Raw genomic sequence first — 71,618 nt, 5'->3', positions numbered from 1 at the left:
GCGGACAAAAATGACGCTAACTTGACGCAGTAACCGTATACCGTCGGTCTCATTTTTTTATTATTTCGCTCGTAAGTACTGTATGCTTGAAGGTATACTAAAGAGGATTTTGAGCTATTCTTTTTACCGCGGGAACTCGATCTGCACACTGCGAGCATTCTTAGAAACTTCGCATCATTGTCCTGTGGGGCCGATTTCCCTATTAAGTCGAATTAAACGTCCCGGCTCCTGACTTTTTTTTTTTTTTTGATCTCACCTCCGAAAAAAAAGAAAGGAGGAGCTAGCCAACGCGTGGAGTGCCTTTCAGCCAGCCGCTCTGCCATCGAAACGATGGGCGGGGAGGGGGGGGGGCATTTTTTTGTTCCATAGGCCTAATTTGCGGCTATGTAATTCACGGAAACCTAAAAAAAAACAAAATAAAAGCCAAAGCGAAGCCGCCACGCGACTGGCTGAAAAAACCGCGCGGTGGCTGACTCCTCCTCTTTTCAGAGGTGATTCCAAGAAGAAGGCTGGAGCTGGGACGTTTAATTAGGTTTATTCGGGAAATCAGCTGCACTGCACAATAACTCGAAGTTTTTAAGAATGCTTGGAGAGTGTAGATTGAGTTCCCGCGGTAAAAAGACGATTTCAGATTCCTCTTTAGTGCACCTTTAACTCGAGTGTTATAAACTAACCAAGGTGTACGATATTTGCATAGCCAGGAACGATTCGTTTTTGCAAACGTTTGCCTGGTTTCAAAAGAAACCATATTTGTTTTATATCTTCTGCAAGGCCTCGCTAATGAAACCCTGAACTATTGCACTTGGTTCTGCAAAGGAGTTCATTTCTTGATAGCTTTTTTTTTCTTGCCTTTTGAAAACCGTTTCGAAGTTAATGGTGCAGCGTAATTTTGAGTATAATTTCAGTGGCGTCATTTAGAACACTCTAGAAATTTCGTCGGGGTCTGCGCGGGCGAACGACAGCTGGAGCTGTCAGCTATCTTATGTACACTGCTGACCGCTGAAGTTGCCTCAAAAACCAAGCGCTGTTTTCTTTATTATCCTAACGGCCGTTCTTAGAATGGTAAGCCTTCACAAACAATGCCTAGAGCATGAGCTCCTGCACTTATGCCTTGAACAAACATTCCTATGTTTGCCGACTAGAATTCGGAAACGAAGGAAGATGCTGCAGTGCTCTGCTTTCGGCAAGAATGGAAGCTAGAGCTGGACTCTCCCTTTCTCTCCCTTCCTTTCTCTCTTTCCCTCAATAATACCGTCTGTCTCGCATGGTCGGGTATGTTCGCTCATAAAGGAGTTACGACCAGAGTGGAACCAGTCAAACAGGGTGCATTATGCATAGAATGGCAGTCCGTAGAGGCTGAGGTCCGACGATTCGTCGAGGCACTCCTCCGACTCGGCACGTGTTTTCGTCCGAAAGTCCCGGAGGAGTGCGTGCGCGTTTCAGTCATTCGGAGTAGATCTCCGCCGCATTTTGGAGACTACTGAGCTCACACCACCAAAAACCAGCGTAAACTGGCCTAACAGAAGGCTTGCTTTGAAAAAAAAAATAATTAAATACCTGATGTCAGTAAGAAAACAATAGCGGGGTTTAGGATATATGTTCAACGCGAATATGACCAACAAAGGGACCTGGATGACCCGCCGTGAAAAACCGTCGTAAGTCTTAAAATCTAAAGCGCAACTAAAGGGAAGCCGTAGGGACAAATCTACGCTCCCACGAAATCTTTAACTGAAGTGATGACGGGCTTCGCTTTGTGAAACGAATCCTTGACTGAGCGTTGCCGAAATTAGGATTATGCATTGTTCTTCTAAATTAAGAGAAAATATATGAGCGCCCTATAAACAGGGATGATAAAACGGTGTTAAGCTGGTTAAATGTGATTGCCCCAAAACTTTTAAATTTAAGAGTCCGCTCTGGTGCATTCTTGAGTGGTGAGAAGAGAACAAGGCCATTTTGGTTTATTCTGACAGAAAAGAAGAAACCCAGCCTGTATTAGGATGTCACATCAAATAATTGGAACAATTTTCCGCTTGTATCCCTTACCCCCATTTTTTAAGCGAGACAGACTTCTACGAAAAATATAAATTTTTACAACCACATTGCGCGACTCAGATGGCCATTTTTCATGTCATATGGTTGTGTGTCGTATGTAGCACTGTGATTAGCTTGGGTGGGACAGTCTCCGCAAAGAAAAAATATATTTTGCGGAAATTTTTAGTTTCGTTATCCACGACCGCTAGGTCGCTTAATGATATAGCCGAATCGTTTCTCAACTTTGCCCATAAGATGGACAGCCAGTGATCTGTAAGATATGGACAAATAAACGAAAGAAAGACGCTTCTCTTACCTGAAAATGTGAAGAGCTGCAATAATGTGAGCAGGACGAGAAATAAGTGTTTGAAAAAAAAAAGCGAAGCGCAGTGTTATATATAAAGCTTGAGGGTCACAAGGTGGCCCTGATTTTAAAGGTGGCGCTAGAAGTATGAGGAACTTTCGAGGCCAAATAAAAAGAGATATCATTATTTCAAATGCAAAACTCCTTCGGAAGACAGAAGGCAGGAGGGGGTAGTACACAACATGCACCTGTCGCGTAGAAGAAAGACGCGGGTAGTTTTGGCTATTACTGGTTCGTAACTTGAACAAAGAGGCGCGAAAAGTATGTGCTAGATGTCTCCGACGTCTTGGGAAACTCGAAAACATTCATGCACGCTTTCTCCTCGTTTAGCTTAGACCTTCTTTCTTTTCTGTTCGTTTGTGATGGTCTGGAGGGTGCGTGTACAAGACTTACCACCTACCTCACCCGCTCCATTCACGCGTTCACCGTACTAACCTGTCGTCTCTGTGAGCATCAGCAGCGCGACAAGGACGGTTACAGCAACGGCATGGCTCGTCCGCGTCTTCATATCGGCTCAGAGGACGGGGCTGTCTCTGTTGAGGTCTCCAGCCGTGGCTTTGTGCTCTTCGTTCCCCTGAAAGCGACTGGCCGTGCGTCCCGTAAGGAGCGCCTTCGGATCTATCCCTCTCGGGCCTCTCCCTCACCCTCACTAGAGAAGCGGGTGTGACTGGCGAGGGGCCTATCGGGGAGCTCCACCGCGACGATAACGCGCAATCTGGAGAAAGCGCGCGATCCGCTTACGAAGCGGCGCCACGGCTCCTGCCTCTTCATTCGGCCTTCCGTCGTTGTCGCCTCTCTATATCTCTCCCACCCACTCTCGACCTCCGCGGGGGACAGCATATGCCGCGGTTATGAAAACAACGTGTCGCTTCCTTTCAGCTTATACTGTTTGAAAATGCAGGGTGAAACCAAGGGTTCAGAACTCCGGGTTGTTGGGGAGCTTCCACCGCATTAGACTAATGAAACCTGTTGAAGATTACTATTGTGAGACATTCCAGCGGCTAAAAATACAGGGACGAAGGTAGACGATACAGGACAAACGCCGGACTTCAACTGAGGTTTATTTCACAAACAGCTATAATATACAAAAGGGGGCGCAAGGAAATGTAATCCGTGACAAGATAAACCCATAATCCCCCCCCAAAAAATGCAGAAGGCGCCTGTGCCATGCCACTCATGTTTGCCACATCGGCGCACCTATTATTTATCGCCTACCTGGCTGAATCCACCCGTTTGCCTTCAGGTAATCTATTTCTTTTTTGCGTAGCGCCACAGAAGGGCTGCTGACGCAGTTTTCTTTATCATTGATAATGCTGAACGCTTCAAAAATTTCTCGGCTCTTTTGAGTCTTAAACTACAGTGAACTAGAATATTTTCCAGTGAAGCGAGCGGAGGGGGCAGCGCCTTGCTACGCGCGTCACCGAGTGTGTCTCCTGAAGCGGCGGCGCTGTTGTCGCCCACCCTTGAAGGCGGCCGGCGGCGGCGGTTCAAAGCACGCCCGACAGCGCTTCAGTTGTGCGCTGGCTTTTCGTTCAGTGTGGTTGCATTGCTCGAGAAACCGCATCCTGTTGACAGCAGCCGTTTCTTACATTTTTTTTCTGATTTCCCACACCTTGCCAAAAATATTCGAAACAGGCTTATTGTCACAACTTTTGACACCCCCGATGGAACGGTTTCAATGCAATTTGCTCGAAAAGCTTTCGAACTGGACAGAAATGCTGTAACAATGAAAGTAATGCCTGGCATTACTACCGTGCACATCAGCGCCAACAATTTCGAAAAAATGCGGGCAAGTTATGCATTCCAATTGTTCGGGCATGGTCCTTTGCGAGCCTTTTTTCTTTACCGCACTCAGCTAGAGCAGAGCTGCGGTAAACTTGAAGCTACAGTAAAGTTTTTCATAAGAATGAAGTCCTTGATTGCTGTGATGACTGGCAGGTATACAGCTGAAGCCATCAGTGACTCAAGGTTGATCTATAAAGTGCGTGCTACCGACAAAATGTCCTGCATGTATTGATTGCCTCTTATTGCCAGCAGAGCAAGGGCGCCGCATGCATGCTGCAGAATTTGTTAAACATATTGACGAAGAAGGCTTACTCTACCCCTCGGTTGAACTGTTCCGTTTCATCACAAGGCTGGAGGACATTTTTACGAATTGCTTTAGTGCGCGCAAAGTTCATTCCGAAAGTGTCATGGACATATTACACATGATTCATTGTGCTGCTCCTTTAAATATGGGATGCAATGCACAAGCTGAGAGTATCACTCCTCGCATGGTGAGTTTTGATATTACTACGCGGCTTCATTTTTTTATCAAAGGACTGATTAAGTCAAACATGCTGTCGAAGCGAAAGGCAGCGCAGCACTTCAAGCTAAGCAGATTAAATTAGCTATATTTGTAGACTGTTTGCTTCATATGCATCGGAGCTTTCAAGTTGATCTCAGCGAAAATTACGAACACCTGCATTAAAATCGTATTAAGCAGTTTTTCGACTGTTTTTCGCGTCAATCGCTTTTATGGTGTATACCATATGTGTTGACTGAAGTGCATTCTCGTATCAGCATAGAATCATTAGCTATACACACCTAATATTCGGTGAATTTGTGTCTTGGTTCTTAATGAAAACGGTATATATATATATATATATATATATATATATATATATATATATAATTTTAATCGCGTATAACCCGTGAGAAATGGTCCCACGAATAACTGTTACTTTGCGAAATTTAGTGTCTCGATATATGTCGGAACTGCGACAGTTTGTAATACTTAGCTCAAAAAAAAAAAAGAAACGTTTACAGTGCGCTCAATAGCCTTCGTCTGTTATTGCTTGCTATGGCGGGATCGACACTGTACACTCAATTCAGTAAACATCCGCACATGCCAAATATCTTCAAATATTAAAGACATATAGCAAGCGCAAAACAAAACTACGTTAAACGCGCAGCTAAATAACGAAGCAGGCTTTCCAGTCTCATGTGCTGGCATCGCACGCTGCGGAGGCGAGCCGAGCGTTCAAGGGTGGTCGATCGCAGCGCCGCCGCTGCAGGGGACACGGCGTGCGTCAGGCTGGGAGGCGCGGTCGCGCCACTGGAAAATATTCTAGTTCACTGTACTTAAACTTACGCATCACACTTGTTCTTTCTAAAAACGCCTTGCATGCTGGCTTATGTGAGCAACGGTGAATGTGGTCAGCTAGGTGACCTCCGCCAGATAACGAGTGAGCTGTCCGGCGATGCTCTAGCAAGCGTTCGTTGAGGCAGCGTCCCGTCTGTCCGATGTACCGTCTGCCACAGGCGAGGGGGATGTTGTATACAACACCAACTTCACATTCAACAAGAGGTTTGATGTGCTTAATTTTGCACATAGGCCTCTTTTTGGCATCATTCACCAGGCGGCACATGCGTCCCAGCTTTTCCGCGGGGCCGAAAATACTACACGCACGCCACACTTGTCGCCGACCTTCTTGAGGCGGTGTGAGACCTGATGCCAGTAGGGCACAACGACAGGTCGCTGCTTGGTACGTACTACCAAACAGCGTAGATAGTAGATAGTACTACCAACCAACTAGCCCAACTTTCTACCCTGGTGAAGATTGTCTACTATCTGCTGCTGTCAGCCAACCTGTTGTGTACACTTGCACTGATGTATCTATAATTTCAGAGATATTTGCTATACCTAAGTGTTATATTTACGCGATAGAGTTAAAGACCCCGTTCACCAGAAAATCCAGCATCGGCATCGTGAGTGAAAAATCACGGGCATGGCTCTGGCAGGTGGTCCCCACAGAGCTAGTTAGGAGGCAGTTGGGCCACTTATAGGTCACGTGAGCTTGTGACGTCATCACAACCTGCTCACCGGATAGTGAGCAAACTGTCCACCATGGCAGGTGGAAGTTAAATTAATGATTGGTCGCTCGGGAAGAGCAACCTCGGCCGCACAATTGGCTTACCTCTTGGAGCACCTGCCATCGCAGGGCAGTGGCGCACAGCTTAACCGCTGCACCACTGAGCCAGGAGGGGTATGATGACTCCCAGGAATCTATGAATGTAAAGTAAACAACGAACTTCTGTATACTGTACGAGGGTCATCCCAAAATAAAGGTCTCCAGTTGTTTTATAAATCGAAAGAAATGTTTTCTTAAGCAATTTACAAATCACTTAAAAGGCAGACCATTTTTCTACTTTTAAACATAATCGCCGTTGCGGTCTATGCATTTTTGCAGACGCTGGGGTAGTTTTTGTGTGCTCATGTCATACCAGCTCGCCGCCATGCCATTGAGCAAGCGTTTGACCGGCAGACTGACTTTGCCTGCAGACTGTGTTCGCTTGAATTTTCGCGGCTTGGGCGAAGAGGAGTGCCGCTACTCACGTGATTCTTGTTTTGTCTCAGGCGTGAAGTGGAATGCCCAGGTTTCGTGACCCGTAACAATGGAATCTAAAAAGGTCTCCTTTTCATCTCCATAAGGCAGAAGAAATTCGCGGGAAGAGTCAACGTATTGCCGTTGATGGTCGTCTGTGAGCATTCGCGGAGCCCATCTTGCGCACCCTTTCCGATATTTCAACTTTGCTGTCAAAATCTTATGAATAGTGCTTCTAGAAACGCCAGGAACCAAAATGCAGAGTTCGTCGAGTGTGATCCGCCGATCTTGCCGCATCATTTCTTCGATCTCCGCTACTCTCTCATCAGAAATTGGTGGTCTCCCACTTCTTTCTCCCTCGTGAATTTCAGTACGACCAGCTGCGAACTCCCTACACCACTTGCGGACGTTTTAACATGCATGCACGACTCTCCATGCACTTCCGTCAGCTGGCGACGAATTTCGATTGGTATAACGCCTTTTGCGTTCAAAAATCGAATAACTGCACGAACTTCGCACCTGGCGGTAGCGACCAATGGGAGCTCCATTTCAAATAGCTGCTGTGCCAAGACTGACAATCCCTTTCGCGCTGAGTCATGGCTTGTTTAGAAGACGGGGAACAATGAACACAGCAGTGTGGCGAGCAGCCACGCCAATAGTTTCCCTGCGGCGGAAGCCCTTTGGAGACCTTGATTACCCTCGTATATGGCAATTAACCCATTACGCTATCGCGTCATACCTTTAAGGCGGAGCTTAAGTGGCCCCTCCAATTTTTTCAGCAACTTACTTTTGACCTCTTATGATAAGCGCAATGTTCCGCGGATGAGTGAGTGAAGGGGCGGATCTTTCCCAGGCATTTAGTTTGCAGTATAGCCTTCCATCTGGGCAACTGTGGTCAGACTGTAAAATAAACCTTGGGCTATGTGTCTCTGGAACGCTATTTTTGGTCCCTCATTATATTTCTCTCAGTATCTTGCCGTCCTGTGTGACTCCTGTTGCGCCACGAAGCGGCACTTGTTGCGTCATTGATAACTGAATGCCACCATTGGTCAGTTCCTTTATGCACAGATGGAGAGGAGAGAACTTTCGTGAGTCCATCGTCGAAAAAGGCGATGTAAAACATCCAGTCTAAAACACGCATGCAGTTGAATAACGTATAAGCGTAGTGGCTTGGAAGTTGTGCGTGCCGCATTGACCCTGCACCTTGAAGCGCGATCAAGAGGCGAGGGGAAAGCCTGAAAAAAAAAAAAAAAAGCTATGACACCCCCCCCCCCCCCCTGAGAAACGTGTTTCTGGTCGGGGAAACGTTAAGCGTTTTTACTGAGGAGTTGAATGAAAAAGTACAAAAAGAAGCAAACAGCCTTTGACTTAATATGTATACACTTTTTTTTTTCTAGACATGTACTGTCCTGGCGACGGGTTTAAGTTGCAGACAAGGTGACGAAGTTCATAAAGCTCCCCCGCCGCTTTCCTTTAACGGGTCTACTCTGCGAGACAGACCCGCAGTTATTCGCCAAGTCTGCGAAGTGGGGAGGAAAGTGGGAGGGACAGCAAAAAGAAATGGAGAATATATGGTCTCGGCAGCACGTCTACGATGGGCATCACTAAACTACCTCGGTTCTTCGTAGTGCGGTACTCTCTAAACACGAATGAGCCGAGTAAGATGTCCTCTAGCGCACAACCCTTTTAGGGCAGGGTACGCTGCCCAAGCCTTGGAGTATATTTTGATCTTTAAATAAACGGAATGCTTACTTTTCTCAACGGAGGTATATTTCCACTGTAGCTTGATGCAGCAAGAAATCGGAGGAGTCTTTTAAACGCGGAGCCGGAGCTGCTAAAGTTGGCAAATAGAATAGACTGAAGTCTCGGTTAAAATCTTCGTAACTGTTAGAACTTCGCATTTTAAAAAGGGAATATTTCCTTTGCTAACCGCACGATTCCGCCTTTTTGAGGGATGGAAATCTACCTCAGGGTACGGGAAGCATACCCTGCCCTTGAAAGAGGGTGCTTAGGGGAGAGTTTACTTCCTTTTTACTCCTTTTGTGTTCCGTTTACTCCTTTTTTCTCCTTGGCTTTTGGTGGCTTGATCAGCCCCGGTCTCCGTCTTAAGGGCATCACACGTTAGCGAAACGGGGTAATGCCATATATGCAGAATTGGTCATCCTGCACTTAACATTCATAGATCCCTGGGGAGTTCTCACACCACTCCTGGCGTAGCGGTTAAGCGATGCGCCACTGCACTGCGATGGCAAGTGCTGCCACCAACGGGGCTTGTGCGACCCATGTTTCTCTTCCCGAGCAACCTCTCGCGATTAGTCACTAATTTAACTGCCGCCTGCCATGGTGCGCAGTGTGATCACAATCTGCTGGGCAGGTTGTAATGCCGCCACAAGGTCACGTGACCTAGGTGGCCCACCTGCCTCCTTGCTTCTCTTGGGATTTTTCGTAGATTTTTATCTAACGGTCAACGACGACGACGCCGGATATTCTGCGGCACGAGATTTTTAAAGCTGTGGCGTTAATACCATTCAGTCAGTTCAGAATCATGCCGCCAGTTCATCTCATCTGGCTAACCTTATCATACCAGCATCTCAACGCTGAAATATCATTACATTACTTCATATTGTTAGGGGTAGTTCTTTTAACAGCGATAGCTGTATGAGTGTCATTCGGCAGGATGGTGTCGTCGTCGTCCTCCGCGCGTGCCGCACTCCCACACCCGGACAGCCACATGCATACAAATCGCAAAGCTGCCCTACTAAACCACATGGCCAACCTAGCTCTCAACACGCATACACCGTAAAAACCCCAAACCCAACCCGACCCTACATCCTGAACCCCCAACCCCAAACATGATCATTGCTTACTGCACCTGGCCATCCCAACAAGGTCAACGCCGCAGTCCCACACATGCCTTATATGTACGGATTGTGAATCGATGAGTGACGGTGCGCCGGCTCATCATCATCATCATCATAGAAACTTTATTGTAAGCAGAGGAGTTTGGGGCTCACAGACCCCTGGGCCCCCGCATGGCCCCACTGGACTCAAACGTTCATGTTCCTGCGGACCATGTCGTCGGCAGCCCGGCTGGTCGCGCCGGCTCCCTCGATAATCCTGTCACGCCGGATGCCTCTGGATGCCCCTGGATGAGCGACCATACAGGACTGATCACTGCACCCAGCTGCTTCAACACTCCCCGCAAAAGGCTCTCAGCAGACACTGCAGCTTGCCCGTGGCGCTAATGCGAGTGTAGCTGCATAAAATCTACAGACATCCCTCACTCCTGTCCAGAACTACTAAACACTCCGACTGGCATCAGCATATCGGGAGAGGAAGCTGTCTTATTTGGTCAGCTACAGTTGGCTTCAGAAAAGGCAATTTCGCCTTCGCACATTCCCAGACAAGGGGGGGGGGGGGGGGGGGGGGGGGGCTGTGAAAGGCCCTCTGGAACTCTACCGCAAGGTCTGAGAATATGCCAGCATCCCCCAACAGGCCATCCGCTACTCCTCAAGGGCCTTGTGGGACCACTGGCCATCCCTCCCCTTGCCCAGCCACCATATTCTGCTGGTCCACCGTGTGTGGGAACTGCGGCCAGCTCTGGGCTTTTGTAATGGGACGCCCAACCAGGACGACAAAATACAGCCTTTTTCTTTTTTCATCTTTGTAAACTTTCTCGCTCGCACCACCACATCTGTCGTTGAAATTCGCTTTACCACACTAATAAGCGTCCAGTCTTTTTTTTTTCTTCCTTTAAGAAGTGGGCTGAATAAATACAGTAGGTTAAATAATCCTGAATAGCACCTCCGCCTCCCCCCTTAAAAAATGAAGAAGTGCTCATAAGTTACAAGCCAAGGCAGGCAAGCGGATTTGCTTCTTGCTGCCGCTTGACCGTTTTTTAGTTCCTCATTACCTCGATATTTCTGCCCTCGCACAGCCCACTATTTTTGGACTGACTATTTTTCTTGGTGTAACCGTCAGCGCTTGCCGAAACTTATTAGGCAAAAATTGGTAACGACTGCTACGACCCGAATAAAAAGAGAAAGAAGGGAACGGCTGCGCGTGGCGCGCGTTCTTCCGATGCGTCTGCGCTGGGCGGTTAGGCCTGTTCGTCGCGGCCTGGCATTTCGGCTGGGGGCGATCACGAGAGCTAATCTTCCGAGTCCGAGGGCAACGAACGACCGAGGAAGACGCCGCTCTCAAGCATATGTCGCAGCACTGTTCCCTGTAAACTGGAAGGGGGCTGCTTGCTTGGACGCCTAAACGTGCAGCCACCCGTCAGTGAGTGGCGCCAACGCACACCTTCATTCCTGGTCTGCGGACGTATCTTCTGATGTGACTTGAAAACCGCGCTCAAGAGAAGTCGTTACAGGACACCGCTGCTCTCGGTCGTACCCCATTCTTTTGCAAGTGCGTCAAATTTTTTAGAACTGGCCCACCAGCAACTCGTGACATTTTGTTAGTAATTTTCCAAATGGAGTCCTACAGAAACGGCGTATTGCACGTGGACCACGTTTCCCTGGCCACGCTGGCGGATCGGTACCAAACACCTTTCTACGTGTACTCCAAGAGGAAGATCGAAGAAAACCTCCGCACAGTTTTAGAGGGTCTCAAGTACCCCCAGCACATCATATGCTACCCTGTCCGAGCCAACTACTCTCTGGGCATCATTAGCATATTCAAACAGCTGGGCACAGGCTTCGTCGTTTCCAACGTCGAAGAGCTTCGGCGAGTGCTCAAGATAGGAGGCGACCCCAAGAAAGTAGTGCTCGCGGGACCCGGTAAGACGAGGGCCGCGATTTCGCAGGCCATCGCCAATGATGTGTTCTGCATCCACGCTGAGTCGTGGCAGGAGCTGGAGCGCATCGAAGAAATCGCTCGGGCGAGCAACAAAGTCGTTCCGGTGGGGATCAGAGTCAATCCCGAGGTGGACGCTCGCGCGCACCCTCATCTTGCCACGTCCATGGTGGACTCCAAGTACGGCTTCCCGCTCCGGGAGGCCGAGGACGCCTGCGTAAGGGTCCACTTGTCCAGGTCCATGGAGCTCGTTGGAGTCAAGTACCATCTTGGCTCCCAGGTTTTGCTCTTCGAGGCTTTCGACGAGGCGTCCAACAAGATAGTGGGTCTTGTGGACAGCTTGAAGGGCAAAGGGATCGTCCTCAAGCACGTCGACATTGGGGGCGGAATCGGGGTACCACTTCGAGTCAACGATGCTGTTCCTGGTCCCGTCGCCTGGATCCGCCACCTCACCGAACCCGTAGAGAAAAGAGAACTGCGCGTCATCTGCGAGCCGGGGCGTCTCCTCATATCGAACGCCGCTGTGCTCGTAACGCGAGTGGAGTATGTCAAAAAGACGGCGTCCAAAAACTTCCTCATCGTGGACGCCGGCCTGAGCGATTTGGTGACGCCGGTGCTCTGCGACTCTTACCACGACATCAGAAACGTCCGCGACGGGCCCACCAAGAGGACGGAGCTCTACGACATTGTGGGTCCTGGGAGTGGTCCCGCCGAAACCTTTGGCCTTGGCCGCTATCTTCCGGCGACGGAGCAGGGGGACGTTCTCGCGATCCTCACCGTGGGCTCGTACGGATTCTGCTTGTCGTCGAACTTCGCCTCCAGGAACCACGCTATGGAAATAGTCGTTGATGGCCCCACGTACGCCGTCATCCGCGAAAGGCAGACCCTGGAACAGCAGGTCGTGAATGAAAGATTCTTTAAGTAGCAATAGCGAATGCTGAACAATATATTTGTTCGCTCTTCTTGAAATACACCACTTCGTGTGCTTTGTTTGATTCTGTACACACTACTGCATGTTGAATTATATGCATCAGATAAGTGAGATGAGTCAGAACTTTGTAGTTCATACCGTGCTGTATTGTCTTGCGCTCTAAATATGTTTTCGGCCCCCGCGGTGGCTCAGTGGTTATGGTGCTCGGCTGCTGACCCGAAAGACGCGGGTTCGATCCCGGCCGCGGCGGTTGAATTTCTTTGGAGGAGAAATTCTAGAGGCCCGTGTACTGTGCGATGTCAGTGCACGTTAAAGAACCCCAGGTGGTCGAAATTTCCGGAGCCCTCCACTACGGCGTCTCTCATAGCCTTAGTCGCTTTGGGACGTTAAACACCATAAACCAACCAACCTTAATATGCTTTCACAAGTTCTACTAGATTGCGTGGCAATTAGCTGCCGTTAAAAATTAAAAATTATGAACTCTTCAGCAAGTCCGCAACGGTCAACTCACTAAGTAGGCCCTCATTACCGTGTCGTCTTTATGTGCAGTCGCACATTGCGACATTACGTTTTCTTTTTTTCTTTCATTGCAGCCTCAATTGTTTGTGGATTAAGTCTAGTGGCTGGTTTGGAACCCTATTGATATTAATGCAGCTAGCCGCTTTTTATTATTCAACCAATAAATTGCCTCATTGATTCTGCGAGGACGTACACTGTCATTTGCTCCGGGATTTTAATGTACTCCCGAGGAGAGTAATGTTTCGCACTCTGAGCACAGGAGTCCCAAGGTTTATGGTAGCACTTTCTAGTTCATGCCTTCCGAAAAATATTGAGGAGCAAAATTTGCAACGCCATTTGCCTTTTAGGGAGTGCGGAGCACTGTGGTCCTTTCCCATCCTGGCGTGCATACCTATTGTTTCGGAATCGATCGTGATGGTCTTGTATCTCTGGTGTTCCTTGCTGAATTGACAGGGTTTTAGCTGGATTGTTGCCCGGGTTGTTTGGGTGTCGGTGCGTGTGCACCGTTGGTTCTTTCCAATGCCCCTGTGCATCGGCACCGATTCAGCGATGACGGTGAGGAGGGAGTTGTGTGATTCAGTGATTTGGGTGGGGAAGGGGGCAAGTACGTATGCAAAGGAGGGCCTAGGGCCCCCCACCACCACCGAAGTCATCCTCAACCCTTCCTCCCGCTTCTCTTGGCAGTGCTCTATTTGAACATGTGCCGCCCAGCGACCTCCCACCCGTCTGCTGCTTGATAGAAAAAGTTACCTTGGTCTTGCCCCAACAAACATTTCTGGCTACGTGCCTGGAAGGGGGGAAGGGGGGGGGGGGTATGTAACTAATTGCAAATTATGGATGGCGTGGCTGTCCGTGCAAATTGCAATTAAGGCATCCAGCTTAAAATGTGCAGTGTAGCTCGCCTCCGCTGTATATTGTCACGGGAGCTTCCAACAAACCAGTCGCTGGCCCGTTACTATGCCTTCGCGTGAATTCGTGCTTGGTTCATGATCTGTGCTCAACGTGCTGCGCTGTCGCCAAGTGGTAGCAACTTTGACTCGGGCTCGATCTGCAACTGAACTCCACTCGCCTTGCACGGTGCCATACTGCCGTCTGCAACACGGTCTACTACGGTCACGTATCTGTGGCCTGTTAGAAAAAGAATTCGTTTTGATCACTCCTATATATATTCTATGACAAGAAAAAAGATTCAATCTGAAGTGTCACGTGATCGACTGTGATGTGTGTGATGATGCAAGGCTGAGAGGGGGAGCGTTGCTCTCTTGTTGAGAAGGCAGCGAGCAGATCGCTCGTGTGTGAGTCTTCATCTGTACGGCCCAGCATGTTGCTCAGTCGTTCTGCCTCCGCTTCGCTCGCCGCGGCTACAACACAATCCTTCTCTTCTTTTTGTGTTGGCCAATTTACCATCATGGGTATGTGCTATCGCTTCAGACGCAACAACAGCAGCAACAGCTCAGGCCACACAATGATGATGATGATGAAATAACTATTTGCACCCGTCAAGGAATCAGAGGGCGATGAAGACGAGTCTTGACCGCCGTCATCTTCCTCCCCTTTCAGCAGGCTGGGTTCCCTTGGGATTCAGCGGTGTCCAGGGCCAGACGGATGACTTCTTTTTGTTCTTCTTCTTTCTGTCTGGCCATTAAAGCCTCCCAGGACTCTATATTCCTGTCTGGTTCGTTGTGGCTAGGGCATGTCCACACCATGTGGATCATGTCTGCCATGTCATTAAACTGTTTACACCTCGGGTCTTGGATCGCCGGATGCCATCTGCTTAGTGCGAGTGGGTTCGGAAAAACTCCCGCCTGTAACTTTCTTCATATGACCTCTTCCTTTTTGCTGAGGCCCTTGCATCCTCCAGGTAGTGTCTGTCTTCCTAATCTGTAATGGCTGAGAATATCTTGGTACGTGTTCAGCTACTCGTTCCTCTGAAGGGGCTCTCTGCTCGACGAGACCGCATTGGGGTCCCGGTGTGTGAGTCCTCGGGCCAATGCGTGCGCTGTCTCGTTTCCCCGGAGGCCCTCGTGGGCCGGAGTCCAAACAGGGCTAATTAGTTCTGCCGGTGTCAGGCCGGCAGTCAGAATTTTGACTGCTTCGACAGATACCCTGCCTGCGTTGTAGTTGCATATAGCCGATTTGGAATCTGTTATAATTACCCTGACATTCCGTTGAGTTAAAGCCAGCGCAGGGCCACTCAAAAATTCCGCAGAACTGATGCCCTCCATCAGCCAGCAGCTGCTTCTTCAAAACCGAAACCAATATCGAAACTGACAAAATAAAACGTATGTGTCATTTGCATCAATTCTGAGATTGACTGCATGTTTCTTGCGCTTATGCAGTTACCGCTAATACATATATCACATGAAATGTAAGACAGAAAAGCGAATTACCAAATTACCACATTATTTAACGAACACAGTTTTCGTATTCATGAATATGAACCCTCTAGATAGTCGGAACATTTACGGTGATACCTTTTAATCATCCATTTAATTGCCAAGCGTTGATAAAATGTTTAATTGCAAGCAATTCTAGTTTGTCACAAGCAGTAAGTAGCAAGAGGCACGCGCAAAATTTGCGTCCATTTGCGACTCACGCGACGACCAACGCGCGAGGCGCCACGCCGCAGTGAACCGGTGCACTGTAATCAAGAATGGCGGCTGTGGTACAAGATCACGGAAGCAAACATGTGGACGAAAAAGAGGAGATTGTAGAGGATGGCGACGAGGAGGACGACGCCGAAGACGACGTCGGACCGCAGGACGCCGCCAAAAAGAAAAAGAAACGGAAGAAGAAGAAAAAGAAAGGTGAGGTCTAGGAACCCCCGCCGACCGGAGTCCCGCCACCCCACATGGCTTCGTCCGGCTGACGATTGGATCTGCCGTATTTAGTTCAGTCACACAAAAACGCACTCCACAATCACGGCCCCGTGTACGTCTTTCTGATTAAGTACACAATCGTCGTGCACAATGCATTGTTTTGCAATTGTTGTCCCGACGTACTGAGTGCTCATTGCGGACCACCTTGTGTGTTTAGTTACCCGGGAATGCTAAAAATAAGACGCAGTGGGAGACCTCGAATGCATGCGGAGCTGAATTTTGTGGAACACGCACCTATGTGGGTTTTCCTCCGTTTATGTGTCGCTGCTGAGGTTGACTCCTGTCGCGCACCTTTGTTTTCTGACCCCATTGTTTATCTCTCGATCTTGTCGTTTAGCTCCTCAAGAGGCCGATGGAGAAGAGCTCGGTTCAGCTCAAGTTTCAGCTGTGACAAACGCGCTTGAGAACCAGCACATTGATGGCACAGGCGACAAGACTGATGAGAAAGGTGATACCTTGTTCTTTTTTTCTTTAATTTTACTCTGCATTCTGTGATTGTGCTATCCTAGATGTGAGATTTGCACAATATTCTGCACAAAAGGAGAACTTAGTGCATGTGTGTACTTTGAGCTGTTGGTTTATATGACCTGATGTTCGCATAGAGACAAATAGTGATCATGACAATAACATGTTTCTAGCTTGGTATCCCTGTGCTGGGCACATGAGACTATCTAATGCTATCTATCTATCAGTTAGTGGACTTTTTGGGCTGCCTAGGGCATGAATATATGTCTCATGCATTGTATACAGCTGTTTTTAATAGCATCTGGTACTTGCATGTAGAGTAGCTTTAGTTTTGAACTGATTACAGTTTTCAGTCTCACTTGTTTTTTGTTTTAAGTGTAGAATTCCGACACCAAAAATATGATGATAAAAATGTCTAGATGATTCAACTCATTATATGCTCTTAAAGAATACCATTTTCTCTGTCTCTTGTCTATGCATATTCTTGTTCTGCGGTGTACTCTGACCCACTGCCTTGCTGCACAAAGTATTTGCAGACTGTCTCCCTATGCCGCTGCAGCCTATGCTGTTGGATACAATAAAACTTTGTCACAGTATGACACCTAACTAACTACGACCGGATACAACTCAGGAGTGTAGCTGCAAATGCCTCTCAAAGGAGGCTCTCCAGCCAGTGGTGTCGACCGGTTTTCATGGTATCACGGCTGATCCCCTAGCGTGACATCGCAATTGACTGGCAGGTGCCACCATGAAATGGGATTAGCTGCAGCATCATGACAATCGGTCCACGCTATTGGCTGTAGGGCTTTCCTTGAGGGGTGTTTGCCACTGCGTTCTGAATTGTGTCTTACTGTAGAAGCTGCAATGTTCAAATTCTTTTGCAGTCATTGTGCATTACGACAGTATTTGCATGTCACCGGTTTTATCAAAACGCTGCTTATGCTGTTCTAGTGGCATCCTAATAACAATGATTCATGTTTTTAATCTTTGTCAAAAGAATCTGGATCTTTCATCAATCTTTAACTCTCTTCATAAATTTAATAGGCATGTTCTTTTTCATCTCTAAAGCCATGGGCATGTGGACATTCATTTTGCCTTGCTCTTTCATTCTCACTGCAGTGCTGCAGCAGACTTTCTTTCTAGGAACCAGCGTATGAGGTAGAGTTCTCAGAAAGTATTTGTTAAAAGCTCTTGAAAAGCAACAGTTTAAAAAATTCTGCATAGTTCATAGCCAGTTTTTCAATTATGAGTTTTGAACATTTTTGTGACACTTCGTTTGGTTTTCTGCTGCATGGGAGACATGAACCCAATTTTTGAATAAGACTGCTCATTGTTTTCATGCTGCGGGAAAAAAAAAACGAACTTGTTATTGTGCTGAGAGAGAAGAATGTGACTAACCGCATTTCATATGCAACACCATTGTTTTTTACTCACTGTTGTGGCTCTGTGGCTGTGGCTTTCGACTATTAGACCCAAGGACGCTGAGTCAGATTGCGGCTCCTATGGGCACATTTTGATTGAGTCAAACTGCAGCAGAAGGCCTATCCTGCTACAAGTTTGTTAATGTCAACTAATTAATAAGGTAGGCGGGACGAAAAAATGTCCAGTACTTTACACAACTCCTAACATCATTCACTTGATTTCAGTTTGGAAAAATGCTTTGTTTTTTTTTTTTGTTATATCTTGACCCATTTTAGTTGGGACACCCTGCATATACTAAACAATTAAGTATATGCATACTACATAAACGTGGACACACCTGCTCCAAACTCTAATTTTTCTTTTCCAAAACTCAATTTTGGCTGCTTCAAGAAGTTTTCCAAAGTGACTTGGGCCAATCACATCACTGATAATGCGAAAATGCCCATGTGCTGTGTGAGTTCAGTGAGTGCTAATGAACCCCAGGTGGTCAAAATTTTCCTGGAGCCCTCCACTGTGGACTACATCTCTCACAGCCCACGTGCATCTTTGGGACATTAAACCCCACATACCATATCATCACTGTTGCATTGCAGGGTTGGGAGAATGTTTCCGTTAACAACGCTGTCTTATTATGCATTTTGGGTACTGCAAGAGTTCACGTTAAACATTGTCCACAATGAATTCAATAGTTTGTTAGTCAGATTGTGCAGTGCTTCGTAGGGAAATTCTCTGAACTATTCAATTTAATAGAGTTTGTCTTAAAGAGGGTCTGCTGTGTTTCTCTTAACCGGCTGACCTTTATTGTTTATGCACTTTGTATAAGTGTGATTCCTTTTCCAGTTGATGGCGAAGAAGCAAAGAAGAAGAAAAAAAAGAAACCTAAAGGTATTCAGCTTGGCATGTTCATGTTTTGAATTGTTTTGTGCATCAGCGATGCACGCTTAGGTGAAGTTATGCCAGTATGCCAACGGTATAGACCCATTCTTTGGCACTGGGGTAACGAATTGTGTGTGTTATAGATTAAAGGTGCACTAAAGAGGAATTTGAACTCGTCTTTTTGCCACGGGAACTCGATCTACACGTTCCCAGCACTCTTAGAAACTGCGATTTACTGCCCTGTGTGGCCGATTTTCCCAATTAAATCGAATTAACGTTCGGCTCCCGCCTTTTTTTTTTTTTTTAAATTCTGCCTCGTACGGTGGGCGGAGTCGACCAACGCGTGGAGCGCCTTTCACCCAGTCCCGTGGCGGCTTGCCGCTCTGCCATCGGCGGAGTAATACGTAGTAGTCCGTAGTAGCAAATAGTCCGCGCGTATCTTTATTTTTTCGGGCTTATTTTGCGGCTATATTATCTGCGAATAAAACTATTTATTCATGGAAACCTAAAAAACAAAATAAAGCGAAAGCAAAGCCTCCACGGGACTGGGTGAAAGGCGCCCCACGCGTTGGTAGACTCCGCCCACCGTACGAGGCAGAATTTAAAAGAAAAGGCAGGAGCCGGACGTTAATTCGTTTTAATTGGGGAAATCGGCCACACAGGGCAATAAGTCACTGTTTCTAAGAATGCTAGGAACGTGTGGATCGAGTTCCCGCGGCAAAAAGACATGTTCAGAATCCTCTTCAGTGCACCTTTAAAGGGTAACTCCAAAGTGTTTCTAACATATTGAGTTGGTAATCGCATCACATTTCTCTCTCTTCTACTACAAACTGTTTTTCGAAATACCTTGTGGAATTTTTTTAAAACTGCGAGAAAGACGCGGGTTCGATCCCGGCCGCGGCGGTTGAATTTCTTTGGAGGAGAAATTAGAGGCCCGTGTACTGTGCGATGTCAATGCACGTTAAAAGAACCCCAGGTGGTCGAAATTTCCGGAGCCCTCCACTACGGCGTCTCTCATAGCCTTAGCTGCTTTGGGACGTTAAACCCCATAAACCAACCAAGCAACCAAAACTGCGAGAGCAGCAAACCGAAACCAAAACTGAGTACGTGGCTGAGGACTTGCATGACGCATCAATGACTTCACAAACATTGCTAGAAAATGCTTGAACATGCTTTGAATGACGAAGTAGTGACTCAGAATGATGACTTCTTTTATAAAATGCTTGAGACGACCTAATACAAGCCTCAAAAGTTTGTTACGGATGTGGTGAGTGGGCGTTAACATGCAGGTAATGTTTGTAGCATTGCAAATGCAGAATTGCCTGTAGATATCATCTGTGCTGAGGCCGCGGGAACTGGAAACTTTGAAATGGATTTGCGTAGTTATGAACTATCATGTGGCTGCTAAACTTGATGGAAGTGATGAGGATATGTTTCATCACACTGTGCTAACCTTGGAAAAAGCCTCTCAGCTGCCCTTAAGCTGTGTATTCCATGATTTCAGTGATATCAACAAAATGTAACAGAGGAAAGCTTGACCATTACGGGGAAGGAAGACAGGAAAACAAATGGCAGATGTTCCATTGCACTCCATTTTACTGTGAAAACATTGTCATTAACACTCAGCAGTGCGGGGAAATCTTGTTAGTTTCAAGCTCACTTTGTTCGAGCTTCTGACTGATTTGAACTGACACTAGAGTCTCGTAAAAATCTTGCTGGAAAGCACCCACCTGATAATATGCTGGCATGAGTATATGGAATAGTTAATCCATCACTTGTGCCTAGCACGAGCTGACGCATGTGCAGTCCAGTTACCCATCCACTGCAGTGTGGCAGCCGATCATTCTGATCGAGCTCCCTGTAGTTCAAATTACATTCAGTTGAAACAAATTTTCAGTGCCCTTGTTTCAGTTATCAAGTTTGGAATACTTATTATTCCGCTACACTGTGAGTTTCCTAACCAACAGGAATGGGTAGCATTAGCTCTTTTATGTGAAAACATTGCAGAAAGGAACATATTGAAGCTTAGTGTTGCCATTTTATCCAAGACCAAAAATGATGTTATAAATGGCTTTTGTATGGTGTGAGTGCGCAGCCTTGTTCTTTGATGAATCATATTAAGTGGCTGGTTCCTTGTGATTTGTAGGTCCAAAGCAGCAGACAGACCCACCATCAATTCCCATCTGTGATCTGTTCCCTGATGGCAACTTTCCGGTGGGCGAGGTAGTGGAACATCCCATTCCAAATGATAGGTATGTTCTCCATTGAGTCCTGTTTTAGGACTTGTATTGCAGTTTGCTTGAGCTGTTGGAAGTTTTACTGAAACTTTTTTCGTGGCAAAATATACAGTCAAGCCCACTTATAACAATATTCAAGTGCCATGGAAATACCATTGTTATAACCAATAATTGTTATACCAGGGTTGTGCCGAAAAAAATAAAAGATGACAAACTTTAGAGAATTTATTGACAGGAAGGACCTGGAGGGATTTGATTGTTCTAATGCCTGTAAAAGCTTGTTAATTCGAACTTCAGGAAACCGGAACAATGTTCACTGATGACCAAAGCACTGCCATCACTGCGCCACCAGGAGCTTCGCGCACCTCCACGTCACAGGAATCATTCTTATGGGAAATTCAAGAAGCATGCAGAACTAAGGCTGCGGTGACAGCTGACAAAAGAAAAAAACCGGTGCTGGCTGCATGCACGCGCACTGCACAGAATGATTTGAGGTGTGCGTAGCCAATGCAGCAATGCAGCAGCTCTCGTGACGTGATGACGCCTGCCTCTTTTGCTATCGTGGTGTTGCTGCGCCAGCTTAGTCCATTGGTCGGCCCCACACGTGCACGCTTTTGTGTTGCAAGCATGGTTTTGTTTGTGTGGTTGTAGCATTTCCTTGTTTTTTTTTTCTGTAATGGTTGACGCTCAATTACCAGATTTAATTGTTATAACCAATAATGTGCGTTGACAGCATTGCTATAAGCAGTTTATTTTACCATAGAACACATGGCAAAGCTGATGGTGCCATGCCTGACCATTGTTATATCCGATATATTGTTATAACCAGTATTGTTATAAGTGGACTTGACTGTATGCGCCTTATAGTGCTGAAATTTTGAGGCTAAGTATTACCGTATTTACTCGCATAATAGGCGCACTTTTTTTCCAGAAAATCCGGCTCAAAGTTCGGGGTGCGCCTATTACGCGGGGTAAAATTTCCGGAAATTTTTCGACTCGCAAAATTGAACACACCGCGTAAGCGCACTCGTGTACGGGCCGCACCCCGTTTTCGCGAAGAAAATGTTAAAAAAAAAAAGGATCCGTGTAAGGGCCGCACCGAAACTTTCGGAATGCACGCGCCGAGGCCTCCGCGATCGGCTCCGGCTGCGCGCAACAGGCGCTTGATCGCGGAGGCCACACACGCGCACAGGAGCTTTCAGACGCCGCCCACGGAGGGCACCCAAGGCCAAGCTCATCATCACCATCGTTTTCCTCCGCCGCGAGCTTTCGCTATCTATCAGCATCTCCAGCTCTTTTTTTTTGTTGTTGTTGTTGCTGTCAAGCGCCGGGATTTGCGGTAGCGCGATAGTTATCGTGGTTTATGGCTTTGCCGCGGAGCGTTGATGTTTTAGCTCGACGGGCAAGCACCACACGGCTGGGAGTTTGCTCTCGAACACGGCAAGCGTGCGGCAGGTCGGAAAATACGACGTGGCCGAGAAGTGCAGCAGTTGCGACTGCGGCGTCCCTAAATTTTCGTACGTGACTCCAAGCGTCGAGGTTTTCGCGGGCCTAAGTCGGGAACGTTTCCGGCTGGAGATGAAGCTTTCCAAACCGACGTTTAAAGTGAGCACCCCTGAAAACTGTGTGCGGCTGTTCTACGCGATGTCGTTGTACGTGCTGTGGGTCCGCAGCAGCACTAGTAGGGACTAGTAGTCAGTTCAGCAAAAACTTTGTTAAAATAAAGATTGGGAAGCGGGGGGTGGCGAGGCGTCTGCTTGCAATCGTGTAAATACAGTATTGATCACAGTGCCAAGTTCGGGGTGCTCCTATTATGCGAGTGCGCCTATTACGCGAGTAAATACGGTATATCTTTTGATGTATAGGGGGAATCATTCTTTTCAGTGTCAAGTTTCCTACCATTCATTAAAAGCTCTGCTCATATAGTTTCTGTTTGGAACCTCCTAATTTTTGCGAGATTTTGGAAAAAGCTCAGTGTGCTGTGAGCATGGTACGTTTGGTGTCGTGAAAGATGCTTAATTGTAAAACTTGCATTCAATTCCTTGACTGCACCCGAACTTCTTGCTTCTACTGTAGATGCTTGTGTGCATGTGCTCAGCATTTCTTAGAATGGCTGTTGGGGCTCCTCGTATTGGACTAAGATGCAGGCTGTTCTGTTTTACTTATGTTTTGAGAGCATAAATGGCACTATAGTGCTACACTGTCACACACTAAGTTCCATATGACTACACCTTACCAACTTTTGTGCAGCCGTACCGGAAGGAATCGTTTCACTGACCCAGAGAAAAAGGCCCTGGAAGGCATGTCACAGGAGCAGTACAGAGAGATTAGGCAAGCAGCTGAGGCACACCGTCAAGTAAGTAGATGTGTTAGCATTAATAGTTGAGTCCTTTCCATGTAATCTCTGTTCTTACAATGAAAATGTGCTTTCTAGGGGTTTGCTGGTCAATTGCAGGTTAGATTTCGAGCAGCTTTAAGAACATAACAGATTGGTGGCTGGCTATTGAGCTCTTATTTTGTTTTTATTTGTGCATCTATAGGGCCAAAATTCTTGCATTTTTGTTTTCCTCTAATGTTTATCTGGGGACACTTGAGGCATAAATGTTGTCTCATCTTCCATGAGGGGAATGGGGCACCGTGGCTGTGTAATTGGACCTTAAACATCTGATGTCAGTAGTGCTGGTAGTCCACGGTGGCCATTTGCTCACCTTTCTCTACTTATTTTTGTTTCAGACAAGGCAGTACATGCAAAAGGTTATCAAGCCTGGGATGACAATGATTGAAATCTGGTAAGTAGGAGAACGTGTGATGCAAATGGCCTTTGATAAAAAGAAATGGTGGGGCCTTCGCTGGGTGAAGTAAAATTTTAAGTGAAGTGCATTGATTGCACAGTACAAAGTATAGTGTAGTTGCTTGCTATATGAATTTATTTCAATAAAAGTGGCATATGTACTTAAGAATGTTCCAAACAGTATGTGTCATGCAGTGTTGGCCAAAAGGGGTTTATTGTAGTTCATTTTGTCTACGTGAGTAGATTCCTTTCCTCCTTTTTTTTTGTGGGTTGTTTTGTTTACCTCAAATGCTCTTTCTTTGTACAGAGCAAGTTGTTCACTTTTTATTTGAATGTGCTTGTGTTGAAATAATGCTTATGACTGAACCAACTAACCTATTGAGTGGTGGTTGTTTGAGAGAAAGGACGCATGAAATCGTTAAAATGGAAATTTGAGCTAATTGGTAATCGTCCTGCATGGTTCAAGTGCAGAGAGACGAACATGAAATTCAGTGAGACGGAAAGTTGGGCTAGTTGTTACTGGTATTGCATGGTTCAAGTGCAAACAGACTAAGACTGAGAAAAAAGGACGACACCCTCTTAGTAGTGCGTGCGTCATCCTTCTTTCCTGGTCTTCGTCTGTTTGTGCTCGAACCATGCAGGTCCATGAATATTTGCTTGAAATGTGTGGAGTTTCTGGGTGACTAAGAGGCACTGCAGTTATTCAAAGCTAAAAGCAGCAGGCTTCAATCTTCTTTCAGGCATGTCTATATTGAGCTTAATATCTTTTTTATTTTGCCGTACACGGCTGAACAATTTTAGCAAGGAAATTACCAGAAAAACTATATTTCATGCACTTGCACACATGCATACAAGCTTACACACTTGATCTTGGTGTACAAAAATATAGAAGGCTTGCACTAACCATTTTTCCTTGCAATTACTAGAGGTTCTGGAGGTGATTACAGTGCCTTGGTGACCCATAGTCTTTATGATTAAGCTTCTGACTTAACTATAATTTTCAAATGCATATTACAGTTCAAGGTATCTATAGTGAGTAAATTGGCTTGTTCATGAAGTCTTCAGTTCACAGTAAGTGTTGCGTCTAATCTGACACAAAGTGCATTTGTGAGGACAGAAAAGTCGGATTCTCCATTTGGCTTGCTTCATTTACATATGACAATTGAAATGCTATTTGCTTATTTATCGGCCTGTTCACTTGCTGTTTTTTAGCCATTAGCAGTCGTGCACTAGAAAGCACCGGTGAAAAACATTATCTGCTTGAAATATGTCGTGCACCTGAAAAGCACCACAGGTTGACAGATCAAAAGGAAATTGTAAAATTCTGTTGTGAAGAGTTTGCCTAGTCATCTCAACTGTCTCCAAGTGATCCTCTGATTGGCACATTTTCGCTTGCTTTGCAAAGCTAACTCCTCATTTTCCTGTAACTGTGCATTCAGGCATGAAGGGCTGAGAAGTGGTGTCTTGCATTTTTTTGATTAGCTTGTGTAGGTGGAACTTGAGTATCCCACCGAAGAAAAGTTTTTAGAATAAAGTTTTTGTAGGACATTTACAATAATAAGACAGGAATTAATAAAAGCCTCTATTTAAGGCAACCTCACTACGTTTCGAGTAGAAGGGACAATACCATGAAAATTAGAGGGTATAACAGCCGGATTAATACATTTAAATATTCATTTTTTCCCAACACAATAAGTGACTGGAACCTGCTGCCTAATGAAGTGTTTGAGAGCGAGAATTTCCAGGCCGCAATTGACCATGCAGTAATCTGATTATGCTGTTGTGAGTGTTGGTTCTGCGTGTCGGGTGCAATCAGAATGCTTTTATCTTTTTGGAAGTTCTTAACATTTTTCTGTAACTTTTCTTTCTGTTTTGTTCTCTTGTGCTGTATTGAATTTTACTGTTAATGTACTTACCCCCCCTACAATAATGCCTCTCAAGGCGCTGTAGGTACCTTGAATAAATAAATAAATAAAACATTGTAGTGGACACTTGTATATGCTCGTCTTAATGGCCATCCAAGATGCTCCGCTTAAATACAGTCCAAGTTGCTATGTGAAACCAGTGGCCTCCAAAGTAGAAGCTTTGTTGAGTTGCAACAGTTGGCACACATCATAGTGTACCGCTATCATAGTACCGCTAGTGTACACATCATAGTGTACAGTTGGCACACATCATAGTGTGTGCAAGACAGCACCGAGGGGCACGGATGACAGTAGAGAAAGGTCAACGTGATTGTGCAGACGGTGTTATACTTAGTGCAGTTCACACCATGTTGGGGCAGTCCAGCCATGAAAGAAGACAGGCTGTAGGAGCTGTGAAGGCTTGCATTATGTGGTCAAGTTTCTTTGCATAGCATCAGGCAACACAGAGGTACACATGCAAAGCATTGCATGCTTACACCTCGTCTTCAGTGATGACACAGAGGTCTTGTCCGTGTGTGTGTGTGCTTGCTGCAGTGAGTTGCTGGAGTCCACGGCTCGCAAGCTGATCAAGGAGAACGGACTGAGTGCGGGCTTGGCTTTCCCAACCGGCTGCTCCCTCAACCACTGTGCCGCGCACTACACGCCAAACGCGGGTGACCCAACGGTGCTTGGCTACGACGATGTGTGCAAGATTGACTTTGGCACACACATCAATGGCAAGCAGATCACAGTTGGTGGCCCTCACTGAGAAGGCATCTTCTGTCACATTGCTTACTGTTCTTTCTTTTTTTTTTTGCTTCATCTTCATGTGGTTCTTGCACCCTTTCTTGTGTGGCTTTACTTTTCACTTTGAAAGGGTTGTGCTGTGATTTCATAGTGAGAAAAGATTACCTCGCTTAAAAGACTGGCTTTAATTGACCCAAGACAACAGTCTCCTCTTGCTGCAAAATGTGAACCAGCTCAAATAAAACAGCTGACAGAGACAGAGAAGCAGACAGGACACACGCTAGACGTCAACTGAAATTTAATGGCCATTCAAGAAAAGATTCTCAATTCGCCACTTCATGTGTGCACATGCGCAAGACACTCAACTTTGCAAAAATTTCCTTTCGTATCAAGCAGTCACAAAATTCACAGCAAGGTGATGCGCGTGTTTTTCGCTATGTACAACAACTCTTTTCCAGTGAGGGCAATTGAAGGGGTGCCTACGCACTTGTACCCTGTTTTGTCAATGCAAAAAGTTTCAAAAATATCCCTATCAGCCTGCTTGTGGAGCCACTTCAGCACTCGAGTGCAGTGAAAAAGAAGGGTGCACTTCTCTTCTTTGTTACCTTTTTTTTTTTTATGATTTTGCACTTGCGACAATAAGCAGCCAAATGGCCTGCGGCTTGGCTGCCATTGCTTGGTTGATGCATGAGCTGATATCACATCGAAGGGTAGCCAGCTATTGCGTAATGTAGTTGTAGTTGGAGTGCCATATTTGCTTTTGGCTTACTGGGAAGCTTATCTGTGGTCATTTTTTTTTCTTTTCTCAGAAAGTATACGCTTGTGACGACTGGGTCAAAAGGAACTATTGTTGAATGAAATTAAGGCAAAAGCCACTAAACATTTTTTTTTTGTTGCATAACATAAATTGCGTTAAATCTATAGTATGCAGTAATGCTATTGACAGGTTGAAAAATTTACAAGTGCTGGTACATAGCTTAGATCAGTAATGTCCTGTGTTAAATGTTCTAGGCAGTTTTGTCATGCGGCAGAACCATGCCTGTTCACCAGTTTTCATCATGATTTTCCAGCATGACATTGGCCTTAGTTTGCTGTATCTGTAAAGATTTGTTTACTGTTTCTATGCCTGGTCATTAGCTTGACAGCTATTTCCTTCTTGCTTTTTCTAGGCCAAATTATTGACTGTGCCTTCACACTAACCTTCAACAACAAGTACGACAAGCTGCTGGAAGCAGTTCGGGATGCCACCAACACGGGAATAAAGGTAAACGGCCATTAGGAAAAGTGCTAAACCTTTAGAATTTGTTAATTTTATTTGTTTAATGTTTCTTCAAGGTCTCTGAAGTCAGGCTTTAAAGGGACACTGGGGATAAATTGAAGTGCCTGTTTCGGTAGATTGCCACTTTCTAAGGACAAGATACTTTCACTTCAAACTGAGGCCGCCGCGGTGGCTCAGTGGCTATGGTGCTCGGCTGCTGGCCCGAAAGACGCGGGTTCGATCCTGGCCGCGGCGGCTGAATTTCTTTGGAGGAGAAATTCGAGGCCCGTGTACTGTGCGATGTCAGTGCACGTTAAAGAACCCCAGGTGGTCCAAATTTCCGGAGCCTTCCACTACGGCGTCTCTCATAGCCTCAGTCGCTTTGGGACATTAAACCCCATAAACCAACCAAACCAACCAACTTCAAACTGAGGTTTCCTGTGATAACCAGGGAATGAAATACATGTGTTGCTGTCGCTGGCAGTTTTCACAAGAGAATTGCGATGATGTCGATACATTTTTTTGGTTGTGGACCTCTGAAGCTAGGCTACACTACCATTCACTTCTAAGCAGTGAACAAGGAGTCATTTTTATTACTGGAATTAGAAATTTGAATTGAGTGTTGCAGAAAAAAACGTTGCAGTTTATATCCATTTCCCTCAGCAATAGATGCAAGTGGGATTTGAAGTGGTTCTAGTGGGTTGTTCCACTGTTTCGCTTTCTGGACAAAGTGTTTCAGGTGTACAAAGTTCAGAGTGCATAAATGGTTTTCCAGTTGCAGGCATGAATGACATGTAGAACTTTTGTGAAAGAAATCTATATCTATCTGAAGTAAAACCTCAATAAGTTGATTCCAGTTTATTCGAAATCCCGGGTAATGCGTTGAATTGTGCAGTCCTATAATTCGCAGTGGTAATTTTGCCATATGATTCGAGCCAGCAGCTTGCTCCGGCTCACTTAATTTAAAAATTTTTGGGATACTGTCTGGGATACTGTCTGGGGAGTTCGCTTTTGATGCGAACTCAAGAACAACCGTGTTTGACTACTAACACAATGTTGCAGCACTTATAGCAGATGCTCAAGCATGCATTAAGCAACACAACGCTTAACCAGACTCTTCAATGCTTCATACACCATCACGTAGACAGTGGCAGCACACCAATTTCGCACACAGCACGATGACATTACACCAGTTAAAGCGACCCTCCTCAGTTCACCTGTGCCTTATTGGCCATTCAGCAGTGTTAGGTATGCTCAGACTGTGGCGGCACTGGCTTAGAGAATAGTTCCTGCTTCTTGCATACACTGCACCGGTTCCAGATTGGCCGTATGGAATCCCTTCTTATAGCTTCTTTTCAACTGACAGCTGCTCCTATCACAAGCCCTTTTGCACACGCTCCTTTAAGCTGCACCGCGCCATTAACCTGCCTTATGCAATAACCTTAGCTGCCATCGTTGTGCACGCGAGGAACTTCATCAATGTATAAGAGTGCCAGCGAATGGCGAAAAGCTGCGGACGTGAAAATAGGTGTGACCGAATTTCAGGCGACTGGTGTGGGATGGCAACCACAGCGAGTCTGAACAAGCTCCCACCGTAGGAGCTAATCATTAAATACCAACTCCAGCCTTGTTGGGTGCATTGTTAGCGATTCAAGAGTGCTGCATGCGATTGAACGCTATGCTTTTGTCTTTTCTTGTTTTGCTTTGATTTTGAATAATTCGAAAGCTCCCTAATCCAGCTATTTTGCTGAGTCCAAAGGGTTTTGAATTAACGAGGTTGCCCCACATTCTGTAAGGGCTTGCCAAGAATTAGCCATTTCATGAGAACTATTTTGCTTGAACTGGAATCTTGAATGCTAGAACTAGGTAAATGCTAGTTTTAGCCTGCATGTGTGGCGATATTCAGCAGCTGCCAGCTTGCTGCTGATGAGGAAGGTGAAGTATTAAGTGAGGCTGCGTAGTGAGAGGTGCTATGTAAGCCAGCAAACTGAAAGTGGAAACCCAGGTTTAGGCTATCAGCTTTGCAGACCTTTCTAACCTCCAAAACTTATAACAACAGAGTGGATTTCACCCCGATGTCAACAGCAGTCCATCTTTTTACAGTACCCTTGGAGACGGTGACCAAAGTCGGTGGATTAACTATATGGAGAACTCTGAATGCTTCGAACTCTCGAGAGCAATCTGCATTATAAAGTTCATGAGTGCAGAATACTTAATTGAATTAGAATTTTTATGAAATGATGTCAAATAATTGAGCCTTTGCAGTAGCTGAAAGAAAATCTGGTGTTTTAATGCTTTCGTGTGGGGTGATAATAGCCGCATGCGCCTTTATCATTGCACCCTACCCAACAAAAGTGATGTTTTCTTTTGCCTGAATTGCAGACAGCTGGAATTGATGTCAGGCTGTGTGACATTGGTGAGGCCATCCAAGAAGTCATGGAGTCCTATGAGGTAGAGCTTGATGGCAAGACGTACCAAGGTAAGGATAAATATATTGAATGAAAAGGGAATCCTTGAAGCTTTCTTGCCAAAAGTGCACCACCGTAGCACTTTCAATATGCCTTTGTTGCTGGCTGCTAGAATTGTGGAAGAAAAGCTTGATTTCATTACAGTGAAATTGGTTGATTGAATCGCTTAATTCCGATCAGGATGGCTCTGTGGCCTAGTTATTGGGAGGGGGAGTAGAGCAGGTAAGGTACATGCGGCATTTGACACCAGTGGCACGTGCAAAAGCCCACAAGGACAGGAGTATGCCTTGCTTGGTGTGAGTGGAGTACTGGGGCAGGATCCAGTCCTGTGTAAGCTGTGAACATCCAGGGTGAAGTGCTGGGTGCGGATTAGCTGCAGCCCGGTGCACTTCCACAGAAGGAGATAAATCGGCGGTCTGACACTAGCCTCGCCTGTGGAACAAGAAACTGGTGGTACAGCATTTCATAGGCACAATCGCTTGCAGCTACTTAGTTTCACACTATTTTCACTGATGCATGGCAAAAAAGGAAGAAAAAAAAACCGCTCACATGTGTTACATCTAATGCACCACTCGCTGTGGTTCTGGCAACATTGACAACATTTCTGGCAACATTGAAAGCAGCAGAGAGAGAGGCCTTATTTCATTGTGCACTAGTGGGTCTGGCAGGTATGGACAAGTCTTGAGCGGTGGTTCTTAAAAAAAAATTCAAATTTATTGTACATCAAGCAATCATATACAGTCTTTGTCAAAAGCAACCAGGCTGCATGTTTTGCTTCTAGCTTGTATAGTGGAGCCCTTGTGACTTTCCTAAACATCAAAAGTTGTTGGAAGGTAAGAAGACCCCCCAGTCCTTATCTTTAACAGCCATTTTAGCTTCAGGGAAGCTGTAAGGGCTCCACTGTACAAGCTAGAAGCAAACCATGCAGCCTGGTTACTTTTGACAAAGACTGTACCCTAGTGCAGCTGTTCCTGAAGCTCGTTTTATGCAGTAATGTGAAAAGTGATTGGTTTTGCCTGAAAGTGCTGGGAAATTCATCGCTGAGGATATTTACCTTTACCGTCTGCAGCAAAGGCCATCATGTATTACTGCGTTGTTTCACCCACTACGGTAGCTCTGTGGCTTTGGTGCGCGGCTGCTGACCCCGAGTTTGCAGAATCACATCCCAGCCGAGGAGGCCACATTTCGATGGAGGCAAAGTGCAAAAATGCCTGTGTGTTAATCCGGAGCCCTCCACTGTGTCGTCCCTGTGGCTCATGTTGCTTCGGGATGTTAAACACGTACCACAAACCATCATGTGTATTGCTTCAACTATGGAGAATTGTCGTGTGTGTCCGTGACTAAGCCTGTTTAAAACCTTGTGAGAAGTAAGCACTCCTGACAATGTTTATTCTTAAAGGGGCCCAGAAACACAATATCAATTAACTGTTTTCCCTGTTGATCGCATACAGTGAGTTACAATGGTGCTATTAGCGTTGGTAATACTGCGCATATTCTGTTTTTTAGTATTTTAATGTCCTCCCCAAAACAAATTCATGGCTCTGATGGTGTCCCCACACAGTGGCGGTTTTAGCAGCGGATATGACATCACCTGGCGCGAGCTTGATAAATGACAAACAGTAAATATACTGCAAATTGTGTGAAGAAATAGAGGCACATTTTGTCACCTGTCTGCGTTTTATATTAGATCAACAAAAACAACTTGTTCGTTCTTAGATAAAACCCTGCCAGGGGCTCTGGCATGGAAACGACGCTGCCAGTCTCAGCAAGAACGAGTTACAGTGAGCAGGCAACCATGGAGTGCAAATTTCCGCGACGTGCTCTGGCAGGCTGTTTTGATTGGTTGCGCCATGTGCCATCATAGGGAGAGCGAAATAGGGGTGGGAAGCCCCGCCAAAATTGAGTTGAGGGCAGCGTTTTGTTTGCTTGTATTTTGAAATTTCTTCATTGATTAATTCCCGTTCCTGTGCATCGATTCCTGTAATTCTTTTTAAGTCAGCATCTGTGCGACATAAAGAATCCACCTGAAGTATAGCCGGTATCCCCCCAAGCAGTGTTTCGCAGCCCCTTTAAGCCCTGCTTATTCCTGCATTAGAAAGATAAGTACGAAGTCAGAGCTTTCGGAAAGTATCACATGGTGCTGTTGACTCTCGATGATTTGAAATGGAAGTAGCCAAAAATTAGCTCGCATTATGTGGACCTGGAAATTAAGGAAGGCTTTTTATAAAGCACTTCACGTTGACGTGGATTAAAAAAAAAAAAAAGAAGTATGATTGAAGGAAATGTAAATTAATGAGAATCCACTTAGTGTCTGATGAGTGATTGATAGTGCTTTCAGTGACTGGGGCACAGAAAATAGGATCCAGTACAGAGCTGTACTTCTGTCTATGCTTTTGTGTTGAAATGTGAAATTTAAAATTTATTTCTGCACACACATTACAGTGGAAAAAGGGGACACTGGGCAAAAAGCTGCATAATGCAGCTTGAAGTAGCACCCAGTGCCCCATGAATACAACGACAGCAGTGTGTTTTGCGAACATCAGGCTGAAGTTGAGCTGAATATCCCCATCAAAACAAAGAAAAAGGACAATAGTGTAACCCTGACCACGTACACAACAGAAATGCACATAAATAATAGGAACAATAGACAATATAATACACCAAACCTATTTACATTGATGCCACAATAGATTCGAAAATGCACATGGCAGATAATAACTGTTTCTTTGAGATGTCTTCTATGCAAACATTACTTGCTGCTAATGTGTTGAGGTAATTTTCTAGGTTATAGGATAAGGACTGTTTACGATATAATGCACGGCAAAAGGGTAGAAGCCAAGGTAAAAGACATCGGGTATTGTACACTGGTGTGTATTGATGTAGATTAAAGGCTGCAAGGAACAGTTGATTGTTTGTTTTAACTGCATTTTTGTATGCACATAACAATATGAACGGGTGCAATACATCAACAGACAAAATACCACATTGCTTAAAGTAAGGAAACGCATGGGAATGCCATGGTACATTTGCAATCAATCTGACAGCACGCTTCTGTGCAACTAAGATCTTGTGTTTGTTATGTTTCGTTATGGTACCCCAGACACTTATACAGTAGGTAATGATTGGAAGTAAGTGTGCATTATATATAAGAATCTTCCCTGCATCCCTTTCATGCAGGCATGAAGAATGTGGCCTCATTCTCAACGTAAAGATCTGCCACGCTGAGTTCTGTATTCATTAGTAACATTATTAATTTTCATTTCAGTGAAGGCCATTCGTAATCTCAACGGCCACTCCATTGGACCATACCGTATCCACGCTGGCAAGACGGTGCCTATTGTGAAGGGAGGGGAGGCTGTGAGAATGGAGGTCAGTGCCTTTCACATGCACATTACTGGAGCTAGGTCACTAGCAGCTCTGATTTCTTGCATAGCCTAGTCTTTCTTGTGTATTAGTGTGGCCAGGCTACCCTTATAAGAGAGAGAGAGAGAGAAAAGGACGGAAAGGCAGGGAGGTTAACCAGGCGATGCCCAGTTGGCTACCCTACACTTGGGGAGGGGAACAAAGGGGAAAAAAGGAAAAAGAGCAGCAAGGAAATGAGTTTTCTAAGTGTCCAGCGACCACTATGTCACAGGGACAGAGGGCGTGCACTGAAAACTTAAAGATTATGGGCGGGAATGCAACCCCGAGTCCCTTAAGAAATTCAGGAGCGCTTTCACCGCTTTCCGTTGTCTGGAAGGTTGTGTCCAAGGCCCCAGAACGTTAGACTCTGTGAAAGGACACGAGTCCAAGCGGAGCAGAGAAGCACTTAGGAAACCGCGCTCTTGCTCAAAACGAGGGCAGTCACAGAGGAGGTGGCTGATCATTTCGTCACAACCGCACTGGTCACACGCACGAGAGTCAGCCATTGCGATGAGATGGGAATAGGCGTTGGTGAACGTTTTTGGAAGCCAGTATGGTGTTAGTGTGTCAAATATTTGGTGAGATCTTTGAGTCGCTTACTGCCATCCTGTGGGCAGGAGCCAGTTTAAGGGGATGCTGGGGACAAATTGTGTGTCGTTTGATTACTTTTTTCTGCTGGTAGCAAGGCTTCTTTCATGATAAACCAGAGTTCTTATTAGATAGAAAAGGCCAGGAAATGAAATCCGGGTATTGCCATCACAGGCCATCGTTGCAGGCAAACTGCAATGACATCTAGCTTTCTTTCTTTTTTTGTGGTTAATCACTGGGTGGCGCTAGAGCACACTGCCATTCACTTCCAACCAGTGACCATGGAGCCCACAATTCTCTCGATGCAGAATTCTCTTAGTGAGAGTGACTCTGCTTTGATGTCATGAGTTGTAATTGAGTGGAGATGGGAAAAATGCCTACAGTCGAGCCCGGATATATCGGACCCCGGATATATCGAATTATTATTTGAATGGAACAGTCAGAACATCTCCTTGGAAATCACATGCTAAAGTATAACGCTGCTGTTCGCTTTCATTGGACTCTCATTCAGCTGAACATTCGTTAGATCAACCGGTGATGTCCCTGCAAGGGGCGCTTCTCCTAACGGTTGCCTTTGGCCACACTTCGCGCGTGAAACCACGCGAAGCAGTGAATGTGGGGTGTGCTTGATGTTGGCCTTTGATCTCTTGTGCTCAATTTCCACACCATGGTGGACGTTACTGCTGTCCACTGCTGTCCTGTTTTCAATGCAATCGTGCACCCTGCCTCGTGCGCTCTTCTTTGTAGGCCACCTCCATGGCAACAAAGAGCGAGCTTCTGAAATATCATGCAAATCCTATGTGGCATAACACATCAAAGGTGCACTGATTTGACATTGTCCATTTAAAGCATGCCTGCAGTGTACCGTATTTACTCGCATAATAGGCGCACTTTTTTTCTAGAAAATCCGGCTCAAAGTTCGGGGTGCGCCTATTACGCGGGGTAAAATTTCCGGAAATTTTTCGACTCTCAAAATTGAACACACCGCGTAAACGCACTCGTGTATGGGCCGCAACCCGTTTTCCCGAAGAAAATATAAAAAAATAAAGATCCGTGTAAGGGCCGCACCGAAACTTTCCACGACCCACGCGGGAATAGCCTTCGGAATGCACGCGCCGAGGCCTCTGCGATCGGCTCCGGCTGCGCGCAACGGGCGCTTGATCGCGGAGGCCACACACGCGCACAGGAGCTTCCAGACGCCACCCGCGGAGGGCGCCCGAGGTAGAGCTTATCATCATCATCGTTTTCCTCCGCCGCGCCGCGAGCTTTCGCTATCCATATCGCCATCAGCATCTCCAGCTCGTTTTTTTTTTTTTCTTTTTTTTTTTTTTTTTGCTGTCAAGTGCCGGGATCTGCGGTAGCGCGATAGTTCATCGTGGTTTATAGCTTTGCCGCGGTGCGTTGCTGTTTTAGCTCGACGGCCAAGCACCTTAACAGCTACACGGCTGGGAGTTTGCTCCCGAACACGGGTAGCGTGCGGCAGGTCGGAAAATACGACGTGGCCGAGAAGTGCGGCAGGTGCGACTGCGGCGTCCCTAAATTTTCGTACGCGATTCCAAGCGCCGAGGTTTTCACGGGCCTAAGTCGGGAACGTTTCCGGCTGGAGATGAAGCTTTCCAAACAGACGCTTGAAGTGAGCATCCCTGAAAACTGTGTGCGGCTGTTCTACGCGATGTCGTTGTACGTGCTGTGGGTCCGCAGCAGCACTAGTGAGGACTAGTAGTCAGTTCAGCAAAAGCTTTGTTAAAATAAAGATTGGGGAGCGGGGGGTGGCGAGGTGTCGGCTTGCAATCGTGTAAATACAGTATTGATCACAGTGCCAAGTTCGGGGTGCGCCTTTTATGCGCGGAAATAAAAAAAATCTGATTTTTCGCGCCTAAACTAGGGGTGCGCCTATTATGCGAGTAAATACGGTATGCTTCACAAAGTTTTTGAGTTAAAGGTGTGTTTAACTGAAACGATATGAGGCAAGCATTTCATACACATTATTCACTCAAGATGAATACTTAGAGATTTAGACTATCAAACATTCCGATTGAATTCAACTGAATGTTTGAAAATATTGAATATTCATACAGGCCCACTACCACACCGTTCTTGCATGAAAAACAAACAAAAAATGGTATAGCATGGTTAGGCCAAATGTGGACATGGTGCACTAGCACATTTTAACCATTGTTGTGCTGGTTATGGCAAGGCACACACAATTTAAGTATTCACAGAATAATCAGTTCCACACTAGACTTGATCAGTGTTATACAGTATCAGTTATACAGTCGACGACCAAAAATTCGGACCTTTGATTTTTGGACATGCTTGAGTATTCGTACTTTTTCATGGCACTGCAACGTGGCCCATAGAGCCAATGTACCGTATAAACGCATGTAAGGGCCGCACCCGTGTATGGGCCGCACCCTGTTTTTCTGAAGGAAATGTTTTTAAAAAAATAAATCCGTGTAAGGGCCGCACCCGAACTTTCCATGACCCAGGCGGGTATAGCCTTCTAAATGCACACGCCGTGGCCTCCGCGATCGGCTCCGGCTGCGAACAACGACGTGCTCGATCACGGAGCGCTTGATCGTAGAGGCCAAGCTCGCGCACAAGAGCTTCCAAAAACCGTCCATGGATGGCGCGCGAGGCCGCAGCCATCATCATTGTCAATTTTTTTTTTTTTTTCCCGCGTCTTTGTGTTATCTACATTGGCATCAGTATCGCCAGCTCCAGCCTTTTATGGCGTGTTAGCACGTTCTCCGTAGTTGTTGCTTTCGCGTGCTGCCGCCGAGTAATGTAGTTTTAGCACGATGGGCAAGCACGTTATCAGCTACACGGCTGGGGGTTAGCTCTCGAACGCGGCAAGCGTGCGGCGGACAGGGAACTTAGCGTGGCCGAGAAGTGCGTCTGATGATTGTGCTATCAAAAGGGTGCATTGAGAAACACAAGCTGCAAAAAGCGCGCTTTCCAAGGCGAGCCGTGCGAGTTTCCCGAACTGTAAGAAGAGCTGCTCTGCTATGTGATGGAAATGCGGAGCAACGGCTACTCGTTGACAGCGGACATGCTGCGCGGCTTCTTTGGGATGAGCGTGCACCAGGGCACAGCACCAGCTCAGAGTCGAAATACTCCGCGAGTGACGATTGAGCGTAGAATAAATTCCGCTCATTCCCTGATTGGTGTGTTCTTGCTAAAAAAAAAATTTTTTTTTTCGTACGTCGCGTGTATGGGCCGCACCCCAAAAATTGGCCCCCGAATCTCGAACGAAAAGTGCGGCCCTTACACGTGTTTATACGGTATATGAGCACCTGAAACTTCGGAAGCACTCCATCTTGCTGTTCAATTTTTCGGTCCTTGTTCGCACTCATCGCCAGTACCCAAGCCTCGTTAATTTAAACTGCAAGAAAGATCGAAAGCATGATGAAACAAAATGAATTCATGCATGTAGAAGATGACCTCCTTAAATGGTAGGTGCTGATATTCTCTGCGAGTCGGCAAATTGTGCCCACATCATTTCGAATTTGTGCCGTTCCTGGACATCGTCCATCACTCAAACTTGAACGGCACTCACAGTTCGCGGAACTCATCTATGGCAAGTCTTTCATCTGGAATACGAGAAGAGGTAGCAGCAAAGCGTGTGGGAGGCTTGTGGCTTCATTGAGACTGTGAGCGCGGAAGAAAAATAGTGCTGCTTTTCAACGCAAGGTCAGTGCAGCTGCGGCAAAATGTGTCTCAACCCTGAGTTCCATGTCGTAGAACTATCCAAAACTGGCATTTCGATGACAGGCAAGATGGCTCTCATTATACGCAAGCCACTGCAGAGTGCGCATCACCAGTTACGATGGTTTTGACTCCAGTCGTTAGGCCTAATTATGAAGGCCAAGGCCGATAGGGTGCTTGCTTCAGCCATTTGTTGGTTCTTATCGTTTCGCGATCTTCGACTTCTCGTTCAGGGCCCTCCGTACTGTGGCGCAGTGCAGTTCCTGCAGCGGCGGGTTCGCTTTTTGGTCTAGACTTTGTCCCAGCCCATGCATTCGTCGGTGACACGCTAAAGGCAGTACAGCCATCGTATACCGAGCTCATGAAAGTGGTCGCCACCCGTTGTCTGTGTGCACAACACGTGGCAAGATTTAGTCATGAGGAGCTTCAGCTCTGGCATATTGGCAATAAGTTAAAGCGATTTGTTCGTTGAAGATTAATTTTCCAGACTGCCCGATTTTTTGGACGTTTCCGTGGTCCCTAGATAGTCCACAACCATGTTCTTCCCAAAGCCAGCCGTTGTTTCATAGAGTGTTTTGCCACAAAGTGTTGCATGGTTGGCCATAAAGCCTACTTGCATGTTGCCCACAACTCTGTGGGCAGGTTGCCAGCTGCCAGAGGCTTTGGACAGACAAACATCGCCAAAATCTAAGGGAATTTTAGTGCTGTCGCATTAGAAGGAGGAATGGCATGCTATCGTGAACTCGCAGTGTTCGCAGTGTGGCACATGCAGGCACACAGGCTGGACAGAAACACAGTCTTAATACAGTGGGATCTGTTTGTGATCACAGCTGGTACTAATCTCATTATGATGTGAATTTGTAAAATTCCCTCAGCAAAGTTTGTTATATACAGTGCGTAGAAATTCGAATGTTTCGAATGCAGGAGCAGCAATTATGGGTATTAACATAGTGGGGGAGCTATGACAGATTCCGGATTTTGGTGGCAGCAGCCAAGCAAGCTTCTGAGCAGCATCAGTGAAAAATGGGGCCAGTAGGTAGTGAGAGGTGGCACGAGAATGTCACTCTATGCATGGCCATGGCTGCATTGCCTCCACACCACCTGTGTTGTGATCGCCAGTCAGCTTAGTTAGATAAAACTTAACAAAACTGCAGTTGGCAACAATGGGCAATGACTCAATTTGTGCGATATTACTCCAGTGACCAGCAGCACCAGTAAACGAAATAGGCTTTTTAATGTTTGACTTTAGTTATTAACCCTTTGAGGGTCGAATTATTTTGAAGAAAACTTTCCCAGGTGGTCAAATTACTTTATTGCAGATCTTGAATCTACAAAATGTATATAATCGAGAATAAATAGTAAAGAAAGACTAGGAACAGTACTTTGGTGACAGCATCACTCACAACTGGAAAATGTTCAATAGAATAGAATAGCAACGGTGATAAGCAAGCTAAGAGCAGCACCGATAAAGATAGAAATCAACTTCCGCCGCCTCTGCAAAACAGTGCCCACAAAGAGAAAACACGTTTCGCGCGACTCCGTTGCGATCCCGCGGTGGAATCGAAACCGCGTAGGCGCGTTGCCACAGAAGGCGAGAATACCTCGCGAGCAACGGTGATAAGCAAGCTAAGAGCAGCGCCAATAAAGATAGAAATCAACTTCGGCAGCCCCTGCAAGATAGTGCTGACAAAAAGAAAACTCAAATTTCGCGCGACACCGTTGCGATCACGCGGCGAAACCAAAACTACAAAAGGGGTGTTGCCGCAGTCTGTGCCGCCGCGCTAAAGCTAGACATAAGTTCTGCCTATCTCCGTAAGAAGGCAGCACAAAATTCAAACACTTCTTGTAAGTCCTAATAGGTGGCAGCACCCCCCAGTGAGCACGCATTGTTCTTTTGGCGCAAAATTTCAAACGGAAGATTGAAACCGTACCCGTACGGCAAAGACCTTGCGGGACAGAAAACCGCCGCCGTACATATACGGCAAAAACCTTCAAAGGGTTAAACAATCCAGAGGCACCAAAATCTCGCATCTATAATATAATTTTCTGAATACCTTCTTTTTTAGGCAATGAGAAAAGCTTGAACAGCGGACCAGCACTGTTTCCTTGTCGCTGAGAAATTTTTTGTGGCAGTTATGGATGTGGGCAGAGCTTCACTGCAGACTTGTATGCAGCTGCAGTATGTGCGCTCCCACAAGCGTGTTTGGGAATCTGCCTTTCTTACGCAGCCGCTCTGCGTGTGCATTGTTCTCCTCCCTTGCCTTCTCCCACGCTCAGCTGGTTGAAAACAAATTGACAGCTTGTAGCGTGCATGCACAGTGTGTTTTGGCGGAAGGTATGCGTGGCAACAGCAGCAGCAAGTGTACACCTTCCACTCAGCATGTATAGTTGGCACCTCATGGAAGCGGTTCGCGCCTGTGGCCTTTATGTGCATGGGTTCTCAATCGGCTGTTTGCATGGCAGGCGAATTTTCACACTGTTCCCAGAGGGTGCCACATCTTGTGAAAAAGGCGGATTCATATCAGCCCATTGTAACAGCTTTTGAAATTCCCTTCGGCAGCAAAAAAAATTTGTGAATATACTTCCTTCCTTGAGCACATGGATTTCCTTTCTTTTTTGAAGGTAGGAATTTTTTCGATACAAATACCTTTTGTGACTTTGTCATATTCAGGTCATTCAGGTCTTGAGTCCACTGATGTATTCCTGGTTGTTGCATTTTCCTACCGCCGCCGCGGTGCCTCAGTGGTTATGGTGCTCGGCTGCTGACCCGAAAGACGCGGGTTTGATCCCGGCCGCGGCGGCTGGAATTTCTTTGAAGGAGAAATTCTAGAGGCCCGGGTACTGTGCGATGTCAGTGCACGTTAAAAGAACCCCAGGTGGTCGAAATTTCCGGAGCCCTCCACTATGGTGTCTCTCATAGCCTTAGTCGCTTTGTGACGTTAAACCCCATAAACCAAACCAAACCAAACCAAACCATGGGCTGAAAAATGCCGAAAAAAATCAGTTTTCTGAAGATGTTATTTTCGAAATCAGCAGCTATCTATCTACCTATCTGTTAAATTTCTCACCTCTAAGTTCAGTATTTTGGTCATAATACCAATTTATATATAATCTGTGTCGCCATAATCTGAGCTGAAATCTGCGCCGAAACGGCAGTTTCCCGTGATGCGTAGCGTCCGTTTCATGCGCGGCACCGTAGCCATCTTGGTTGCATTTGAAAGAGCCGCCTTTCGCCTTCCATTTGCTGCCAGTGCTGCTTCCTTTCGCCCATTGGTTGGCGAGAAAATAGCAAAAAAGAAAAGGTGGCCCTCGAAATCCTATTGGCTGTCGCGGCGCACGTGACACCAGGTCGTCATCCGATTGGTGGAGCTGGTTGGCAGCGTCTGCTCGGCGCGCCCGGGCCGTGGGGAAATGCGTCTTTGTGCCTGACCATGCAGTACACGAAACGCGCAATGATGCCTGGTTCCGTGCGCAAGGTGCATTCCACCGCGGTGGCTCAGTGGTTATGGTGCTCGGCTGCTGACCCGAAAGACGCGGGTTCGATCCCGGCCGCGGCGGCTGGAATTTCTTTGGAGGAGAAATTCTAGAGGCCCGTGTACTGTGCGATGTCTGTGCACGTTAAAGAACCCCAGGTGGTCGAAATTTCCGGAGCCCTCCACTACGGCGTCTCTCATAGCCTTAGTCGCTTTGTGACGTTAAACCCCATAAACCAAACCAAACCATTCAAAGCATAAATTTGGTGCCAAGAAAAGGAAGAAGTCGCTCATCGATAACTTCAAAAGGCGTCATGCTCCAACTGTGCGCGCGTCAGTGACGAAACTCCTGCGCTGAACGATCGAGTCGGCGAGGCTGCGCAGGTAGGCCTAACTCGCTCTGAAGCACGGGAAGCCACTAGCGGCAGCGCCTGCATCCGCCGCGATACAGTTATGCTCGAGCTGTCAGATGTGCTTGAAAAGAATATAAAGACTAAACAAAAACTCCAGGAACTCGCCTCAGCTCCAGCGACGAAGAGGAAGTCTGCTTGTTTCTGCGACGACAGCTCAGCGGACTGTCCGCGCAATGAGGCAAGCTTCACGATCGTTTGCCTAGAATCGCTGAACAGTGCAATGCAGCATGTGATGTGTAAAACGTGCGGCGGCGACGACGTTAGCTTCGTAAAAGGTGAGCGGGAATACGGCCTCGCCATTAAACTTCTTCTTCGGTGCGCAAACTGCGGGGACACATCATCTGTATGGAGTTCGCCGCGGGTATGTGGCAATCGGAAAGCTAATCTTCTCGTTGTGAATGTGCTCGCTGCTCGTACAGTGTAGAGCACTGGGAACCAGCAGACAGCTCTGAATGACATCTTCTCGTCACTCAACTATCCCATCGCGGTCTTCACAATAAAACGTGGCAAGGCTACGTGAAGAAAAAGTTGACGCCTGCAGCAGCCTGTGTGGCCGAAGAAGTGACAGAAGAGAGTGCGTGGTCAGTTTGAGAACTTCATAATGAACTCGACTTTGGGAACGCCGGCAATATCGCAGTGTCATACGACGGTACTTGGATGACACGCGGCCACACATCCCACATAGGTGTGGGCGCCATCATCGAACTTTTTACAGGACTCGTGCTTGATTACGTTGTATTGTGCAACTTCTGTGCCGGCTGTGAGCGAGGTCCGAAAGAAGATGACCCATCTTACCAGTCCTGGAGGGCTGGGCACCTATGCCAAAAAAACTCCGAAAAAAAGGCTGGAGAGAGGGAAGTTGAGGCAGCTAAGTATGGCCTTCGCTATACGACAATGCTTTCAGATGGTGATAGTCGGGCCTTTCTAGCAGTGCAAGAGGCTGATGTGTATGGATACATAAAAGTGCAGAAGGAAGACTCTATCAACCACGTACAGAAACGTATGGGAACAGCCCTGCGTACTTTGTTGTCCAAGCACAAAGGTGCCGAAAACCTTGGAGGCAAGGGGAAATTGACAGGCAACCTGATCACAAAACTAAGTTCCTATTATGTGTAAACTTAGAGACGCGCACAAATGACGACACCATTGTTTCGAGTTATAAGCAACGACTGGTGTTTATTGCCGTAAGGCTGCTCCTTGTCGAGCGAGTATAGGTTACATAGGTTGCCAGATTACAAGTCAGAAAAAGCTAGAATGAACAGTTTCATCATACTCCCCCCGGAATGAGCTTCAGATCATTCGTGGGTAGTCTCCATGGGGTACAGCAACTGGATCGGTCTTCTTAGGATGGTTCCACCAGGTAGGCGCACCATGCAGGCTCTAGTGTACCCATCCCGTCCGACGAGCACATCAACCACTTTTCCGGTTTTCCATAGCTGCCTTGGCAGATGAGGCTGGTGAACTAGCACAAGAGTTCCTTTCTTCAAGGCACTAGATGAGCTTGGCACAGCAAAATGAGCGGAGCGAAGACCTGTGAGGTACTCTTTCTGCCACCTGCGCCAGAAGTGATCAGCTAAACTTTGATGATATCGCCAGCGACGAGTTAGTTGACCCAGTGTTGATGTCGTTGACTCTGTGCTACAGCCCGGGGGCAAGGACGTTAAACGTTTTCCCACGAGAAAATGGGATGGAGTGAGTGGCTCCGGCTCGTGAGCTTCTGCGGACACGTAGGTGAGGGGTCTTGAATTGATCACGGCCTCGATTTCGGTCAAGACTGTAGCGAGCTCCTCGAATGTGCAGAAGCTGTTACCTAAAACCTTCTTCAGAGAAGTCTTCACTGAACGAACCATTCGCTCCCAGAATCCGCCCCACCAGGCGGCTCTCTCAACGATAAACTTCCATTTTATCTGGTGGTCTAAGAAATAACTTCGGATCTCTGTGCCACGCAGCGTTGTCCACAGCTGTTTCAGGTCTCTCGAAGCGCGCTGAAACGTCTTAGCATTGTCCGAAAATATTACTCGACAGACTCCTCTTCTGGAAATGAACCTCTTGAATGCCATCAGAAAATTGGGCGTAGACATGGCAGTCACCAGTTCTAGGTGCACTGCGCGGGTGACTGCACATGTGAATATGACGATGTATGATTTCTTGTTGCCTTGATCCCTTGTGTTCAACGGCCCGGCGAAATCAATGCCTGTCACCTCGAATGGTGGAGCTTGGGTTACCCTGTCACGAGGTAAAGGGGCAACTGGCTCCGTGGCAGGGCGGCTGTTGAATCGGTTGCAAATCAAGCATTTCTTCAAGATCTTTTTCACCATCTGTCTTCCCCGAACTATCCAAAACTGCTCTCTCAGCTCTGTGAGAGTCTCAAGTGCGCCTGCATGTAGAAGGCGGCGATGGTTGGCGATTATTAAAAGTTCGGTGAAATGATGACCGGCAGGCAGGATTATTGGATGCGTAATGTTGTAGGAGAGGCCAGCATTACTCAAACGTCCCCCAACTCTTAGCACTCCGTCCTCATCGCAGTAAGGTTTCAGATCCCGCAACGCAGAGCTGCAGGGCAAGCGTGATGCGCGACGTACGCACTGCAGCTCTTCCCCGAAGGCCTCTCGCTGCACCTGACTTATGAGACAAGTCTGTGCTTGGGCGACTTCTTCCGTGGTCAGATATCCACTACGTTTCTGGTGAGGGTTCCTTGAGTTGTGCAAGAATCGCTGCATCCATGCAACAACACGAACAAGTTTAGAGAGGGAGCTGTGCCGTTCCAGCGGCAAGACAGTTTCCTCTGTTGCTACGTTGTGTACCTGCACCGATCTTCTCTCCTCATCTGCCACGGCCATATCAACGTCATTTTCGTGCCTTGGCCAGGCGATGGGCGTTTCTCTGAGCCAAGTAGGTCCATTCCACCAAACGGTGTTTGCCTTGAGGGCTTGGGGACTCACTCCTCGCGTCAGAAAGTCGGCCGGGTTGTCTGCTCCGGGACAGTGATTCCAGGTTTCTGGATCCGTTCTCTGCTGAATTTTCAGCACCCGATTGGCCACAAAAGGCTTCCATTGTTGCGCTGACCCGCGAACCCAATGAAGCGCAGTTGTAGAATCACTCCAGAGATGCCATTTGGCAACTGGTAGTTTCAGTGATTGCATCAAGTATTCCTTCAGTCTTGCGCCTATCAGCATTCCCATCAATTCCAACCTGGGAAGAGTGAGCTTCTTAATCGGTGCCACCCGCGATTTGGATAAGATCAGAGTCTCGGCTGGGGCCTTGGTTCCCGAGGCACGCAAGTATGCAACTTCCCCGTAAGCCTTCGGACTAGCATCGGCGAAAATGTGAATATCGATGCTGCCGGCATTATGAAGTCCGTCGTATCTTCTGGGTACGGTTACTTCAGTCAAGTGGTGGAGTTGTGAATGCCACTCCTTCCAAGATGACTGTACTTCTTCAGGTAGGGGTGCGTCCCACTCAACTCCCAACTCCCAGAGCTTTTGAAACATCAACTTGGCTGTAACAGTGACTGGGGAGATGAGCCCAAGGGGATCGTATATTCGAGCCGACGCCTGAAGAATAAAGCGTTTTGTGTTGCTGTTTTGGTTCAGGAGGTCCAATACGGCCTCTAACGAAAATCCCAAACAGTCATCGTGCTTGTTCCAGACAAGTCCTAACACTCTCGACACACTTGCTGTCGGACATTCCACCTGGTCCAGGGCACCTCCTATCCCGTCGTCGTCAAACAGTTGGAGCAATTTCTTGGAATTCGAGTTCCATTTGCGGAGTGTCATGCTCGCTAGACTCATAATTTCCAATGCCTCGTGGTAAAGGTCTTCTGCTTCTTGTTCAGAGTCTGCTCCAGTGATTAGATCATCCACGTAGAGGTTTTCAGCAATTATTGCCGTTGTCTTGGGATGAACACCTGTTGTCGCCAAGTGGTGACGCAAGGTAGCGGCTAGAAGAAACGGACTGCTCGTCGCTCCAAAGGGCACCCTTGTCATTCTCCAGGTCTCTACGAGCGGCCTCGGGTCTTCTTCGGTTGGCATCTGTTCATACCATAAGAATCTCATCGCATCGCGGTCCTCACGACGGACTGCTATCTGCAGGAAAGCCTTTTCGATGTCTGCATTAATGCCGATGCAATGAATTCTGAAATTTAACAAGATTTTCAGGAGATCAGGGTTCAAGTTAGGACCAGCCTCCAGAACCTGATTTAGAGAGACACCTCCTGGCTCGCTGGATGATGCGTCAAAGACAACCCTGAGCTTGGTGGAAAGGCTGTCAGGCTTAAGAACTGCCCGATGCGGCATGTAATAAATTCTGTTTTCTGAGCTGCTGCCTTCCTCTGCTGGGAGTCGTTCGGCAAATCCTTGATGGAGGTACTGACGTATCGCAGCATCATATTCGTGCATCATTTCCTCGTCCCTCCTTAGCTTCTTGGTCAGGTTGTACAAACGCTTCTCTGCAACTGCCTTGTTATCGCCTAGGTTGAGTTTAACCTGCTTCCACGGTAAGGCGACTTCGTAGCGCCTGTCAACAAGCTTGACAGATGAGGCAAATTCTTTGATGATGTCGTTGTCTTCGTTTTGTTGGGCAACAGGCTCAACAATGCCCATGCTCTCGAGCTCCCAAAACGACTTAAGGTCAGCTGAAAGGCACTGGGCCTCGTCACTCATGCTGGCCCGCAGCACAGCCACGGATGAACAGCTAGCGGAGGAACTACTGAAAGGAATAGGACCTTGCAATGTCCAGCCGAATTCCGTCTTCAGTGCCATTAATGAGCCTTGCAGTTTTCGCACGTGGCCAGAGGCGAGAGTCCAATAATAATCAGAACCAATAAGAATGCCGATGCCTTTTCTCGTCAGATGACCTGGTGGTACGGTTACATCTGCAAGCTCATTTATCTCTGCTTGAACTCCTTCGATGACCTTTTCGGGAAGAGTCAGCTGGTCAGAGCAGATCTCGGGTATCTCTAAAGCTTCGATAGAGTGTTGCTTTCGGTTGTACTGACTTCTCAGCCAAACGCGGACACGCTTCCGTTTATGCTTAATAACGTTTCCGGCTCCTCCAAAGGGGTAAATGGTGATGTCTTCTTCTCCCACAACCTCTAACTGGAGTTGGTGCGAGAGCTCTTCGGTCACAAAACTCCTCTGGCTGCCCCCGTCAAAGAGGAGACGAGTTAAAGTGCTTCGTTGCGGTCCCTCTGCCCATACTTGGGCAGTCTGGAGCAGCACAGTGGGAGCCTTGTCGCTCTTCTTCCCTGTAGCTGAATGCAGTTCGGTTGCTGAGCTGTTAACTGGTTTCCACGCAGGATCACACATTTGAGTTAAATGTCTTTTGCCACATATCTTGCACTTCACTCCTTTGTTGCGACATTGTTTCGACGTGTGCCCTTTGACAGAGCAGCGAAAGCATCGGCCTGCCTGACGCAATGCCCTTTTCTTTTCTTCGAGAGAAAGCGAGGTCTGGCACTCTTTGGTCACGTGATCTTTGGCAGCACAAAATGCACAGGGCTCATTCTGCTTCAAACCACTGCCGTAAAAGAGCGATGCCGTTGAAATCTTTGAAACTCTGGACTTTTCATTATCGAATCGTGGTTTTGCATTAACGTTCTCGCTTTCCCGATGACCAACCTGCACCGCCTTCTCCCTGCTCTCAACTTCCTCTTTTAGAAATTCTTGCAGACTTGCAATGCAAAGGATATCCTCTTGCTTTGCTGCTGAACAACGCTTGTGGTAATTCATTACAAGGTCGCTTGGCAGCACTCTTAGCAACGCGGAGGCAAGCATTGCACCGTAGCTGTCTGTTTTGACGCCAAGCGCCGTGAGAGCGGCTATGTTGCGCTGCATGTGGTCATAGAGTCGACGTAGGTCCCTTACCTCCTGCCCGCTTCGTACCGTCGGGAGGTCCAGCAGTTGGGTGAGGTGCTCCTGGATTAGCACATCTGTGCGTCCGAAGCGCTCCTTCAGGAGCTCGATGGCAGTGTTGTAATTGGCTCCTGTAGCTTGAATCCCGGCCACCGCTGCTGCAGCCCTCCCAGTGAGCGCTGACTGCAAATATAAGAACTTCTCGCCGTTGGAAAGGGCATCGTTGCTGTGAATCGCTTGCTGGTACTGCTCCCAGAAGGGCTGCCACTCCGTGGCGGCGCCGCTGAATCGTTGCAGCTCGAGTTTCGGCAACCTGACCTTTGAGCCGGCACCGCTCCGGTTACCGTCGCGAGGCGCCCGTGTAGCATCCGGTCCTGGACTGGCGTTCGCTCGCTGAGCTTCGGCATGTTGGCTGAGTTTTGCAGCGTAGGTGACGATTCTGTCGTTGTACGCGATTGTACGCGTGAAGTTTTCCTCGGCTTCTTCATCAGGCACAAGTGGCTCGATAGCAGCGTCCACCTCGTTGAGCTGTATTTGAAGGGCGCTAAGCCTCGCTGACAGTATGTTCAGAGCCTTTTCCTCAGCATGAGCCTCTAAAGATGAATCCACTTCGGAAATCAGTTTTGTCACCTGGGATCTCAAAGCTCCTTGTTTCTTCTTCAGCCGTTCCATTTCAGTCTCGTTGTAGTGTCGGTCGTGGTCGTAGCGCCAAGCTTGGCTTCAGGTGTGGCGTCTCCAGGCCTCGTTTTAGAGCGTCGGGCGTGGCTTTCCTAGGCCTCGTTCCTGGAACCTTCAGTCCAAGGTGGTTTCACCTCCAAGGATCGTTGCGGTGATGGCCCAGAATTCGTTGTCCCGCCGAGACTTAATGGCCTTGCTGTTTACGCACCGTTGCAGCGTTTTAGTCCCGGGTTTCGGCACCATAAATTTGTGTAAACTTAGAGACGCGCACAAATGACGACACCATTGTTTCGAGTTATAAGCAACGACTGGTGTTTATTGCCGTAAGGCTGCTCCTTGTCGAGCGAGTATAGGTTACATAGGTTGCCAGATTACAAGTCAGAAAAAGCTAGAATGAACAGTTTCATCATATTATGCCTGGGCTTTGAAATCCCATAATGGAGATGTAGAAGCAACCCAGAAGGCTGTGATGGCCACCTACCATCACCTTACCTCTACTGATGAGGTACCAAACCACAGCCTGTTGGGACTGTTGGTGCCGACACAATGCAGCAGCAGCCCGAGGGGAACCTGCTCCAAAGCACCGCTACAATATTCCACCTCATGTTTCCAAAGCTCTGCTCCCTGTTTATGAGTGGCTGTCAGAAAGGAAGCTCTTGGAGCAGTGCCATAGGGGTAAAACCCAAAACAGTAATGAGAGTCTTCATTCCGTGATATGGGCCTTGGCACACAAGGAGCGCCATGCGTCATTGTTTACTGTTGAAGCTGCCGTGGCACACAAGGAGCGCCATGCGTCATTGTTTACTGTTGAAGCTGCCGTGGCACACAAGGAGCGCCATGCGTCATTGTTTACTGTTGAAGCTGCCGTGGCAGAGGCAGTGATGCGGTTCAATGCAGGCAACAAAAGAATGTCTGCAGCGATATTAAAGGAGCTAGGCCTCAATACGAATGCAAGGGGCACAAAAAGAATGGCAGAGAAGGACAAGCGTCGAGAGCAAAAATGTGCTCGAAGACATTCCATTGCTGAGAATGTTCAAGGAGTCCTCAGGAAGCGGCACCTGGATAGTAGCAAGCAAAGGGATTACATCCCTGGAGGCTACTAGCCATTTCCTATTGTAAATATGTCACTGCACCTGCAAATATTTATTAAACTGTCTCTTGCTTGTTTTTTGCACTTTTCTCAAAATGCATATTGTCGACTACTAGCAGTCTTGCGGCCTCGATATCTCAGCAACGAGGTCACATAGAACTGAAATTTCTTTTGCAATGGAAAGCCTAATGTATGCTGCGTGAAATGTTCGGAGCAGATTTCTTCATTTTAACCTTAAAAATTAATTGTTTTAATTAATTTACTCATACTTGGTGCACACATTTTGTATGATGAAGTTCAGAAGGCTGTGAAAAGATTAATAATTGACATATCAAAAAACTGCTCTCAACATTTCATAATTCACTCTTCTGGCTATCTAACCATGCCTTGCAATCAATTTTTGATGAAGCCATTATTTTGCTTTTTGGGCCTCAAACAGTGGACATTAATTGTTAATTATCTTGAAATCTAATTGGCCTAAAGTAAAACAAAATTCATATTTGAAATCAGTATAAAAAATTAAGTAAGTCTGTGCATTCTCATTAAAATCTGTCAAAAAACAACGAAAATAGCTTAAAGACCAGTGACACCCCCCTTAAAGAACCCCAGGTGGTTGAAATTTTCGGAGCCCTCCACTACGGCATCTCTCATAGCCTTAGTTGCTTTGGGATGTTAAACCCCATAAACCAAACCAAACCAAACCATTTTCCTACCTAGTGTGTTGCATTGCACCGTCCTGGCTTTGGCTGGGACTGTGAAAGTTTGCTGGCTGTCTTTCTTTTTAGGCTTGTACTTAGTTTTCCATGTTCCTATGAGCAACTGCATGAACTTGCTCGAGAACATCATGAAAACTTCGATGACTTGAGACATTGGTTGGTTGGCATGTGGTTTTGCATTATGATGGAAAGCAGGGGGATAGTCTGTGGTCATCCTTTGTGCCTTTTCATTCAGAACAGAAAAGAATTGTGTGGAAAAAGAACGTTCGCTGTAAGAATTTATCCTTAACCAGATAATAGGTGGTAGTTTCTTACCTTGACCTCTTTTCTTGCTATCCATAAATAGAAGTTCATAGCTTGGCTCACTTGACCAAAAAATTGTTGTTTGACGCAATCTTTTTTACAGAATTGCTCGATGGCCTCAAGTGCAGAAGAGAGCATAAATTTGTGTTATTTCATTCTTTCTTGCTGGCAGGAAGGTGAGGTGTATGCCATTGAGACCTTTGGCAGCACGGGCAAGGGTTATGTCCACGATGACATGGAGGTGTCGCACTACATGAAGAATTTCGATGCTGGTCGTGTGCCTCTCAGGTGAGGAAACCAACCAAAACGCAAAGCTCTTTGTTGTAGTCATTCTCTGTGCTTTTGACGGAGATCCAGCTGAGCACATGGGTGTGGGTCTTAACCCTTTGAAGGTCTAATTATTTTGAAGAAAACTTTTCCAGTTTCCAGGTGGTCAAATTACTTTATTGCAGATCTTGAATCTACAAAATGTATATAATCGAGAATAAATAGTAAAAAAAAATTAGGAACAGTACTTTGGTGACAGCATCACTCACAACTGGAAAATGTTCAATAGAATAGAATAGCAACAGTGATAAGCAAGCTAAGAGCAGTGCCAATAAAGATAGAAATCAACTTCGGCAGCCCCTGCAAGATAGTCCTAAGAAAAAGAAAACTCAAATTTCGCGCGACTCCGTTGCGATTACGCGGCGAAACCAAAACTACAAAAGGGGTGTTGCCGCAGTCTGTGCCGCCGCGCTAAAGCTAGACATAAGTTCTGCCTATCTCCGTAAGAAGGCAGCACAAAATTCAAACACTTCTTGTAAGTCCTAAGAGGTGGCAGCACCCCCCAGTGAGCACGCATTGTTCTTTTGGCGCAAAATTTCAAACGGAAGATCGAAACCGTACCCGTACAGCAAAGACCTTGCGGGACAGAAAACCGCCGCCGTACATATACGGCAAAAACCTTCAAAGGGTTAATTGTAACAGCTTCGAACTTTGTAACAGTGACCACCACTTTGTTCGGTCCCTGCAGCAGCACATTACAGTGCAACCTTGCTGTTACATTCCAAGGTGCAGCGCTTTCTCCGGCTGCTGAATTTTCGTGAAGCCAGTCACGCGTTGGCTCACATCGAAGCCCATGCAATACGTACAAACTCCTCTGTTACATCACAATTGTGGCAGCATTTCCACATGGTACATGTAACTCCAGTATAGAGGGAAACAACCAGTTCGCACAGAAAAACGAATTTTTTTTTCTCTCTCTCTGCTGAAGCTGAAAGAAAATGCCTTTCGGATATTACACGGCAAGCGGAAAAGTACTAGTTAGAGCAATATGCTGAGATAATAAGGACGCAGGAAAAAATGTACTTGTCTCAGATAATTATAGAGTAATCGTTAATGAATGCTCAAACTTTGTTTCCTTTCATATTGAAGGGACCTGTACATTGTGAATATTCACCTCATGATAGTGCTGTACTCTGCATCGGCATTTTGGCAACCTACATTTAGTGCATGCAGAACGGCTACTGCGCGCTGGTAAAAGTGTGACTTTTTACACTCCACTGGCACTTGGCCACCACTGTATTTGGTGGCTTATGGAGCGTCGGGCCCACGCCGACGCCATGCACATGAATGTATGGAGTGGATCTTGTTGCAGCTACAGTAATCCCTCGTTATAACGAAATCGCTTTACTCAAAATATCGCTTTATTCGAAATTTCTTCCGGTTCCGACCCTAACGCATGCATTTTAAGCCGCATTACTCGAAGCGCACGAAGAGCTTGACCCGCTTAGAGCGAAGTGGCGAGCGGAGGCATCGCCGCCGCCGAGCGTAGGCATCGCCGCAGTGGCGGCAACCCTTTGCGCGTGCAGTGTCAAATAATACCGCCAACGAATTAGACTCATGCAGGCATAGAACAAACCACTAAAGTACCAAACCCACGATCGATGACCTGCCTAGTAATTGGCACCAAGAGAGTGCCGAGTGTCCCCTGCTCAGCGGGGCCAAATTCCATGGTGTAGCGCGCCCGAACCGTTAATCTTGGCCGGAAGCGCATTCCTGGTGTTCCCCGGGACAGAATCCACATGAAAATAAAGTTTTCTTCGCACTTTGCGATGCCAGAAAACTGTTTTGTCTTGGATGCGGAAAAGTGGCTGGTCATGCTCGATTCGCGCCATTCGACTAGACAAACGGTCTAAATGCGTGGTAGGGTGACTGAATTTTGTTGTTACGGCGGGGACACGTGTGCGAAAAGCGAGCGCGATTAACTGCGGCGCGAAGTTGCGAACGGCGGCGCAGCGTTCGATCGCTCGCGCGCGTCGAGACCGGACGTGGCCTGCCAGCCTTGATGCCGGCCGCCGGCGTCTGAAAACGCGATAGTATTTGTTCAACTTCATAGCAAGCCCTGGGATAGATTAATGTAAAAAATGTATCATTTCTGACGATCGTTGACCAATACCGAGTTGCTGGTAGAGGTGATGACTGCGATACAAGCAAATTTCATCCAATAGCCGCTTTGGTGCTGCTCCTGCCTGGTGTGGTTCGCCTGCCGTGTGCTAGCTCCGTTGCTGAAGGCGTTGCGAAAATCTAATGTATTTTTTATTGTGGGACTAGTTGACAGTAAAGGGGTGCCGAGTGTAGCGCCTTTATTTGAGTGCTGGCCAGTCCCAAAGTGCTAACAGCTGCGGCTTCGATGCGAAACCGGCTAGGCTTAGCGGCGACCAGGGAGCAGCGCGCAGTTTGTCACCCGGCATTCCTGCAGGCGGCGTCATTGCCGAAAGCTCCACTCTTGCACAGGCATGCTATCGTTGCTCGAATCTAGGAGGCAGACTTTATGGTAGCATGGCTGCTTTGTATTTTCTTGTGTGAACGTGAAGTAAGCCGAGCCGCCGGCCTGTCGATCATCAGCCTGGATCTCATCTGGATCACAAAAATGAGCTAAAGCTTGTTCTTGATATAGATAATAAACTCTGGTATAAGAAATTTAAAAACTATCATCTTTGAGGATCACTGACCAATACTGAGTTGCTGGTAGAAGTAACAAATGTGCTATGAGCAAATTTTGTAGCGAAAGCTACATTGGCCACGAACTTGCGATTTTGTTGTGACGGTGCTCCGAGGAGGCACAGAGACCGACCTTGAGCCATTGCCTAGCAATTGCACAGCTGACGGATGCCGCGCGGCGGCGTCCGCCAGCTTCCTCGCAGTTGTGGCGCAATTAAATCTCGACTGCTTTAGCTTTTTTTCGAGCGGTCGCTTATGACGAATTAGAAAACTTATAACGAATTTTTCCGCCGTCCCGCTGACTTCGTTATAACGAGGAATTTTTGTATTAGTGCAGTTCATTGCCAGTGCAGTAGAGTGCAAATGACAAGGCATGGCAATGAAACTATGCCGCGGCAAATGCTTTTTGGGCTGTGCAATGCAAAATACAGTTGCAGTGGTCGGCTTCCAAGCCTTTTTCGATCATCCAATTTTTTGGCACAATTTCAGGTTGCAGTAGGCAAGCACTGTGTGAGATAAAAGCGGCCTTGAAAGCAGTGGAGAAATATGCTTGTGGACCACTGCACGCCCCCTCCCTTCTCGATTGCAAGAGCCTCAAAGCCTTGCAAGCAGTAGAGAAGCATACTGCCCTTACTAGAAGTAAAAAAGCGGAGGGGGGTGCAGAAGATGTACAATGTTTTTTCTTCCGCGGCTTTTCGAAAAATGTAGCAGTGGGGTTCTACTGTATTTGGATTCCTTGTTGCTAGCCGATAAGAGTTCAAAACATGCACAAAGGTATCCCACGACAGTACATTATTTGTGCATTATTTAATACATTATTCCAGTTTACACTGTCTTCACGGGGTTAGATTGTATTCCATCTAGTGTCTTTGTGTGTTTTTGTGTTGGTGGGCATGAGATTTGTAAGGTTTTACTTTCTTTTTGGCCCAGTGTTGTCACCACACCCACAGACAGCCACCTGTGAATATGACTGCTTACAGCGCAGATGGCATTGTTGTTTAAAGGGACACTGAGGAGAGCACTATTAATATTTTTTTTATAGTAAAATCCGATAGTTCGGCATGTCATGGCTTTGTTGCCACTTGGCCGGCAGCGAAAGATGCACTTATTTCTAAGAAATTTGGATTCGAAGTTGAAAAAAGTTTTTCCCGCCGCTCTGATTCAAACTTGGGATTCTCCTATGACGACACAGGACTAAGTGACGTGAAACATGACGTGCGCATGACGTACCGCAGACTCCGTGATTTCTGGCTGCCAGCAGTGCTGCCTAGCAGCAGCCGAAAAGAAAGCTACCGCCGGCCGCACGTTGAAGGCATATATCGGCTATTGCGGCCGTCGCTACAGTCGCTTCGATTACGTTTGCACTGGCGTTTTGCCAGCGTTACGATGGGTCTCGTTCTCGAAGTCGTCAACGAAGTTCTCGCAAATAGACACCTTTAGCATACCGTGTACCTCTTTACCGCTAGCGGAATACCGGGAGCCCGCCTACCGCCGGAAAACAGGCGCTGATTGGTCCCGATGCTTCAGGAGCGCGCGTAGCTGCCGGGCACATGGCGCCATCTGGCGACGTCAAGGACATTTGCGCATGCATTGGCTGCGCCTCAGGGATTTGTGGCTTCTCGTGTTCTAGTGTTGCTAGAACCAATGGTTCTAGCAACACTGCTTTGTCCTATGACGTCATCACGCTTGTACTTGCGAGTTTGGCCTGTGGCGGCGATACCTGTATTTTGGTTCTTGCTCTTTTCTACGTTACAAGAGCTTTGTTGTCAGTATGAGTGGTGTTTTTGTAATCAGGAGCTGGTATTCTGTCGATACAAGCCAACTTCAATTTCTCCTCACTGTCCCTTTAATGCAGAGGTGTTGGCAGTGGATGCTACTGTCACTTACTTGACAAAATACTAGCCCGTGCACACATAGTGTGATGAAAATGCCTCTGCTGCCTGTGGTTGTTGGAGGGAAGGGGGAGGTTAGCATTTGACACTCATACAGATGTGACCCCCACCTGCCATATTGGCTCATTGACATTGCAACATTCGGCTGCAGAGCCTAATATTGCAGGATTGTATCTAGCCATGTCAGCTGCATTTCGGTTGAGGAGAATTGGGAAAGGCAGCTACGTCCTGTGCAATGTTTGCGCACATAAAGGAATCTCGGGTGGTCCACTTTAACCGAGAGCCCTCCAATCTGGTGTCCCTTGAAGCCAATGTGCAGCTCCGGGATGTTGAGCCCCTCACTAACCTACCAAATCAGGGGTTCACAGCCTTTTTAGCCTGTAGGGAACTCCAACAGCTCTCAAAAGCTTCCGAGGGATCTCGTCATGTTGGCTTCCATCCTTTCCTGCCCAATGTGCATGCAAAAAAGCATGCAGACATGCAGCTCCACAAAAATAAAGATATGGGCAAATTTAATTAACAATGACTGGCTGTATACTACAGTGAAACAGTCTACTATATAAGCAATTATGATATGGTAAGTCCCAAATAAAGTAACATATTTACTCGCTAATTACATGCTTTTTGTTTTCATTAAGGCTTCAAAAAAATGCGCAAATTACACAGAAATTTTCTGAACATGTCCTAAAAAACTGCAAAGGTCATAATGCACTATATGTACTGTATGTTGTTGCCACATATATGTCGACCCTCCAGCTCGCACCCCTCGCTGGCCAAAAAAAAAAAAAAAAGTTGACTTAAAATATAAGACATACACCCTCCCGCCCCACCATATGTTACTGAGTTTCCTGCAGGACGGTGCATGTGCAGCTTGAAAGAATAAACGCACAACGATACAATCGCAAAGCCAGAAGTGGGAGGCAAAGCAGATAGCAGTCGATAAAACGGTGCCCTTGCATACGGCCCGGCTGAGTAGCAGCAAACTGAACAGCAGACGATCCGGTAGTTTCAGATTCAAGCACGCAAGCGACCGCCAGTGTGAGCGAGCCGGGTAAACGATGCACAGTCCTTGCCCTTGGCACTCTCACCTTTGGCAACTACCGTATTTTCCGGTGTACAAGACGCACCCTTGTATAAGACGCACCCGCCATATATGCAGGCTGTCATTGAAAAAATTGGTATATAAGACGCACCCGTGTATAAGACGCACCCCAATTTACCCAGTTAGGCTATTGAGGCTTAATTAAACATGCTTATGCGACCATCGCACAATGCACTGTAAGTGTGAGAAGTTCTTAAGCAACGCTAAGTGATCGAAAAAGGCAACACTCACGCCATACCCGCCCACGTTTTAGCACAAAAGAAAAAAAAAGCAAAAGAACTCTCTTTATGTCCATAACAATTTATTTTTACATAACACCTTCAAAGTTTTCATCTTCGGATGCGCTATCGAAAAGGCAACGCGGCTGAAGCATTCTCTTCGCACTACGTACTTGCAAAGGGTGACTAAAAAAAAACGCCGGCTTCTCTTGGCTTGTCTTGACAATGGCGAGAAGCGCGACTGTGGCCATCTTTTGGCATTTCACATTACCTTTGCTTGGGGCCTCCGAAACGGCCGCGTGTTTAAGATCCCGGAAGTGGTCAACCCCGCCGTTTCATGATAAAGTTCGCCTAAAAAAGTTGCGCACGGCGGTCCCCGTAATGAAGTATTAACCATGTTACAACCGCGTTATTGGTAGTAATATTTTTTTGGTGAAAAAAGCTTGAACATGAGCCTGAGTAATTTCTGAACTCGCAAAAAAAAAAACCGGAAAATTCGCATATAAGACGCACCCTTGTATAGGACGCACCAGCAAGATTTTTGAAAAAAGCCCGCGTCTTATACACCGGAAAATACGGTACACACGGCAGCACGGCCGCGCTGACCTTCCCAAGCCTTCCTTGAGTGCACCCGTGTGCATGCTGGTGGTCTGGCGCAGCAGGGAGTGCAAAATATGAGAGTAAATGTTCTTTTTCAAAAATCCGGGGAAAAAAATTATGGATTCTGATAGTCGGTAATGCGAAATTTGAGTGCTGCTCCTCACATGTCACTTGCCACCCTTCGAGGTCTTCGCGTGGCAGCCACCTTCCGGTTGTTCATTCGTCCAACCGAGTAGAAGCAGAACTCCCTGCTAGTGTGTATCATATGTTGCCATGTGTGAGTCAACTTTTATTAATAAATGTGAGGACTCAAAGCATAAACAAACTGTAACGCATCATAAGACACAGAAGCGAAGACTAACAGCACAGGTGCTAACTTCCAACTAATCTGCATTTTTCTCTGTTTCCATGACTTCGTCTTCTGCTGCGCTACGGTTTGTTTATCGACCATGCATCAGCTATCCCAAAAAAGCCGTTCTGCTGAACTGTGTTCAAAATATGTTGGGGGTGGGCTTAGAATGCTGACTCATACGCCGAGCAGAGTTCCCAGCAGACTCTGGAGCACCCAAGTTCAACTTGTAATGCCGCAGATATTAGTCCCGCAATGGTGGTGGTGATGTTTATGTACAGGCGAGATTAGGTTCACAGCATGACACCTAATCAGACTCTCCAATGCTTCTCACCGTTATGCAGACATAAATTAGTGTGGTCAGTTAAGGGGGGACGAGGGTCTTAAAACTGACCTTTTTATTTGTGGCTGGAATCTTGTGAAATTTTGTACACACAGATGTATTTTTCTCTTCTGATTTAAAAAATGTAGTCATAATTGAGCTGGTGGTCTTAGATCAAAAGTTATCTTAAATTTTAGAGTGTAATTAGGTAATTTGTTACGCAGCTTTAATGATATTTCTCATTGCATTTTGTAGCTTTTAATTGCATGAATTGATAGCCAGCGAATTCCCATACCCGATGACATTCTTACTTTTTTTGTTTAGGCCACATATAAATAGCAATTTACCATTAGCTTAACGAGTTGCAGTGTCAATACTGTGACCTTTTACTCTTGACACAGTATGTCAGGATGACATCCCTTCAGAGAAAATTGAAGAATGTCATCGGCTATGGGAACTCTCTGGCTATCAATTCATGTAATTAAAAGCAACAAAATGCAATCAGAAAGTTCACTAAAGCTGCGTAAGAAATTACCTAATTACACTCTTGACTTTGTAAGATTTAAGACCACCAGCTCAATTATGATTACATATTTGGAATCAGAAGAGAGAAACACACCTGTGTGCAAAATTGCATGAGATTCTAGCCATAAATAAAAAAGTTAGTTTTAAGATCCTCGTCCCCTTAGTGCACGGCTTGGGGGATGTCACGCCAGCGAAAACCACCTTCCACAGTCCACCAGCGCCCGCACAAAGCATAGTTTCTATTTCCTGCTTGGCGTGCACTACGCGCTGAACTCATTGATGCAAAATACATTGCTGCACGCCAGGATTAGCCAGGTGAACTCTGTGTGCATTCATCTCATCACTCATTTTCAACTGACAGCTGCCCTTTTGTGCATGCACCTAAGAGCTGTGGCGTGCCACTTACCTAGTGTATCTCTCGTGACCGCCTGAAAGCACTGGCAAACAGCAGATGGCTGTGCCATTAACTTAGTTGCGTCGAGAAAGATGTGCAGCTATGTTTGGTGGACGTTGAAAGCGGCGAGGCTGAATTTCGGATGACCAAGACAAGGTGAAATGAGTCCTCAGTGCAGGGGGAGTTGATCGTTAAGCATTGACCGCAGCTTTGTTGGGTGCAATGGTAGGAACTGTAAAGCAGCGCAAGTGGTTGAACATTTCACACTCGCCCTTTTCATTTTGCTTCGATGTCGGATACTTGAAAAATCCAATTAATGTTAATGTTTTATGTGCGTGCTTGCAGGCAAGCGCGTGTGTATGTGTGTGTGATACTGTTCACAGGGAATATACAGATCATATTATCTAAAGTAACAGCTTTTTTACTCACACAAAATAAAAAAAAATTGAGAAGTGTTGACTTGGGGCTAAACCTGGACCGGGCCTCGTCCAAAGCCCGACTTGCTGGTCATAAATGTTGGGTGAGGATGTAAGTGGCAGTGCCGTGCACTTGATTCTGCGCAGGCTGCCACGTTCCAAGGCGCTGCTGACTGTCATCAACCAGAACTTTGGCACCCTGGCCTTCTGCCGCCGCTGGCTTGACAGGCTCGGCCAGTCCAAGTACCTCATGGCGCTCAAGGATCTCTGCGACAAGAGCATTGTGGATCCGTACCCACCCCTGTGCGACACCAAGGGCTGCTACACGGCCCAGTTCGAGCATACCATACTGCTACGTCCCACCTGCAAGGAGATCATCAGCCGCGGGACGGACTACTGAGTGGTGCCAGCCTTATTTCACTGGCCACCCCCACCTCTTTGCAGTGGTCTGGAATGCAAGTCAGTAGGTTAACTTCGAGGGCGCATTTCCTCATGGATTTGTGTCAGCTGTTTGCTTTCTTTGTGTGTACCGTCTCTTCATGGGCCAAATTCGGATCTGCTTTTATGCAAACTGTGGGGAAAGAGAAGAACTGCTAAGGGTGTTGCAGCTGTGGGCTTCATCTTGTGACAGGCTGTAACATTGACGTTGGGTGTTTGGATGTTTTATTGTTTTGGCAGAAAGCATTCACATTAGGGTGCCATAATCCTGAGGCCCAGTGTCTCTCACATGCAGATTTTGTTGAACCTTAGTGTGCCAGCACTTTTTTTTTTTATTTCACGGGGAGTAGTTATTTGCATAGTGCCAATTGGAGGTGCACACTTTGCTTGGAAAATTACGGGAAGTATCCATCGTTCATTTCTTTTTTTCTGAAATTAATGAACGATTGCTCAGCTAGGATATGGGCTGTTTGCTGGACAGTGTCTTTGCACTTTCCAACTTTGTGATGACTTGGAAATCGTGATGGGAGGTAAAGCCCTCGAATGTTTTGCTAGCTTGTATTCTTGACCACTGCGTGCTCCTTCTCTGATGCAGCAAATGTGCTTCCTTTGTCGGAAGCTGAGTCAGTGCCTCCCTGTAGCAACATGCTTGTTGAATGGCCCACGTGGCTGTTAGATTGCCGGCATTAACTGCAAAGGGGTCAGTGTTTTGGCAGCATTTTTTTTTTTTCACTCTTGTTTGTTTGAAGCCTCTACGATTCCAACTACAAAGTGCCCTTTATTACAACCCGCCAGGATCAGATTGATGTCATTGAGTTTGTAAGTGTTTGAATGTTGTAAGAGCTTTTACAGTGCAATTCTGAATGCTTGAAGACGCAGTGCTATCTGCATATTTTCACTGTTCATTCAGAAAAGCGATATCAGTCTTTCAGCATTGCCATTGAAAGGTTTCAGAAATTACGAACATGAGACTGTTTGAGTCTGCATTACGACTGTCCCCTGAGAAAGTGCTTTTGTCAGGAGCAAATGCTTTGCATTTAATGCTGGCACAAAAGGAAGCCTAGAAATGAACCAGAATATAATTTACTGTTGGTTTGTAACAAGCATGGAGTTTCTCAAGGAGGCATTTGACAATGCTGTGTTTCTTGCATACGTTAAAAAAAAAGAGCCAGGGCTATTGACACGTGCATCTCTTCCCCAAATCTTGTTTGCAGCGCACACGCATGAACTTTGCGAAAGTGGGGAGAAGCGTAAAGTCACGTGTACCTAACATCTTTTGGCTGCATCCAACTTGATGTGGAGTGCAGTGTTGTTTTTCAAAGAAAGAAATGCCTTGTTACAGAATAGGCACCAAGTAAGTGGCAGGAAGTGCTAGGGTTTTGGAAGGTTTTTGTTAGACAATACTTGTTGAGGGGCTGAATACATTGTTCTAAGGAAGCTTGAGTATGGTTCCCGAGAAGTATTTGTGAACTCAGTGTCCACATCTGTCGGCTGGAACGTGAAGTCGAGCTCCTGACTTGTTTTTTGTTTCTACGGACAGTCCCTTCTTTCTTCCGTTTTCTCTCCTTTCGTCCGTTTCTTAAGCATGTCTTGTCTTCATTTCACAGCACTGTGAGAACTTGAGCATCTACAGCTAACAAAGCAATCTCCATTACGTACTCTTATAAAATCCTGACTCATTGTTGCCTAACACCTCTCACTGTACCACTTCGTCAAATAGTTAATTTCATGCAGTGAAAATCACTGCACACGTTGTTACTACTGCAGCTGAGAATTGCAGTAACAGATCGCATTTGTTCTGCTGCTTTGAATTGGGATAGTATGCTTATTTGTGCACTAACATGATTTCTCAGCAAGTAGTAGGAATGGCGTGCAATATAGGAACTGTCAAGGCTCCTCTTTGTGGTGGGGCAAGAGTGATGGCGAAAATATTCGGGCCTATCTTTTTTATGTTTTTTGATGTATGTTTGTTTTTTCCCAGCCCTGAGAGTGCTCTTACCGAAATTTTCAGTCAATACAGAGCAGTGCAGTTTTGGAGAAGCAGTGAAGACGACCCACCTCATGGAATTTCTAAAAAAATTTTGCCCAAGTGCATTTAGAAACCTTGTGAAAGAGTAAATCTGATATTTCAGAAGTCGAGAACACTGTTAGGAGGAAAAATAAGCGCATAATTTTACTTATTTAGCATGATCCGTAAGGAAGAAAAAAAAGTGGGACCGCCAAGATTCTCACAGTGCATTAGTACATTTTATCCAGAAATGCAGAGTTGCTACCCTTTTGGTGTGAAAATTTGCACTTTGCCAATTTTTTTCAGTACTAGAAATACCAGGGAAGTCAGTTTGAAAGGAAGCTGCTAACTGCATATATACTGAGCGTCTTAAAAGAAGATGGAAGAGGCAACACTGTGTATAGCTGCTCTTGCCAGTCATGACTTGTTTGCTCACTGCTTCTTTGCCTAAAGAGTGCAACAGATGTGTTCATTTTTGCCTCTGTCGCTACTTTGATCCATTATTCACGGAGCATTTTCGTAAAAGACTGCTTCAATGAATTGGTTGTGTTTGATTTTGTGAGACGGCTATTGTTGCTTTTCTACCTTTTGCTTTCCTGCTTCTTAAGTACATTTTCTTTGTTTGCTAAATAATAAAAAAAAAGGTTTTGAAACATTGTCTTAGGTGATTTTCAGGTGACTTGTGTTTTGTAGTTGGTGACAGAGCAACTGCGCCAGTTCATGGGCAACCACAAAACACTTTACTCTGCAGAGACATAATAATACTGGCAGTTTGTTTGATGCTGGAACAAGGACCATTCACGTTGAACACTTGTCAATACAGCTCATCATAACCCGCCACGGTTCTTTGTTGTTTCGTGGCTGAGTTCAGGCAGCGGCATTTTGATGTTGATGGAATGCAAGACACTCGCCTGCTATGCAATGTCTGTGCACGTTAGTGCACTGCACGGGCTTCGGGCCGGCCCGGGCCAAGACATGATCTGTTTTGCGGGGCCTGGGCCGGGCTTGTTTCCATATTGAAACGGCTGGTGTCCGACTATTCATTCACTATTGCAGAGTGAAGTACACAACTGCGGCATTGGAGCAGCGACACAGATGAGCTATGGGTTATAGTACGCGCTGAGAAAAAAACTAAGCTTTATTCATTGACTTATTTATTTCCTTATCTACATGCCGTGGTGGCTTAGGCGCTTGATTACTGAGCCGGGGAACCAGGGTTTGCTCCTAGCCTCGGTGACCGCATTCCTATTTAGGCGGCAAGCATGACAGCCATGTACTTAGTAGTATCATTGCTCGTTGTAGAAACCCAGGTGGTCGAAATGATCCGGAGACCTCTGCTTCGGTGTCTCTCACAGCCTGTCTCCCCTTGGGCCCTTAAAGGGGTGGAGACACCAAATTTGTGGTTCGCGCGTTCTTAGTTTCAAACGTTTCTTATGGCTCCAGGAAGCATGATACACACTCAAAGATTCATATATTCACAGTGAATAATTTATTATAGCATTTTTAGGTGAACGATTTTCGGTTTCGGTTTCGGAACGCCGAGTTGTACAGTGACGTCACAGAGGGGGAAGATCAACTTCTTCGCTTGGTCACGTGGGCCCACAAAAGTTGTGACGCACCTACTGCTGCATCGTCTGCTTTCCCACACACGTGCTGACCAGCGCATATGAAAACAAACAACTGCACGTCTAGTCCCAGCAGCTCGGATTCTGACATCTGATTCCAACGAGTGAGGACATCGACTATTTTTTTGTTCGCACGCTAATATCGCCTTCGCGAGTTCGCGTGAGGATGCGAAACACTGCAAAATGCCAGTAAGCATCGCTGCGCCGCTCTACCCAAGCTGCGCCCACAACCGGTGTCACACTTCGCTGCCGTGCAGCAGTACCTGAGCGCTGCTTGGGATGGTGTACAAATATCACAAGAAAAGACAAGATCGCTTTGTTATCAGAACTGCCAGCTATACTCGAGCAGCGACAAAGCATGTCTGCTTATGTTGGGAGCTTTCGGCAACGGCACCGCTCGCGGGCGCTCCGGGCGACGAGCTCTGCTGCTGCCTGGCTGCCGTGGTCGTCGATAGGCCTATAGCCTGTTTAGCAAGCGGCCGGCGCTTCGGAAGTCGCCTGCGCTATAATAAAAGGCCTACTTTTCACAAATAGCTGTAGTGTTAACAGAATCATCTCACAATAAAATAATAGTATGGTCAATCTCCTCGACGCCTTCGGCAGCGGAGCTAGCGGGCGCCAGGCGAGCCGGACCCCGACGTCGCGCCAGCGGCAGCTGCTAGGCGCGGTTGTGAGAAATTTGCGCATATCACAGTTGTTACCTCTACTAGCAGCTCAGTATTGGTCAGCGATCCTCAAAAATGACACTTTTTTCACATTTCTTGTCCCATGGTTTATTATTTACGTCAAGAACACTCTTTAGCTCGCTTTCGGCAGACGGTATCCAGGCTGACCTACCGGCCGGCAGACTCGGCGTACTTCACGTCCGCACAAGAAAATACAAAACAGCCATGCTACCAGAAAGGATGCTTTCTAGATTCGAGATACGACAGCATGACTGTGCTAAAAGTGGATCTTTCGGCAGCGACACTGCCTGCGGCAACGCCGGCTGACGACCTGCGCGCTGGTCCCAGACTGCCCTAGTCGTCGCTAGGCCTAGCTGCTTTCGCATATCGACTCCGCAGCTGAGGGCGCTTCGGGACTGGCCAGCGCTCAGAAACGTGCTCCGCTCGGCACCCCTTTACTGTGAACTCGTCCCATAATAAAAGATATTCTCGATTTCCACGACGTCTTCAGCAACAGAGCTAGCAGACGGCAGGCCAACCGCACCAGGTAGCAGCAGCACAAAACCGGCTATGGGATGAAATTTGCTTGCATCGCAGTCATCACTTCTACCAGGAACTCGGTATTTGCCAACGATCGTCAGAAACGATGCATTTTTGATATTCATATATCCCAGGGTTTGCTATGAACGTGAACAAACAATACTATCGCGTTCTTCAGATGCCGGCGTTCGGCACGAAGACTGGCGCAGGCCGCCCGGCTCCAAGGAGTGCGCCCTATGTCATCATGACGCTGCCGCTCTCCGCGCTCGCATTGGCTGCCGCTTCCCGTTGTTGTTGCCGCGAGCGGCCCGCCGTTGACATCTAGCAGGCCGGACGCAGGCAACGAGCTGCAATCGGACGTTGCGACGCTGTTCGCAACGGCGCGCCGCAAACCGAGCAAACGCGGCTCGTTGGTGCGTCGACTGCGCTCACGCGGCTGTGCCCCGCTCATTGTACGTCACTGTATTTTGGTATGACGTCACTAAAACTTTATTTTTCTACACCCCTTGTGACGTCATGGTTGATGGCGCTAGCGATGGGTCTAGATCGGTGAGAGTGAGCATTTAGGTAATCTTTGGAACCGAATTAAAATATTTTTTAAACGTTTGTTGCGTCCAACACCTGGCTGTGACTGCCCTTGCATACATAGGAATCCCATAGCAGGCTTTTTATAGCTTCAAAATTTGGTGTCTCCACCCCTTTAAGCCCCAAAAACGTAGCTTTTATTTTATAGCTATATTTTTCTCTTGTGAGAAAATTCACAAACTAAAGCGCGTTTGGTTTTCTTTTTGATCAGCTGACCAGAACGTCTCGTAAAAGAAATAGCCACAAAAGCTCGCGAGAGTTTGTAAATCTCATCTCATAACCACGTCTATCCCTCCTCGCTTCTTCAGCCTGGTTGACATGACAAGTATTTTGCCCTGTAAGTTATCACGTGGTTCGCGTGTTATCTTCTGCTCCACCAGCAAGAGTAAAATTTAACCAGTCTTAATTGGCTATTGATAGTTCGTCATCCCAAAACGTACCTATACACTACTAGAAATGCATTCGAGAAGGACATATTAGTTTAGGACGCTTATAATCTTCAAAACACACATCGTGAAATACTCAATCAAGCCTTTTAGCTTTTCGTTTCTGCTGAAAGGTGACCAGTTCGGCTATGAGTTCAACCTGTGAGATCACGTTCACTAAAAAAATGTCATCCTACTGCTTGCTAGGCAGCTTTAATGTTTATACTTCGCGGGTGGCAAAATATAACTGATTAAAATCATGGGGGAATTAAAGTAGTCTATTACACGCATATGCAGCTCTTTTTATTTGGCTCTCGGAACTTCCGAGTTTATCTTTGCACACATACACGAGATCACTGTCCAAAAGAGGACCTGGCGAGCACTACCCTTAATCACTTCCTTCTGGGTTAAATAAACCAACTTTCTGCCAGCCAAACTTGTTTCGGAACCTTTATCGGCCAGTTTCTTATCGGTCTAGTAGCAGTCTACTTGCTCAGAGTGAGCAGTATACCTCAAGCGTTACTGTGAAACAGGCCGGGCCGGGCCCGGACTGGGCTTCCCTCCAGGATTCACGGGCCGGGCCGGGCTTGCTAGAGCGATAATTTAACGGGCCTGGGCCGGGCCCGGGCTTGAAGCCGCAGGCCTGGGCTGGTCTTGGGCTTCAGGTCTCGGGCCCGGGCCGCGCTTGGGCCTCAGATTGAGGCCCGTGCAGTGCTCTAGTGCACGTTAAAGAACTCCGAGGTAAATGAAATTAATCCGAGCCATCCACTCCACTGTCCTCTGTAGCCCATGTGCATCTTCGGGGCTTTAAACACATGCATACCAGCACAGCTCATCATATTGTTTTTCTGATATTTTTTTTAAGCTGCAATCCTTTCGCATTATTTATGGTTACACAACAGTGGCACTTGTGGAAAGGTACACTTGCACGTTTGTGCAAGTGCCTTCAGGTTTCTGAGCTTCTGGCTTGTCTGTTCTGTTTGAGAGGCTGTCAACACTTCTCGGTTGTTGGGGTTCGAGGCCATGCTGGGTAAGTGGCTTCCATTTTCATTCTGTGGCACAGGCATACGGCAGCGAATTTGGTCAACTTAGCCCTTGGTTCAGCTTGCGAATCCTTGGTTCCTTTCATGACTTGTGGTGTTGCTGCCTCCCCTTGCTGGACAAACATAAGTTGTGCCCCACGTGGGACCTTCGCCCTGGATCTTGAAAGGCTGAAAAACCGGAATTGGCGCTACATTGTGAAGATTTGTATAGAAGCATGTTTGCACATCGTAACCAGGCTCATCGACATTTCGAGTGCTGATGCTGCACAGTAAAAGTGTTACGTCTGTCCAGTGCATGCTTTTTTTCATGCTGTCGGCAATGAATTATATCTGCAGCCATGAATTATACCAGCTATACTTGCAGCCATTGTTCGGTTGATGAAACCGAATCAGCATGAGAACATGTCTAACACATCATTTGAAAGAAGAAAACGCACAACTAAATTTAGGTGTCCAGAGTCCTTTAAATTAGATAAGCTGTTTAACCAGGGTTTAACTACTGCATGTTTTTGGTGGAGTTGGACTGTCAGATTCTTGGCCCACAGTAGATTACTTCACTGCATGGCATCAAGATTCCTTCACTGGGGTGGCAAAATTGAATTCCAGAGATAGCTACAGTCGTTGCTGTTCGTAAACACTAGCCATTTGTCCATGGGTTCTTCATGTAAGTGTGGGGATTGAATCAACCAGCCTTGCTAAGTGTGGCCAAGTTTTTGAAAAATTTCTTTTTTCACAATTCAGCTCGAAAATAAAAGGGAAAAAAAGCTGTATCATATTTCTCGCATTAACCAAATAATCCTCATTCTCAGTGCCAAATCGCTATCTTATGTCCCGAAAACGGACCGAAAAGGTATTGCATGGCAAACTTGAGGATTTGCTGAGACCTGACAAGAGGACCAGGAAAGGACTAATGAAGAATCGGGACATCCTCGGGGCAACGCAACGTTCTCGGAAATACATCCTGTGGACGTCTCGAGGATGCAGTTGTGTTGTCTGGATCGTGTCACTCAATTCGTCGTAGTCTTCTGGAGCCAGCGTCGACGGCAGCGCCACAACTGCGCTAGTGGCGGGAACGTGCCGCTGCTGCAAGTCGGAACTGCACGGAACAAGCAGACTGCGGGCATTAAACTTCAGGGTTTTCGGTAAATGACAAGTACTGCTTGTCTGGGCCTTGATGCCGTCTTGAGTAAAGTTATAAGGAAATGTAGGGGATTGCGCTCTCTGCTTACCACCCCCTAGGTCAAACTCGCTAAGAGCTGCAGTGCGTGTTAATCCTGAAAGGGCTCAGAAACGTTCTCTAGTGTGTATTCAGTTCTAGAAAAAAACACCCTGTTGATCTTTCTCCTTTTTGTTAAGCCGTAAGTACATAATACGAAATGCAGGTAAGACGGCGCTGGGGGTTCCTTTAAGCACATCCGCATAGCGCCTAGTACAGCTGGAGATCCACAACACCATCCACGAACTGGTGGAGGCCCATCATGTCAACCAAACTGTCAGGTTCTCAATATCTAAGCCTGGCAGGAAAATGTTACAGAAGCACAGAATCAGTCCACCCCGGGAAGTCGCCGACAAGATCAACATGCCCAAGCAGATGAGATCATACAGAACAGCTCACCCCGTACCAAAGTGCATCGTTGAGGATCACAACAGAGAACGCAGTCTAGCCAGAGCTAGACGTCTGCCTCTCTAAGTGTTGGGATGGAAGCAAGCACACGATCTACGTCGATGCGGCTGTACCCGTTAACGGGATCGCGGCAATTGCAGCAGTTTCACCCCGGGGGGATATAACCGCAGCCTTATCCAAGCGGTGGATACAACATCGGCTGAAGAAGCAGCTATCGCACTAGCGATATCCAAGAATAGCGAGGCAACGGTTATGTCCGACTCACAAGCAGTGGTACGCAATTACATCCGGGGTCGCGTAGGCGCTCCGTGTTGGAAAATTTTGGAAACGTCTAATCCTTCGAATGTCCAGATCTTCTGGACGTCAGGGCGCCTCTCAGCGACGGGAAATGAGGCGGCCAATACAAATGCTCGAGCTCTCCTCCTCCGAGCATCTGCAGGCAGCCTCTCTCTGTCACCATTAACAACCCCCCACCCTTACTAAGCTGCGCAGAAATTACGGAGCACTATAAGATCATAAAAAGGAAGCGTCCTCTTGCTCACAAAACCCTTAGAAAATTTGAAGAGCACATAATCAGGCAACTGCAAACTAATACCCTGCCCAATCCCCGCTTAATGAGTAAATGGTATCGAAACACGACTCGTCCTGCCCCCTCTGCGGAGCAGTTGGCACGCCCCTTCACGCAGTTTGGGAATGTCAAGAAAACCCAGACTGGACAGCAACCTCGATCCGACATATGAGCGCTGGGATTCAACCGTTCATAGCCGCAGTCCCCTCGACCAAAAATCGTTGGTTGAGAGGCCGGGTTATGATGGCGACCAATGGGTTCTACTGAACCCACCCAGTAATTATGCTCAATGTTCTTCCTCCTCCTCAAAAAAAAAAAAAATGGCTGAGGCTTAGCTAAGGTTAAGCCTAGTCAGATGCGAAGCATATTGATGGCTAGGCTTGGTAATACGTGGCTTTCCTTGGTTGACGTTCATCCCGCTCTTCATCGGTCTCTGTGGCACGCTGAAGCTTTCGCTTCTCGTTCAAATCAGCCCTGCTTCTAGGCGGCATCCCAACACCTGGCCGCCTCGTAAGTGCCCGGAGAGCGAGGCAAGCTCAGCTTTATACCGCTGCTGTAGCGTCACGTGGTCAGCCGCAGCGCCTCTGATGTGGAGCCTCCACCGCCGCGGCCGACCGCGCGAGCCGGCAGCCCATCTCTCCTCTGCTGTGACGTCATGTTGTCACGTGGTGTCACGTGGTCACGCTAAAGGTCAATGGTAGCTCCACCGCCGCGCTCGACGGGCTGTAGTGTAGCTCTAGTAATATGCTTCGCATAAAAAAATCACATATTCGAACGCTTTGTTCTGAACTGCCTGGCTCTCATATTTATTTATCACCTACATATTTCTTGTTCATTTGAGCAGCACAATGGATGTGCTCCGTATGCTTCATGCCAAGTTCACCTCGTGTGCTACGGGAACAGTTGTGCCCAGGACGTGCGAGCGCTCGAAAAAAGCATATCGCTGGCGGCAATATATTTTTCATCGCCATGTCCGTCCCTGCTGAAGGAATAGTCGTCCGAGAATGTTCCTGGAACGGTGTTCCAATCCTTCGGCTTGATACGCGAAGCAACGCTCTTACAGCGGGGCAACAGCGAGCTGCTGGTAAAATCATTTCTTTCTCTATGGTAAAATCCGATAGGAAATGCAGCTTGCCTGCTCGCCGGCGCCTTATCAGATCGGCGGCACACACCGCTTGTCGACTCATCGTGTGCAGCTGTTTCTCGCATCGAGCGCAAGACAGGCAAAGCGAGCGCTTCCGGACCACCCCTGTCCCGCGAAATGGACGCGCCATTCTCGGGCCACTAGGCGACTCTGGGGATGCGGCGACGCATTTGGGCCAGCGACGGCGCCTCCAGGGCACTTCTGTTTGCGATATAGAGCACTTACATTGTCGTCTTATTTGGGAACAGTGTTTCAGAGACTGGTAGTTTCTCTCTTTCGTGTCTCCGTGCTGCATCCCCCTCCGACCCTCAGCTCTACACAACACCTCCGTGCTGCAGGTGAAAGTTCCTTCTTTTTAATTGTTGACTCCTTTATTTATTTTTTCTTGTAGAGGAAATGGAATGGCGCAGTAACTGCCTCACTTTTCGGCGGACACCTCAACCGCTCTGTGAGAAAAGGGAGAAAGGTGGGAGTGCAAAAAGGAAGAGGTGCCGTAGTTGAGGCGTTAAGGGCTCCGGAATAATTTTGACCACCTGGGGATAACCGATGGTCCTTAAGGGTAACAAACTGTATTCCAAGGGAAGCGTAGCAGAGTCGCGTGTCCTAGAGTCACTGGAGTGACTAGCGTGTCCTAGTCAACTGCGCCGCCGCAGTGGCTCATTGGTTATGGCGCTCACCTGGTGACCCGAAAGACGCGGGATCGACCCCGGCTGGTTCGACGGAGGCGAAATTCTAGAGGCCCGTGTACTGTGCGATGTCAGTGCACGTTAAAGAAGCCGAAGTGGTCGAAATTCCCAGCCCTCTACTACGGCGTCCCTCATAGCCTGAGTCACTTTGGGACGTTAAACCCACATAAAACAAACTAGTTTACAGCATTTTTTTTTCATTCTACAAATGTAATTAATTAGCAGAGACTAACTGACGAACTTTTTATTTTTTTCTTCACGAAGACTGTCAATGCAGAAGTACATCAGATTTAAAAGTAACCAGTTGCCGTGTTTGCAATCATGTTTGCAATCATGTTTGCAACCAAGTATCCTGTTAACATCCTTAGAATAAGGCCCGCGAAATACAAAAGCAACCACATGATAGGGCAGCAATTCCGGCGCTCCCGGAAGACCGGTAAAGCAGAGAAATCCGCTTATCTCTGCCACGCTTTCCCGAACAGGGTTCGGCGTTTTGCGATGGTGGCGAGATATGAGCCAGGAACTGCTTACGCGAAGCCAAGCGGGTGCTGCTTTTCGAGGAAATGAAGCGTGGCTCGCATGGAGCGCTTTTTCGCGCGAAACCTCGCCTCGCGCGATACGCATGTGGCCGTCCACCGAACTTACACCGTCACGCGCTGAACAAGCGGGCGCAAGTCCCATTGATAGTGAGTGTTCGACGATACGTACCGTGCGTATCGTTTCACGCGCGGTGCGCTGCTAGCGATAGCGCAAAAAGATCCATGTCGCCAGACTTAAGTTATGAATGCGAAGGAATAAAAGATTATTGTTTTATTCGTCGATTACGAAGACAGAAGAGAGGACATTGAAAAACAGATGGAAGAAAGAACATATAAAAAGGGCACCATATATTACGGCAGCTGGCAATAAAAACCGGAGGAGAAACGGCGTCCGCGGTTCTTCAGGATCGTTGCTCTATCCGGACAAGACAACAATAAAAGCGCCAGAACGCGTTGTGGAGGTCAATCGTTGTTTTACGCACGCTCTCTCAAAAACTCTTGACGGGCGCCTCACTTCAGCTTTTGCATATTACAAGATGTGCTCAAACAAGTCTCCTGAAACGGCCAGCACTGACATCTCAACACATCTGCCGCTGCGCTCCTGACGAGATATTCTTGAATTTCGATGCAGATTTAGCAGTTTTCA

At 46.9% G+C, this 71,618-nt stretch overlaps 2 protein-coding genes and 1 pseudogene across 2 annotated transcripts in view; 2 read left to right on the top strand and 1 right to left on the bottom strand.

Moving 5' to 3' along the window:
* Positions 1 to 3,038, bottom strand: part of LOC149358205 (uncharacterized) — a 14,497-nt gene extending 11,459 nt beyond the window's left edge. The window contains exon 1 of the mRNA XM_089570258.1: positions 2,831 to 3,038. Coding sequence (XP_089426384.1) covers positions 2,831 to 2,903 — 73 coding nt within the window. The 5' untranslated portion in view covers positions 2,904 to 3,038. The remainder of the gene's footprint in view (positions 1 to 2,830) is intronic.
* Positions 3,039 to 15,620: 12,582 nt separating this feature from the next.
* Positions 15,621 to 62,181, top strand: LOC149358203 (methionine aminopeptidase 2-like). Its single transcript, XM_089570257.1, has 12 exons — positions 15,621 to 15,816; positions 16,226 to 16,336; positions 18,616 to 18,660; positions 20,798 to 20,903; positions 23,139 to 23,244; positions 23,622 to 23,677; positions 26,139 to 26,320; positions 27,500 to 27,594; positions 29,971 to 30,067; positions 33,322 to 33,425; positions 50,452 to 50,567; positions 59,230 to 62,181. Exons 1-12 carry the CDS (start codon positions 15,663 to 15,665, stop codon positions 59,480 to 59,482), a joined length of 1,425 nt encoding a protein of 474 aa, XP_089426383.1. The 5' UTR covers positions 15,621 to 15,662; the 3' UTR covers positions 59,483 to 62,181.
* On the top strand, positions 41,563 to 42,770 carry LOC149358204 (uncharacterized; annotated as a pseudogene).
* Positions 62,182 to 71,618: the final 9,437 nt, after the last annotated feature.

Source organism: Amblyomma mixtum, chromosome 2 (genome assembly GCF_055824585.1).
Source record: "Amblyomma mixtum isolate Tamu chromosome 2, ASM5582458v1, whole genome shotgun sequence".
Taxonomy (NCBI): Eukaryota; Metazoa; Arthropoda; class Arachnida; order Ixodida; family Ixodidae; genus Amblyomma; species Amblyomma mixtum.
The sequence above is the reverse complement of the archived record's forward strand: the minus strand, read 5'-3'. Positions and strand labels throughout refer to the sequence as shown.

Bases quoted from the DNA above. Each gene is read 5' to 3' on its own strand.
- LOC149358203 (XM_089570257.1), top strand. From the start codon at position 15,663: ATGGCGGCTGTGGTACAAGATCACGGAAGCAAACATGTGGACGAAAAA. The intron at 23,678-26,138 runs GTAAGTAGGAGA...TGCTTGCTGCAG, and splicing joins ATGACAATGATTGAAATCTG to TGAGTTGCTGGAGTCCACGG. The intron at 33,426-50,451 runs GTCAGTGCCTTT...TCTTGCTGGCAG, and splicing joins GGGAGGCTGTGAGAATGGAG to GAAGGTGAGGTGTATGCCAT.